The sequence below is a fragment of the Ochotona curzoniae genome, unplaced genomic scaffold (genome assembly GCF_017591425.1).
Source record: "Ochotona curzoniae isolate NIBS_2020 unplaced genomic scaffold, NIBS_Ocur_1.0 contig_1, whole genome shotgun sequence".
Classification (NCBI taxonomy): Eukaryota; Metazoa; Chordata; class Mammalia; order Lagomorpha; family Ochotonidae; genus Ochotona; species Ochotona curzoniae.
The window spans coordinates 29,013,934-29,085,861 of record NW_024464918.1 but is presented as its reverse complement, the minus strand read 5'-3'; the positions used below and the strand labels follow the sequence as shown (position 1 = coordinate 29,085,861).

Genomic DNA, 71,928 nt, shown 5'->3' with positions numbered 1-71,928 from the left:
TTCTTCTACAATATTATCTTGGCTATTCTTGGCTGTTGACTTCTCCACATACATTTTAAACCAAGCTCTTTTATTTTCTCATGTACAGATCCTATTGAGTATTTTACAGAGAATTCAAAACCTGACAAGAGTATAAGAGCAAAATATAAACACCAATGCCCTTCATGAATATATATTTAAAAACCTATCATAAAATTTGACAAACCACTATGTCCAAGAGACTTTTATATAAAAACATAGTTCTTGAAAAAAATTGTATTTCTTGACTGACATACTTGGCAAGCTACTTCATCTTTCTGGGCCTTAATTCTGTAATCTTTATTTACTGTTCTGTGATGTTCAAATAAAATAATGCATATAAAGCACTTGTAAGAGTAATATAGAGGACCAAAGTCAAAGAATGCTATGCTTCTATCACAACACCATTCTACTGATTGACCTAATAGAATTAATGATGCACACAAAGCTACTTCAACAAATTTGTAGAAAAAAATGGGATTAGAAGGTAAGGTTCATTTTCATAGAAAAAAATTGAAATTGATGCATAGCTTTTCCATAATATGCATTTTCCATCAGCTTTTTTGACTCTTCATATGCATAGATCTCAAATATTTTGCAGCAAGATAAAATTATCTTTTAATTCCACTTTCCATAAACATTCCAAAGTACCATTGTATTGTTATTTCCCTTAGTAAATTACAAAAGTGGCCCATGACCCAGGGATCCCATTAATAAGTGCCTTGAATCACACATACCAACATTTAAATCCCTCCAAGAACACCAAGCAGGCTCTTAGTCACTAGAGAATCCATTGTGAATCCTGACACGATGGAGCTTGTAACTCCTTAACTCCAGCTCTTGTGATCAAATGGAGAAAGTTTTGTCTCTTGTTGTTTGTTCTCAGTACATTCTGCTGAATGGTATAAAGCTTGTGAAATAGTCTCAGCTCCATGTAATGCCAAGAGTCCCTTACTTTCTGTTGTGTTCATGGCTGTGGTTCTGGAGGTATAGCATCCCTATGGCAGCTGGGTAACATTTTGAAATATTTGAACACTTCCCATGCTGCATTGAAGTCTAGGCATATAATGCATGGAGCATGTTATTCATTCTTCCCATTGACAGTGAAAGAGCCGCTTAGTGGTTAGAAATGCAAATAGTGGGTCCCATGCAGTATCCTGGTGGCTAAAGTACTCGCCTTGCATGTGCAGGGATCCCATATGGCTGCCGGTTCATGTCCTGGAGGACCTGCTTCCCATCCAGCTCCCTGTCTGTGGCCTGGGAAAGCAGTCAAGGATTGCCCAAAGCCTTGGGAACCTGCACCTGCGTGAGAAATCCAGAAGAAGCTCTAAGCTCCTGGCTTTGGATCAGCACAGCTCTGGCTGTCACAGCTGCTTGGGGAGTCAATCAGTGGATGGAAGGGCTTCCTCTCTCTCTTCTCCTTTCTGTATATCTGACTTTCCAGTAATCTTCCTCTCTCTCCTCCTTTCTGTATATCTAACTTTCCAATAAAAAATAAATGCAAATAGTTTTATTTTCATAAGATGATTTGATGATATTTTTCTATTCTTCAATGCAAACATCTTCAGTTTTGCTTCAATTGTTTTAACATTTAAGGCTCATGTGCAGCACATCAACGTCAGGGCAAATCGTCTGTGGGCTTCCATTTGTACTCTTGACAGGACCTGGCAAACAGGAGGTGAGTCCTTTCCTGAAATCAAAGACTGATTTCCTCACTGTACGAAATTGCCTAACAGGAAACTTGCCTCCTTTCTCAGTGTTTAATTAACAAATGTGTCCCCGTTGAGTGAACTTAATGATGGACCACGAATTTCGGCATTGATGAGTCTACTGATGCTTCTGTATTATACTGTTTGTGAGATAGGCACTTTTAAGGCAGCATTGAGTGTGGTGCCTGCAAGCTCAGACTGCCAAGGAGTATGCTCAGTCCTGCTTAACCACTTCCTTCCCCCAGGCCCTGGTGCGACTTCAGAGTCCATCTCCTGGGGCTATCAGATGAAGCTAAGCAGGAACACTGGTAGAAAGGTTAATACGACTGGATCCAAACCTGGGAATGGTTTAAATCCAAGAGTTTAGTTGCCTAATTTTAGTCCCAGGGTAGGATATCCAAAAAGTAGCCTGTGTCTCTGTTTAAATAATCATCTTTAATAATGATGTAAAGTAAAAAGAAATTGGTTTTAAAATGTCTTGGAGACAGAAAAAGTTGTGTTTTTTTCAGCTGCTTGGTTTTTCCTTATGCCCACTCAGACTGGGTGTGGAGGTACACAGCCACAAAACGCTGCCAATTTTGGAAAAATAGACCAACACAGTTTTGCGTTTACTACAAAATGTTAAAAAAAATAATAATAATCCAAGAGACCTCCCACTGAGTTGCTCTGAATCAACTTAACTGACTTCTGCTTGATCATTATTCCCCCTTCACGTTGTATAATTCTTTCCCTGCTTCCTCCCTGCCCCCCTCCTTCCCTTCCATTCCTCACCCGGAAAAAAAGTTTTAAAATGCTAGAGGAAAAACATTCAGTTTGATTTGATGGACTGTTCAGGGGCTTTGGCCTACATCCTTCATTCAGGACCAATGTTCGATTGCTCTGCTGGCACAGGCAGAACGCTCGCCTTGGAACCACAGTCCTTATTTAGTTAAACTCTTCCATACACAGGCTTCGCTGTAGGATCCTTGCTTTGGAGGAGTCATTGAGGATGCCCTCTGCACAGCTGCAGCCCTCGGGCTCTCTCCACTTGGAGGATGACATGGTCTGGCTGCTTCCAGCACAGCACCTTGTGTTGAAACACACTTAGGAAGCTGCTGAATAAGACCGTGTTTATCAACTTGGATTCTCTCGGGCCTGTCTTCCTCGTGCATTTTGCCACTTAAGGCAAAATCAAGGGCTTGTCGTTTGCTTGTATTTATCTCTTGCTTGCCAAAGGAGTCCCTGAAAGCGACAATGGGAAGAGGGGTTTTGGTGACTCTGATTGGATGACTTTATTTGGTTCTTTATTTGGTTTTTCTGAAGCTTACTGTTCATCCATAAAATTAAAACTAGAAGTGAAAGTCCTATTTGCTTTTATCATTAAAAGTGTCATTTAATTAAGTTGCATTTCACTGGCAGGACTTAAAGGCCTACCCTCCCGCTCATTGTCACCACCCCTGAGGATCCCCGTGGTTGTCACTTCTGTGGTGGCTGATTGTGGTTTCTGCTTTGTTGTTGTTTTTTTTTTTTTAAATACACATCCCTTGCTGTGCTTTGGAACATGGCCACTGTTAACATGGAGGTTCTCCCATACTCTGACATTTATGCTTGCCAGATGCATAAGAAAGAAAGATCATTCAAAACACATTTGAATACTTTTTTTTTTTGCTCCAAAGCTTAAGCTTGGCATCCAAAAATCAATGAGGCTTGAACGTGATTTTTCTTGTATATGATTAAAATAGTTACAGGTAAAAGCACCTCTGTTTTTTCCCGCTTTAGAGACAATGTCATGGATACTTCTTTGACTCCAGTAGGGTCTCCAGTATCCTGATGTGAAACTGTCCAAGGCCAACACAAGGAAATGTAAGAGGAACTGCCACTCTGTGGGAAGACTCTGTGGGAGCCTCCCTCCCATTGTAAAGACAGCAAAGCTAACAGGCAAACTCACACTATAGGGTTTTGACTGTGTGTATCAAACATGAACCTAGCACTCAATATTAAGTGAGTTCAAAAACCTATGTGTCTTGCAGAATGAAATGTACACCGTGGTGATTCCTTCTTTGGCAACAGACATTTTTGTTCTTAAAATGTTTGTATCTTTGAATCAAGCTGTCTTCTTTAGGAGTTCCAATGGCTTCCTCAGAGGCACTGGCCAAGTGAGGATGTTGGAACCGTCTGGTGAGTGGTCCTCAAAAGGAGGAGAGGCAGCTGGCAGTTGCAGTGGGCACACAGTTTGAAATTCTTGTTCAGTGAGGCCACGAAACATAAGGCAGGATCCACAAGGAAGAAGGAGGAAGTTATAGGTGCCAAACACAGTCTGAAAATCAAGCTAATAATTTCCCCCAAAATATGGTCATCTGAATTTGCATCCTCAGGTGGATAACATCAGCAACCATGCCATGCCACGTATGCAAAAACAAGTAGAACCTCAAGGTGAAGGACATGCTTGTACCTAAGTACAAAGAGTGCTATGGCTACTACCGTGACCTTGCTGAATGCCTATCAGAGTCTACCACAAGCAGTTGGGCCTCCTTGGGTGAGCTCCAAGACAGGCAACTAAACTGATGAAGGCATGGAGGAAGGTGTGTCTAGTTTATACACACACACACACACACACACACACGTCTCTCCTTCCATCAAATAAAGCAGACTCTTGCTTGTAAACTTTGGTTCCTAGATTCTATTATCTCGGTAAAGGGTCTGAAATTGAAGAAGGCTTTTGAAGCTTAACCTGAGAATCATTTCGAAAACCCAAAGCACATTCATAAGCAGCCTCCAGAGTGGCTTAGGACAAGTTCGATGACTTGGGCCTGCATACCTTCTAGGTGTTGAAAGCTTGGATGAGGTTATACCTCACCCAAGGCCTGGTAGCCCCACAGTGAGGAGCAAGAGCCATCGTTGAGCATGCGTGGGAAGCTAAGCTTTAAGATGCCTGCTTTCTCAGAGAAATTCTTAGCACCTTGCTCCTTCGGCCCCACAAATCACACTGGTCAGCAGCAATAAAATAAAATGCATGGCTCTAGAGTTTGCCCTTGATAAAGCACCTTGTCAAAATCTCAAACAACAAAGGATTTCCCACACATTCCCGATGTGGTTCCCAAGTTGAATTGAGTAATCTTTGGTTCCAGGACAAGAAAAATAGTATTTAAGAGCGTAAGAAAGCATTTTTTCCTCTTTATGAAATAATACAAAAACATAGGATGGTGGTGGGAGAGAACCAAAACATTTACCTTCATTTAAGATGTAGTAACATGAGATCAAATTTTGTTTTAGTTAGGTCTAAATAGGAAAAATTGTATCATATACCAACAAATTGGAAATCATTGAAAGTACATTCTAATAAGTTATCAGTTTTATTAAAAATATTCAGACTTTGTCTGGTCTTCCCTGCTGTTTGATAAGCAGGATCTGCATTTTTCCTTTTCAAAGGGTGATATGTGGAGCTGCAGCCTACCTTCCATCTCCCCCAGGAGCTTGTGAGAAATGATGAAACCTGGGTCCCAACGTGATACCCTGGGCTAGAATCTGTAGACTAACAGATACATACAGGTGTACCCAAGTATCACACAGGCTTTAGAAAACTACCCTTCTATCCTGCAACTATATGTAACCTCACTCAGGAAAGAAAAGGCATGCCTGTTATGGAAGAGTAATTTCAAGATGAGTCCCCTGCTTAACAAATTCTGGGACCACAAGATAACCCCTTGCTTTACTTTTTTTCCTCTTAAATACTTCCCAAGGAAAATTCCTTCACTTCTTGCATGGATTCTTTTGTCTATGATTTTGGGTGGTTTGGAAACAGATGTGGGAAGATAACAGAAAGAAATAATACCTCGAGCCTTCTAAGAAAAAATCATGTGTGTGAAAGAGAAGGCAGAAACACGAATGAGAAAAATCAGCACGAAATAAAGAAGCAAGCAACTATCATGAAGCTCTACCATCTGTATTTTCAACTTACTTGAGAAGTGGAAGAAAGAGAGAAAAGAGAGAAAGATCTGGGAGAGACAGAGAGACATGTGTGCTGTCATCTGCTGTTTCACATTCTAGCGTGTGCAACTGCCTGGACTGGGCTGAGCCTCCATCCACGCGTCCCATGTTAACAAGAAAAAGAAGACAAATAGAGTGTAAGTAAAGCCCAGTTAGATATCCACCCTAACCCTAATGTTTCTCTCTTTGACAACAGGAAGACGTAGACTGGATTCAACCAGCTCCAAAGGCTTCCTGAACTATTCCAGAGGACCACAAGCTTCATTATAATCTAATTTACATACTAAATGACACGCCCACCAATGCCATAAATGTTGACAAAGGCATGACAAAGGCCAGGGATTCACAAAATTAATAATTCAAAAAGAAAAGCGCATACAGATTTTGAGAAAATCTTGGCTATCCCAGGAAAAACAGAAATATTCATTCTATTCATTCCACCCTGCCCGATTTCTTCAAATTAATTATTTTTTTGAAAGGCAAAGTTTCAGAGAGAAAGAGAGAGGCAGAGACGTAAAGAGAGAGAGATCTTCCATTTCCTGTTTAATTCCCCAAATGGACCTGGCTCACCCTTGGCTATGTAAGCCACTTGGGGAATGAACCAGCAGATGAAAGCTTATATTCTCTCTCTCTCACTCTCTCTAACTTTAATCTTAAGAAAAAAAAACTTAAAATTTATATAAAGAGAAAAAATTGCATATATTTTATATTTACAGAGTTTTTAAAAAAAAACGATTTAAAATTTTTTTTTATTGAAAGTCAGATTTACAGAGAGCAGGAGGGACAAATTTTCCATGAATAGGATCACTTCCCAACATCGAGCGCTAAGCTGATGCTAAGCCAGGAAGCAGGCAATTCCTCCAGGTCTCCCACATGGGTGCAGGGTCCCAAGGCTTTGGGCCGTCCTTGACTGCTTTCCCAGGCCACAAGCAGGGAGCTGGAAGGGAGGAGGAGTAGCTGCCCATATGGGATCTCAGTGTGTACATGGCAAGAATTTAGCCACTAGGCTGTTGCGCTGGGCTCTTTCATATCTATATAAACTTTTTTAAGAACATAATACCTCCCAGCCTGCCTTCCCTTGCACGCTCTCTTGTTCTTTTTGTATTTCTTTTCTTACAATGACATACTTTCAGTTTACTTTATAATCATGCGCTTAACCCTTCACTAAATAAAGAATTCAACAATATAAACTCTGACCTGAAATTATTTCACAAATCTCACAAAAAAAGACAATCTTTAGAGCAGATTTAGATTCATAGAAAAACAGAAAGTACAGAGATTTCCCACAAATCTTCTGCCCTCTGACTAGCGTAGCCTCCCCCGTCATCAATATCCCACAATTTATGGACCTAGCGGGCTATAGCATTATGAAGTCTGTGTTCTATGTTAACATTTACTCTGGGGGTTTTGCATTGAGTTTGGTCAAATACATGATGGAAATATCCACATATGTTCTACGGAATGGCCTCGCTGTCCTAGGGGTCCTCGGCATTTCCCCTTTTCTCTCCTCTCCCTTCCAACCACTCATGCTTCCGCTATCTCCAAAGTTGGGTGTTTCCCAGAACGGCATACAATTGGAACCATACAGTATGTAGACTTTTCAGGTTTTTTTCACCCAGCAATATACATTTAGTTTTCTTCAATGTTTTTGCCCAGCTTGGTAGATCATTTTAATATGAAATAATATTCTATTGTCCAGATGTGCCACACTTTATCCATATCTTTCCACCTACATCTTAATTGACTTCAGGGGTTCTGCAGCTTTACATTTTGCATTTCAGTCTGTGATACATCTTGAGCTGCATTTCCTGAAGGCTGTAAGGTCTGTGTCTCAGTTAGCTTTCTGCCTGTGCGTTTCCTGTTGTTCCATCACTGTTAGTGACAAAGGCCATTTTTGCGGCATTGGGTCGTCTGCTCATCTGTCAAAGATTACTTCTGCATCTGAGTGGGGTTACTCAGTAGCTAACCTGCTTTTCTCAGACAAATGAAATGTCAAGATTAGATTTCTGGCTAATTATACACAAACATGTACTGTTATTTTATTGGCTATGAAGTGTTCTATAATTTGTAATTTGTTGACAACTCCATACCAAGGAACATGTATAGACTGCTTCAGTACATCACAGAAAATCCTCATAAATATATTAATTTCACATATGTAATTGTCTTCTATGGGTAAATTTCTACAAGTGGAGTTGTTAGGCCAAAATGCATTTAAGATTTGTATGTGTACTTCCACAATGGCCTCCAGAACCTGATAGAAGTACATTTCCACCACTAGGAAGCGTTAGATGTTTCAGTGGTCCCTAAGTTACAGAAACATCTGCTAATTCCATGAGCGAAAATGATATATAATGTCTTTTCCATGTCCCCATTCAAATGACTATCTTCTCCACAAGTTTTAAAGCCCCCTTCTTTTTCCTTTTGGAGATATGTCATTTTCTTCATTTATTTTTCTGTTGGAATTTTTGACTGTGTCCCATTGGTTTGCTAAAACTCTTTATATATCAACTACATTGACTCTTTCTCACATGTGTCCCAGTTTGTACTTTATTTTTCTATTTACTTTAAAAGCCACTTTCATTATTAGAAACTTCATGAAAGTTATCCAAATTTTATTATGGATCGTAAGGTCCTCAAACGGCTTAGAAAGGCTTTCTAATTTAAGACTTTAAAATCATTCACCCTGTTTTCTTCTAGTATTTTATAGTTGCTTTTTCCTCTTTCCTTTTTTTTTTTGTCTTCATATTTAAATCTTTGATCCATCTGAAGCTATTTCCCCCTCAAGTGTCCAGCCAGTAATCTCAAGGTTATTTGCTGGAAATTAGATTCATCTCACCAATGCGAAATGCCATCTTTATCCCACAGTCACTACCACATATTCCTTGGCCTACTTCTGGCTACTTTATTCTATTTCATTTCAATTCATTTCTATGCATTTTATAGCAGTTCTGTTTTAGATATTGCAGTTTATACATCGTTTTGTGTGATAAGACAAGTAAGCTTACGGTGAACTTTTAAAAAAAATGCTCCCAAATTGTCATGGGCTCTTTCACTCATCTGTTTTATGAAGTAATTTTAATATAATTTATAAGCCTCTAAAAAAATCTTGCTTTCATTTTGAACAAAAGCATATAGATGTTAAACATTTTGAGAAAAATGAATAGTTGGATAGGCTTAATGAAATTTTTAAGTGAAACTGTTATAACCACAAACATGAAATCTGCTTTTGTATCTTAGGTAGGTTGAATATCTTTCATGTTTAATAATAAAAAAAAAAACACAGCAAAAGGTCCTGAATGCGATAAAAAACGTTTTAGTAGACCTTGTGATTTGAAAGAATTCTAATGGATTTCCCAATATTGCATCTGATATGCTCCGAGAGTTAGTGCTTCTTGGTTACACTGCCTCTCTCTTCAATGCCCTGGTAAATCATCTTTGCTAATATATCATTTAGAACTTTGTGATGGGGTGAGAGAGAAAGAATCACGCTGTGTCATAAAATAATCTGAAGCGAATTCCTTATTTTTTGTTGATCTGGAACAAATTTAAGTCATATTGGAGTAATCTATTTCTTGGAACATGAAAAATATGAGTAAAAGTACCTTCTGGATTCAGAGTTTGTTAAGAACACTGACAACATGCCTTCTGCATTAGTAATCTACGTTTTTAGGGAAAAAGTCTAAATTTTGAATCTCATTATGTAGTTAGTAAACTTCAGTGTATTGTTTCTGTGATAATTTTCCCATTGTCTGTAGTTGTTGCCCCTTTTGATTGTTTACACATTTGTGGTTTTTCCTCCTATATTTGGTATTAAGTGATTCATCTCTTTGGTCGTGCTTGTTGTTCCCTACCCCGACACACAACCTGTTCTGAATTCATTTATAATCTCTGTCATTCTTATTGGAATGTTTGGATTTTTGTGTTTTATTTTTTTTAATTCCTTATTGCAAGTTTTCTGAAGTTTATTTTCATTTTTCTAGCTTAACAAGATATATTTAATTCTTATGTCCACTATTTTCTAGTACCATGGTTTGAAATTTTTCTTTTTTTAAATATTTTGTAATTATGATTACAAAATTATTATACGTAAGAACCATTTAGAAAGCATTTTTTGTCCTATTTTTAAGTTTCTTGCTTGTTTACAGTATTAAAAGAATTTTGTTTATCAATAATGCTATGGTATTTCTACTTCTAGGAATTTAATTGGGAATGTCTACGGATTCTTGAAGAAAACCTTTTGTTTCTGGGATTTTTGCATTAAACATATGCATGCCTATTACTACATACACCACTGTTCAAAGCTGCATTCTCGAAAAATTTGAAAGCAAGGCATTGTTTTTCACTAATACTGTGTTCCTATCACCATGTCTTATCTTCCAGAATTTATATCTTATTCACAGTACTGTTATTCACTTATAAGGAACTTATTAGTGACTTCATTGTAGATTTTATTCTGCAATATTATGTGACTTGAAATTTCCAGCTTAAGTTCAGTTTTGTCTAATGGTAATGTAAACCTACGTACCCCCTTTGCTGGAGAAGTGGGCAGCCAGGACCCTCTGCTTCCCTCCTACCTGAGGGAGAAGTCTTGACGGCCCCTAAGTTGGTCCCAACATGTGGGGCGAGCTGGGTGTGACAAAGATGTTCTCTTGTCTTTCCTTCCTTCTGCGGCCAACCCTGGCTTTCTGTCCTCCATGGGACTTACACAGCTTTGTTTTCTATTCTGCAGAGCTCTCTTTTAGTAACTTTGGTCAAAATTGAGTTGTGGGTTTGTTATTCTGTGGTTCCTGCCAGGGAGGGTGGTGTTGGGAGGAGTCGACCATCTGGGTTATAGCCACCAGGTTCTCCATATATCACATTTTGATTTTAAAGACAGTTGTTTCCTCTCGGATTGAGAGAATAGGAAATAAATGTTGATTTTGGCATTTGTTATCTTGGTTTCTAATGCTCACTCTTGTTTTTTTTTTTTCAAACTCAGACTGATGTACGAATGGTTTTGAATTGCATGACATGATTATACACTTAAACTAGGTACCTAACGAGATATCTTGCTATGTTGCTAAAAAATAAGTCCAAGAAACTGGCAGCCCACAATTGTTACGAGGCACACATTTTGAAACAAAAATTACTCAAAAACAACTTCATCTCTTTATCTTGAATGACAACAGAGGGGCTTTATTTCTCAAATGAAAATCACTAAAATGAAAGATTCACTCTTGGTCTGCTCCACCTCAAACTCTCCAGTGACCCAGCCATTGTATTTTGGTCTTCAATTTCCTTTCTCATAACGAAGACAAAGAGCTGTGATCACTCAACGCCCATGCAAATGACTAGAGAACAAATTCACTAGAGTCATTCCACTCCACTCGGACAGTGGAGACCTACCCTAACATGATTACATAATTGCATGTCTTGGTTCCTTTCTGATTTTGTGATTTATAATATTCCTGTGACACTGTCTTAAAAATTAGCCAATGGCAAAGGAATAAAGGAGGAGGGTGGAGGTGACCCCATCCACTGCAGTTATGGCCAACTGGCAGCAAACAGCCAACATGGCAGCAGATGGCTAAACTCGGGTTCCCAGGGGGTGCAAGAGCCACCCAGCCCAGTGAGTTCCCACCCACCCACCAATGTACCTGAGTGAGTTCTTACAAGCAAAACATTTCCTCTGCAAGCCTGCTGTGTCTGTGAAAGTGTGAACTCTGCTGCTTAGACATACACATGTTCTCTCCTCTCTCTCTTCTCTCTCTTTTCTAGCTTTCTCTCTTTCCCTCTTCCTTCTCTCTCCCTCCTGGAATAGAGCTGTTTCAGTCCTTCCTCTAAGGAAGACCTTCCCTCTCTCTTCTTCCATCGCACTGGGAACACGAGGCTCCATAATGTCCCGTGCTTGCTTGTGCTGGCCTATGGGCTGGAAGAAGCCAAAGGTGCCCAGGCAATTCCAAAGCAGCGGGGGGGACAAAGACAAAAGTTTCTATGGTCACAGAGTGAGAAATAATACGCTGGGCTTTCTCACTGATTTGGGAACCAAAAGGGTAGGTAGTTTCTGGGTTTGTTTTTTTTTTTTTTTTTTGATTACTATTAAATTTTATTAGCAGTATATAAAATATTGGAACTCTCTTTGGATCTGATTATGATTTTGGTCCAGAAAATATGTAATCCTCAGTGAACTGCACAATCAGAGATTCAGATATGAATAGCTTTTGGCTGGGCTGGGAAGCTGGTCCCTTCACCCCATTTTTTTTTTTTTTTTTTTTTTACTAAATCCATATGCTTTAGGACTCATTTGTTTCCTTTATCAGCCAGGGTCCTTACAAGAAACAGCTGGTACTCTTGAATTGGGGAGTTTGAGGATGCTTTGAAAAAGATAACATTTACAAAGGTGTGGCTATGCTAAAGCCAAGGGGGTGGTACAGTAATGGGTAAATATGAGTTAGGGCTAAAGGCGAGGAAAAGCATTGCTTGGAGAATGAGGTAAAAGAGGATTGTATGAAGAGGGCCCCTTTTCACAACTGGGATCCTCTAACATAGATGGCAAGCTGCCAGGGACCAGACTAGAGCACATGCTTAAAGACATACAAATGCTTACACTTCACCCTCCCATTTCCCTGCAGTTCTTGCTGGTGCTCCTGTTGGCCACCTCTACCACATCTTCCAGGTCAGGGAGCCCTCAGCTAGAAACAAAATCTCAATACGCTCCCCGAGGCAGCAACATGATGTCACATCTTCAAACCAAAGTGCAATAAAAAGAAAATCAGATAAATGCCTAAACCATAGATTAAAAAAAAAACAAGAGAGAAACAGAAACAGGAAAAGTAATTCACTTGAAGCTTTCAACCACAGGGTATATCAAATATGTAATTGGTATATATGTATGTATGTGTGTGTCCTATATATACAATAGCTGTGTGGTAGGCTGTGTCATTGAGGTTTGTGTAAATAGTCCACGAGAGTCACAAAATGTCACAATCACCTAATACACATTTCTCTGAACATGTTAATTGATAACAATATTTATTTTCCTTTAAGAAAGGCTGGGACTAAGAGAGAGAAAGGGAGAGAGACAGAGAGAGAGAGAGGTTGTGTCTTCTGCTTCCTAGTTCACTTCCTAAATACCGTCCATGGCTAGGGCTCGACCAGGCTTAGAAAGGAACTCGGAACTCCTCTGGGTCTGCCAAATGGGTCGCTCCATTCTGAAAGTTTTCCATACAGGCCCTATAAGATTTTCTATCCACTGGTTCACTCTCCAAGTGGTCACAATGGCTGGGGCTGATCTGATCTGAAGTCAAGAGCCAGAAGCTTCTCCTGGGTCTCCCACACAGGCTCAGGGTCCCAAGGCTCTGGGCCATCCTCATTTTCCCAGGCCACAAGCAGAGGGGATAGACAGGAGGTGGAGCAGTTGGGATACAAACTGGTGCCCATATGGGGTCCTGGCAGATGCAAGGCAATGATTAAGCCACTAGGCTATCGCATCAGGCCCTTTCACGTATTCATTTTTTTAAATAATGTACGCTCAAACATCAGGAGGAAAGATGGCACTAGACTGCGATTATGATCAAGTCCTATACTTTTCAAATATTACTAATGTCTTCCTGTCTTGCTGTCTCCTTGTTGGAAAATGCGAAGCCCTAAGCAGGTCTGTACGGTGCTGTCTAACCAGGTTCCTGATGACCTCTTATGCTTTATTTTGTCCTTTCATAAGACAACCAGATCTTCCTTTTATCCTTCAGGCTGTCCATATTCCTGGCCTTGGCAGCTTTCTATTGAAAGTTGATTATTTTGGGCCCGGCGCGGTGGCGCAAGTGGTTAAAGTCCTCGCCTTGCAAGCCCGGGATCCCATATGGGCGCCGGTTCTAATCCCGGCAGCCCCGCTTCCCTTCCAGCTCCCTGCCTGTGGCCCGGGAAAGCAGTCGAGGACGGCCCAAAGCTTTGGGAACCTGCACCCGCGTGGGAGACCCGGAAGAGGCTCCTGGCTTCGGATCGGCATAGCATGGGCCGTTGTGCTCACTTGGGGAGTGAATCATCGGACGGAAGATCTTCCTCTCTGTCTCTCCTCTCTGTATATCCGCCTTTCCAATCAAAAAATAATAAAAATAAATCTTTAAGAAAAAAAAGAAAGTTGATTATTTTGCTGGCAGGCAGAAAGAGAGAGAGAGAGAGAGAGAGAGATACAGTGTCTTCACCCAATGGTTCATTTTTGAAATGCCCAAATCAGCCAGGGTATAGTTAGGCTGGAGCCAGTAGCGGACTCTGCGTTGCCCACATGGATAGCAGGGACCTAACTGGCTGAGCCATTGGCTGTTGCCTCCGAGAGGATGCATTACCAGGAAGATGGAATGAGGAGCCAGAACAAGGCCTTGAATACAGTCTGGAATGTGGATGTTTACGTGGTTTCTTTGGGTCCTTGCCACTGTGCCCTCTCTGTCCCCTTCTGTCCTTCCTCTAGTCTGGGAATGGCCTCTGTTTTCTGAATTCTATGCTCAAACATTTCTTCTTGAGACACTGCAGTGATTTCCATGCCTAAAGTGAATTCTCACCTTCTCATCACTTTTATTCCCTTATCTGGCTTTGTTTTCCATCTTCAGAGATAAACATGGATTTTTATTTCCCTCCTCTGTCCCTCCTACAGGTGCACAGACTTGGTTGCTCACCTGTGGCAGCACTCCCAGTGTCTAGACAGTGTCTAGGACATGCGAGGCACTCAAAATCAATACCTCCTTTCTCGTGGTTGAAGACCAGCGCTGCTTCTTCTCTGAGCGGAATTGTGTGGTGTGCTCTCATTCTTAAATGCTTGCTAATCCTCCCTGTGGGGGGATTGCACACACTCGCCTGTGGGACAGACACAGCTGTGTAACCTTCTCTGGGCAGACATCTGCAGAGTAGGTGCGCAGTCCCTTCTCCCCTCTTGGCTCCTCTGCCACACCCCTAAGAAGTTTCCAGACAGAAGCCATTTGGTGGTGCACTGAGGCCCTAAAGGAAGTGCTATGGAGCACAGCCTTGGTCCACTGTAGTGTGCGGATTAAATGCACTCTGCAAGATGAATCCACTGAGCTCTCACTCCCACCGCTTCCTGCAGGACAACTTGGGTGATTCTGACTGGTGCCCATGGGCAGAGGGAGGACTGGGGAGTACCTAGGCTACCTTGCCAAGTCTGCCCGAGATAGCGTTTCCTTAAAAAGAAAGCGCTTTGAGAAAATGACAAAGAAGCACATTCTCTTCTTCCCCCAAAACTTTTTTGAAGTTTTAGGCTATGATTTTATTTCCTTGTTTCAATGAAAAAAAAAAAAAAAAAGATGAAGGGCAGTATTGTGATGTAGCAGGTTAAGCCAGCTCATGCAGCCCTGGCATCCCGTATCCAGTTAAGCTTTGGATCTAGTTTCTTGCTCAGGCATCTGAGAATGCAACGGATGGTGGCTCAAGTACTCGAGCCCCTGCCTCCAATGTGGGAAACCCAGATAAAGTTCCAGGCTTTTCCGGCTTAGGCCTGGCCCAGAATTGGCTGATTTGGTTATCTGGGGTGGCAGGGTGGAGGGGAGGTGCTGGACCAGCACATGGAAGATCTCTCTTTATCTATGTCTACTTCTCTGTTGCTCCGCTTTCCAAGCCCATTAATTAATCAGTCTTTTGAAAAATGCAGTGCAGGAAAAGGGACTATGGATGCAAAGAAGTTAAAAAGTATTTACCACACATTAGCTCAAACTCCAACGAGAGACTTACAGAAGCACAGATCCCAGTGTTGCTTCTCCCACTGACCGACCGAATCCCTGGGACTGATTTCCTCCCATCCGTGTCATTATTTTTTAATTGTTATTATTTTCCATGATACAGTTTTATAGATATAGGACTTTCCCCTTTTCCTTGCTCTTTCTTCCACGCTTTTGCCTCTGTCACCAGTCCTGCCCCACCACATCATCACAGTGGTATAGTCCTTCAGTAACAGTTACAAGCTTAACTTTCTGCATCAAGGCATTGTAGCCATACACAAAGGCAGAAAACCTAGCGTCATATTGTCAAGTATCATATTAACTGCTTCATTAGGAATCCCTTTTTATTTGGGAGTAGAGATGCTTATTGTAACATACCTTCACTCCCCCGTATGCCAGTCTCCATTATACAGTTCATTTATGAAAAGAGGTGTATAGACTTGCTCACGTACGTATCTATGTGTTTTATATTTTGCAAGAAATTGCCTTTTCAATTCGTGTTATTTTTAAAGCTCTCCAACTGACTCTGATGTTGCTGCTCTAAAAGCCAATGTGAAGGTCAACACCTCCATCCCCAAGACTCTGGGCAGACTTGGAACAACACACAGGCCAGCAAGAGTGCCTGCTCCAACCATGTGAAACGCATCCAAAGGTTGCTCCAGTCACAGCAGCTCAGACAGTCGATGGGAATATCTGAAGTTAACAGCATTTGTTGGAGTTTCAGATGTCCAGAAATTGAAATAGCTCACTCCGTCCAAAGTTCTTCGGGAAGCATCGCTGAGATCTACCCAGGGAGAACCCTTACGGACAATGCCATCGTGAGGCACTGTGCTTGGTCTCTGTGCAGGCAAAGTGGGACTGCTCTGGCCTAGCAAGAGGATTTCCTTCATGGAGATGATGCGAGGCAGTCCCTCCTCTTATTTTCAAAGAGGAGAATTCAGATTAAAGTAGTCACACTCACTGTGAGTCCTTCAGGGAACATTCTGCTGTTAAGGACCAGAAAGAACCAAATGTTGAATGTGAGGAAAGAAATTGAACACCGCATGGATATTTCCAAAGGGAGGCAATATGATCAATAGAAATTTGCTTCTTACACAGAGAGCCTATTAACCCCATCTCAGCTTGCCCAGGGACTCCCTCTCTCCTAGAGATGCAAAAGTGATGCACAAGAATTCCAGTCTTTTGGGCCTTTTATTTGACCTTTAAGGCAGAGGCCAAGGTCATATTAAGGTAAAATGTCAAAGGATGAGGCATTAGCATTCTAGAGAAAATGCATTGGTTAGCAATGCTCTGGAAAGGAAACCAGAGATCTTATAGCAGTATGCACTGTGTGTTGCTTGGAGGAGCAGGGAGCAATCACCGTGAACATCCCCTGCCCACGATGAGCTTGGCGTGCAGGCCACCAAGTCAGGAACAATAGCTGGGTAGCAAAGATGAGCTCTGTGCACCTTGCAGAAGGGCCAGGCTCATCCACATGGTCATGCAGCATTAAGGATGAACCAGATGTGCATCCAGTACTGCTGGATGAGAACTGGTCTACCACATTTTGGCTTCTCTGCTGTCATTTTTAATCATGCAAACACAACTGAAATTTGCTTTTCCCATGCAGTAACTAATTACTTAGTAAGTTATTTCAGGACCTAGAAAGAAAGAAAATAAAAATAAAAAAATTCCTTCCAGGGACCATCTTAAAAGAAGAATTTCAATTGGATTAGGGTCCTTTAATTTAGATGAGTAAACACTAGCTTTGTATAAAGCAGTCTCTCCATCAGATCTCTCCTCACCTTGTTCTTTCTCCATTCCTACTTAAAAACAGCCTTTATGACGACTTTTATGTTTATGCTGTGCCAATAGGAGGCAAAAGTTCAGATTTTAGTCAATCATCTGGATAGTTTGGGAAAATTTAGAAAACCAGGACCATAAAAATATTTCACTTCACATGAAGGGAGGCCAGAGAGAAAGATGCTATAAACCAACATCATAAACCCACAATTCCCTTCAGGCCCATGCTGCTAATGAACTTGGCCTGTAATTTTATTGCTCATATCAAACCTGTGGCTTGAAAGAAGGTGAACGTTTTCTAGAAAATTTCACAAGTGTCTACTCTTCTGACTTCATCTTAGAATGTAACGATCCATCATTTTACATGCACTTTCCTGCTATTATTTTAATAGGTTCATTTTAATGCTTCCTGGGTTAGCTTCTGCTAACTGCGGGCCATGGTCACCCACGAGCAGGATGGAACATTGTTGGGAATGGTGAGAACAACCTTCCAGACCTGAAGTCTGCCCAACCCTCGAGGCACAGAGTGAGCCGCTTTCCCACTGTCGATTCCTAGAACACAGTCAGATTTCAACTTCTCAACGATGGCCCGCCGACCAATGCTTATATTTTTGTTGTCTTGGGAGAGCTAAATAGAACCTTCCAAGAATCTACTTGATTCAAGGGAAATGTTCTTTTATTCTGGTGCAATTGTGAAAAATATACATTTCAGTATTTTTTTATCTGTTAGATCCAAGTGCCACCCCCTAGTGGGACCCCCCCATCAAAAAAGGGGGGGAGAAAAAGGGGCAAAGGGGCAAGTTTATGAGAGTTATTTGCTAATCTCTAAGGCTTCTGCTATTTGAGAAGAATACGTGCTTCCTTATCGCCGCCTAGAGCATGCTGCGTGGTAAGGCATGGCACTCCTTCCTTCACGGAACTACTGACTTCCACATCTGCTATTTCCCTTTCTCCAAGTTCCAGAAAGACAGGAGCCATCCTTGTTTTGTTTCCTTCTGTGAAAAGAATGTTTTTTTTTTTCACTGCCCAAGATCATTAGAATAAATGATTGGCTTAGAACTGGGTCAATCCACCCAGTGGGAACCCTTTGAGTCCTTGCTGGACACAAATTGTCCTCACCATTTATAAGGGATTAATCCTTGGTGCATGGATCAGAGAGTCGAGAGTGCTTAGAGAGCGGTCTGAGGGCTGAATGCTTTTCAGCCAACTTTCAAGAAAGTTCTAGAAATAGGGGTTCAAGGTAGGGGGGAAGAGGTGGGTGGGCGCTAATTGATAGCAGCTGCTTCCTCACACATCAGGACAAAGCTCTGAGGAGCCACAGGAGCAAGAGACACACAGACCCATCTGGGAAGGCTCCGCCAGGGTCCACAGTTTCAGGATGCTGGCCAGGACTTTTGGACGTGAGCTAGTTCTCCGGGATCATTTTAGGTTTGGAACAAGGCATCAAGGACTGGGAAAAATCTGAGATGTTGGCTTACATACAAACAAGCTAGACTGCCACAGTACTGTGGCTGCTGGCAGAAGATGTGGGACTCCTGGCCAGGGGGGGAGATCAGCTCCCTCAACAAAGCACGACAAGGAGTGACATGTCTTTGCTGCTCCCTGGCCTGGTGCCTCCGGGCCGCCTGGAGGAGAGCTGTCACCGGCCTGTGCTGTGAGCAAGCGGCAACCACCCGAGTTCAGGCTCCAGGAAGCTTTCCTAGTGGTCATGCCAAGCCTGCCCTCCCAAGGCTGCTCACCACCTAAACATCCTGAAAGACACAGCTCCGAAGGAAACACATCACAACATCTTTTGCAAAATGCGCAGATACATGTGCAAAATGTGGCAGATATTGCCTGCCACCAGCATGTCTCTGGGGAAGCTGCTTTCTATTGCCTTTATTCGCTTACATACCATGCAAAGATGCACATCAAAATACCCCCCCCCTCTCTGTTCTACATGGTGTGCACAACTCGTGGTCATTAGGCAGGCAGAATAACCCAAGTGCCCAGCTAAGATGGTGCGGCCAAATGGACACCTCTCCTGTCACCTGGCTTTGCTGTGTCTCAGAGGAAGAACAAAAGATGTGAGAAATACCACAAATATTGCATCCAGTGTCATTTGGGGTAAGCTGCTTTTTTTTTTCCTCTTATCTGAAGCTTTTGTAAGCCACCCCTGCCATGGCTCCTGCAGTTCTGTTTCTTATGCAGTCACTCACTTTGTCACCCTGGAAGGCCAGAGGACACACACGAGCACAAGCTCAGATGTACCAGGATTTGCAAAGGGCAAAGTAAAAAGAGGGAAAGCCATTTATCCCTTGTCATGCAAGGACCCCGCAGGGTCGTCAGGAAAGCCCTATGACTTTGGTTCATTCCTGGTCTTGCTTATGTTTTATTTTATTTTTATTTTTTAAAAAAGATTGTTTTTCATTGGAAAGGCAGATTTGCATAGAGGAGAGACAGAAAGATCTTCTGTCCCCTTGTTCACTCCCTAAGTAGCCGTCATGGCTGGAGGTAAACTGATCCAAAGCCAGGAGTCAGGTCTCCCACGTGGATGCAGGGTCCCCAGGCCATCCTCCACTGCTTTCCTAAGCCACAAGCAAGGAGCTGGAAAGGAAGTGAAGCAGCCAGGATACGGCACCCATGTGAGATCCCAGTGGATGCAAGGCGAGTATTTAGCCACTAGGGCCCTTTGCACTGGGCCCTTGCTCATGCTTTTATGCTAACTGCAAACTGTGAGTGGGAGAAGGCCTTGCTCGTGCAGGCCAGTCATGCCTTTTTTTTTGTTTCTGAACCACTGCCTCTTTTACGTTTTGGAGTGAAGACTCCTTCCACACGACAGGCCCCTGGGGTGCACAGATAGTAAGTGCAAAGCCTTTTCCAGGGAATAATAAAAAGCTCTTTGGGATTTATAAATTGTTTCATCTGCCAGAAACTATTTATGCAGGCTTGGCACAGCGAATGAATTATTCTTATTAAGTAAAAATTGAGACGATCGCTTAAGCCTCAGCAGAAGGTACCTGCAGTGTGTCAGGCATCCGGACAGCCTTGTGAGCTGCAAATTGAAGGGGAAAGAAAGGGTGGATGTCTGCTGGGAGACCGATGACCCCAGAGAGAGCCCACCCTGTGCTGCTGGCTCATGTTTCCATGCTCATCCCCCGGGGCACTCAGGAAGGGCTCTGGCCAGGATTCCAACCGAGGACACATTCTACCATTCCCTGCACACATGCCAATCTCTGCTCGGTGTCTTCCGCTGCATCATGGGGAATGCTCTGCAAGGATTAGGTCATTAATTTCCAACAACAATCCCATGCAGTGCTGTCATTCACCTTATTGTGTACACATGGAAACTGAGGGGTGGAGAGGCTGAGAAACCTAGCCAAGATGCCAGTCAGAGGGATAGAGACTGGAACGTAAACAGGGGCGACCCGACCTTCAGACAGACACTGCCAGCCACAAGCTAATGCTGCGCTGGGCTCTGCTCCCAATAGCCATTGATGCCCAGAGTTAGCTTGCGACCCACAGGACTTTGCTTACAGGAGCCACTCAATCCAGCCTTCGTTCTGCCAATGTATTCAACAAACAGATTTTAGTCCTATTTCTTCTTGGTGCCTTGTGTCTTTCTGCTCATCATTCTGAGTCCATTTAAAATCCTTTTCAAAACTGCCAGACACTCCCTCTTACTGTGTTAGGCACAAGGTAGACTTAAGAAGAGCTTGTCGACAGCCTAGAAAGCAGCTAAGTCCCATCCCCACTGGGCTTATTAGAGTTCAAACTACTCTTCAATACCCATGCCCTGCCTTAAGTGGTTTCACCCTTGTTCTGTCCTTGCCATAAAGAAATTCCCTTATTAAGCCTTTACAACATCTGCTCCATCCACGTGGGCTCACCAATGTAGCATACCACGCTCACATGAACTAATGACCTCATTGTAAAAACATTCTAGAAGACTCACCTTTTCCCTAGCGCTTTCCTCTAAGTGCTTAATCAACACTTCTACAACTCCTGCAGCCAAGATCATCATTGTCCAAGACTCCATGGACCATGATTATTAGATGTGCATGTAGTTTTCTTGTCCAATACGCATTACTGTAAGAGTCATTAGTGCATAAGACACGATGCCCTGCTATTGCCAGTATCATGGGAAACATCTCTCAAGGCAAACAACATGAAACCAAAGGCAAGTTGGGAAGAGAGAAAGGATCTCATTAGCATAAAGAAAAGGTTCTAACTGTGAGGCGAGATTGTCAGGAAGAGTTGCCACAGTAAGATTTGTTGACCACAATCTGCCATCATGTCTCATGTCCTTGAGCTACCCTTGGCTATCTGTCCTGACACCTGTGTCTGTCTCTCCCGGGTAAATCCACCTGCAGCTCACATCTAATTCTGTGGCCCGTGCTACCAATGCCAGCCAAGGAGGCGGCAGCTGTGGCTTCCTCTCCACTTCAGCCTGACGTCTTTCTCTCAGTTGGTCCTTGCCTCACAGGTCCTGCTCCACCAGCCTACCAGCTGCCAAAATGATGAGATTCTCTTCCAGAAACCCAGAATTCACCCTCAGGTCCGGCTACCCCTCAAGTCTATGCTGAGGCAAGCGATCATACTTCAAGTTGCTGCGAGGAATGAATTTCATTCCTCTTTTGTTCATCAGACTTGTAGCTCAGTGTGCTAAGTGGACTCTGACATAGAGACACATTCCAGACGAGCACATGCTGGGGTCTGGACGGTGGACCTGCCCAGCATAGCTCCTCAAAGCAACTTCTGCTTCTCCAAATGGAAGCGCTTTGCCTCTGCCTGCCTTACACTCCGCCACCCAGCCCACTCCCTCCCGTGTCATTTCCCCACTCAGAAGCTGTTAGTGATTCTGAGACCCCTCCCCAGCAAGTCGCACCTCCTTTTGCCTTTTACAGCTCTCTAAAAGCTCGTAAGCTCGTTTCACCCATATTCCCAGATGTAGAGAAAATTTGAAAGTGGGAAGTTGGGCCCACTCCTGGAATCCTTACCTGCGGGGAAGTCGTAGAAGCAGGGAGGAGCAGGGAGAGAGGTTAGGCGGTGACACTGTCGCAGCAGAGCCTCTGAGAACTGCCCCCCAAGCCGGAACGCTGGACCTGGAACGACTCCTAGGAGCACATCACTCCACGGGCAAGAGGGCTCAGGCTTCATGCCTTAGCAGCAGCCACTGGCCGTAGCTGCGCCTAGGGCGAGAGCGAGGCCCCAGTGCAGCTGAGCGCAAGCTGCTGAAGGGGTCTCAGCTGAGCGTCTACAGCATCCAACAGGAAACCGGATGCCTCAGTCTTGACTGGGGTCTTGGCAGCGTAACATGGCATGCACCATCCACGGTTTTCCTTTTGTTTATCCAACACATGCTTTTTTACTATTCTCCTGCTTTAGTTTCATATTCAGAAGCTCAGATCTTTCCAATAGCTACTTCACCAATTCCTCTCTCTCCTATGCTCATTGTTGCAGCTGTGCTGTCTGAACGCCTTCAGTTCTGAGCGTGAGCTAGCATTTAAATGCATCCTCTCATGAAAGCAGCGATAGCATTGAATTTGTGTGTGCTGGAACGGGAGGGAAGGGGGCAAAGATGGAGCAAGAAACAGGTGCATTTGTCTCATGGTCGCACTATGAACTGTAAAGACAAAGAACATGGCTTTAATTTCTTGCATGCTTTACAACGTGTGAAGCCTGCTGTACGCATTGTAGATGGGTAGAACCTTCGCAAACAATGTAAATTGAAGCAGCTATTTTGGCCAAGTGTTATCATCAGTACTGCGGCTTTCATGGTTGGTAACATAAAAAAAAAAAGTCAACCTTGTCTTTAACTAGATTACATTTTGGTTATTAAAAACTGAAAGTCTGCCTGCAACTATCTGAGAATGTTGTTAGACATTAATTATGAAGCAGTAACAATACTAACAGAGAAACACCACCCAGTGCCATGTCTCACTACAGAATGAAGATACCTTGTGGCAATAATTTAGCTGTGAAATCCCAGGACTTGCAGCTTTACTGCACAAGTCACGTGGCCTTCAAGCTCTGGTCGTCAGGGAAGGCTAGCTCTCCCAAGCAGGTGGGCAGTCCTTTGTTCCAGGTCATTGGCTGTAGTTAGACACCTGGTACTAACCCAATTGCAAGGGAGCCTGAGGGTTGTAAGAGAACGAATTAGCACTAATTGTCTCTGCTATCTTTGCCAATAATTGAGTTCTTCCATGAGAAGATTGTTTGGGGTGCACCATGTTTGTTACAACCCTATGAGGTAACTACCATCATTGATCCTATTTTATAAATTAACAAACTGAGGCACCAAAAGGATGAGTCCTTCATTCAAGATTGCATAGACAGTAAGAAGTGAGTGGGATTTTAACTCAAACTCAAAACTCCGGGTCCAGCGCAGTAGCCTAGTGGCTAAAGTCCTTTCCTTGTACACACCAGGATCCCATATAGGTGCCAGTTCTAATCCTGGCAGCCCTGCTTCCCATCCAGCTCCCTGCTTGTGGCCTGGGAAAGCAGTCAAAGACAGCCTAAGGCCTTGAGACCCAGCACTCATGTAGGAGATCTGGAAGAGGCTCTAGGCTCCTGGCTTCAGATAGGCTTAGCTCCCAGCCATTGTGGCCGCTTGGGGAGTGAATCACTGGATGGAAGATCTTCCTCTCTGTCTTCACTCCTCTCGGGATATTTGACTTTGCAATAAAAAATAAATCTAAAACAACAACAACAAAAACAAACCCTCAAAACTGCAAACTCTATTCTGTTTCCACCAACTCTACTTTAAAAACAAAACAAAGGGCCAGTGAGTGACTTACCAGGCTGAGCCTTCAGCTGTAATGCTAGTGTCGCATTGGGTCGCTGGTGTCCTGGCAGCTCCATTTCCAATCCAGCTCCCTGCTTATGGTCTGGATGGCTCAGGGCCTTAACCCCCTTTCATCTTTTCTACTCCACCCTGTGTCCCGCTGTTTTTATGTTCCTGAGCACAAGGGGACCTCAGATAGCTGAAATTACATTGGTCGTAATGAAGGGTTAAGAACTGAATAATTTCAAATGCCGTGACCAGGAGGGAACGAAAACTTCGACTGCCCCCTGCTGGGCGACTTGTTTTCAACAGGCTTCCCAGAAAACCATCTCTGCTCCCATCTCTGCTTTCCGGCTGCTGTGGCGGGCTAAGTATCCTCGGACTTTCGTCAATCATTCCGTTTCAGGCTAGATGGGAAAACGCTGATGAGGAAGAAACAGCTTTGACTTCATTTCAGCTGCTCTTTAAAACTCCTGCTAATTCATAAACATGGATAATAAGCAACCACTTCTCCACAGCATGCAGTGACTTCCAAGTGTTTTTCATTAACTCTAAGTGAAAACACTTCCCAGGATGCAATTTGAAGGGAACGCTGTGTTATTAATCACATGCTTTGATTAGCCTGGGACAGTGGAGGAAGTGAGCTAGCTGAATAAAAAATATATATATTTTCTTCTTTCTGAAAATTCGTATTTTGCAAGACTTCTTTGTCTGAAGATTTTGGTTTCCTTGAAAGAAAAAATGAACTATGTGATGGGCTTTTCCAGTTGTGTATTAGTTTGCAGTCATGCTTGGAATATCATTGCATACAGCTCCAAGTATGAACTATGCGATTACGGAGGACAGATAGCTACGAATAGCCTCAGGATCTATGACAGAGTTTTCCAAATCGTGTCTAACGCATTCAAGAGAAAAAGTGTTTTAAACATTTACTTATTTAGTTTATCTGAAAAGCAGAGGACTAGACTGTGAAATAGAGCAAGAGACAGCAAATGAGCGCTCTTATTTGTTGATTTAGTCTCCTTATACCCATGACAGCGAGAGCTAGGAAGAGCCACAGCCAAGAGCCGTGCCTGCCAGCCGGGTGTCCATGCGGGTGCAGGGAGTACCCGAGCCATCATTGCTGCCTGCCGGGGTGTGCACTAGAAAGCTGGAATTGGAAGTGGCAAAGGGGACTTGAATCCAATCACTGTTATGGCATGTAGGCTAATAATGAGTGGTTCTTAACTCCCCTGCCAAAGGCTTGTCCCTAAATGCTTCAATTTAACAACACAAATTTAACAAATATGTTGAAGCTACAGAAAGACGGGAAATTTCTCAACACAAATATAAGATATTTACCATCCTCTAGTTCTCAATTCCCTCCATATACATTGCTCCCTGCCCGCTCCAGGGAGTTATCTGTAAAACCCACACAGCTGTGCAAAGGGGGGATGCCGAAGTTCCCATAAAACAGCAAAAACAAACAAACAGAAAGAAACACGTGAAGGATTGAGTTGCTGGCAAAAGAAGCAAATTAGGAAAACTGGCTGAACAGAATTCAGGATAGAAGGTTCATGATTTTAAGTACAAATTGTGCACTATGCTCCCAAATGAAAAATCAATGTTGCAGAAATATCAATTCTCCCTGAAAGAATGTTTCCGTTTAATCCAACATAAATCAATATCCTAACACAACTATTTGTCATTAGACAAAGATGATTCCAAAATTTGACCCAAAGGAGTAAGAGCCACGGGCATTTTTGCAAAAGAATGCTAACACACACTCTCGAGATACGTCGGCGGAGTGATGGAGTTGTACACGCAGAGAAACAGATCAATAGAACAGAATGGACATTCCAAATGTGGACCTGTTTCTACAGATAACAGAGTCACTGGCTTAAAGCTTAGATCCCTGGCAAATACCGTAGGACAACAGACTTTGAGAGGAACAAAGGAGTAAACATTGCAACTGAAGCTCGGTAGAAGAAATTGAAGAGATTGCATTCCTGGGGATGGGCTTGGGAAGGCTGTCCGAGTATTTATCATGCTCAGGAAGTAGGGGCGGCGACAGCGTCTGTTAGACACGGCCTGCCTACACTGGGCTTCAGAGCAGTCTGATGCCAACATCTCAGAGAGGAAATGAATAGGCTCCAGGGGGGAGACACCTGTTGCTGCCTGTTAGTCCTCTGCATGCCTGACCACTGGCCCATAAGTGATCCCCAAACACAGCTGCTCGTGAGTCGTCTCCCCCCAGCACCTCCACCTTGCCCTAGAAGGACATTAGCAACCAGAAGACCTCTATGACCATTGGCAACTATACACCTTTAGTCTGTTTCCAAAATGTACCCGAGAGGCAGGAACAGAGAGGCTGTGCTTGTCTCTCCAGAACAGCCACAGCAGGGCTAGGTCAAAGCCAGGAGCAGGCAATGAATCCAAGTCTCCCACGCAGATGGCAGGGACTCAAGTTCTGGAGCCCATGTGGGGTGCCCTGTGCAGAACGCTGCAGCAAAGCAGGGGCCCTTCTAAATGCTGCTTCTCTGTGACCCAAAGGAGCCACCCATCCCACCTCATCCGCATCAGCCCCTCATCCCCTCATCCCTCAGCCCCTTCCTCGTGGACTCCTGGGTGGCTGTCAACAAAACCACCTGCAGGAGGTTCAAAGGGATTCCTCTGAATAGCATTAAAAGGAGGCTGTCCCCTGGCAGTACTACAATGGGGCTTCCTAGGTGTGCAGTAAATGTGTTACAAGTTAATACATGATGTATGTGGGCCTGGTGCAATAGGTTAGTGGCTAAAGTCCTCGCCTTGAACGCACCTGGATCCCATATGGGTGCCGGTTCTAATCCCAGCTGTTCCACTTCCCATCCTGCTCCCTGCTTGTGGCCTGGGAAAACAGTCAAGGACGGCCCAAAGTCTTGGGACCCTGCACCTGCATGGGAAACCTGGAGGAAGTTCCTGGCTCCTGGTTTTGGATTGGTGCAGCTCCAGCCATTGCGGTCACCTGGGGAGTGAATCATCGGATGGAAGATCTTTCTGTCTCTCCTCCTCTCTGTGTATCTGACTTTGCAATAAAATCAAATCTTTTTTAAAAACACATGATGTATGCAATTACTTCCTCAAAAACTTGGTGGAAAACCATTGTCTAATGACATCAGGGTGTCGTTTCAGTGATGTGTCTGTTTTGGCAGAACCAATACGCACGTCCTGGTCGCAGTCTCCACGCTGTTGTACCGTATATCCTGAGTCAGTTCTATCAGAAACCCACCCAAACACGGTGTTAGTCACAATGTCGTGTGGATACCCACATTCCACACAGTTAAGAAGGTGGCAAAGGAGGAGAGGCGTGCGAAATCACTTGCTATGACTTTAGGAGTCCAATGCAGGCATCCCTTATAGGTTTCAACTGCATGTTTGAGAGAGAGTGATTTTATGCTGCTGCTCTATTGCTCAGTATTGATTTCTGTCTTCATTGCTTCTAAATACTGCCCTCTTGTGGCTCCTGCGCGCCCGTTAATCAAGCTGTGTGGAAATGAGCCTGCTTACGGAAACACAGACCAAACACAATAGGATAGACACAGCAATATTGATAGAGAAATGACAACTGTGAGGAGAAAATTGAATAGGACAAACTTAGAATCCTCCGGCTCTCTACACCCACTCATCCACAATTTTGCTGTAGAGATCTTGCTGTCCCATACCCTCCTGGAGGACAACAGTTATGTCAGATGAGTTGTCCACTGAACTTTAGCATCCACAGAAGGGTAAGGCTTAGAAGGAATGGAGGCATCCTTGACCTTGCTATTGTCAGCACCACCTTCTTCCTGGCTCCCTTGCCAACAAGCCCTGACTGCAGCCTTCCCCCTTGCTCCAGCTGACCCTCTGACCGGCTGTCCATTGTCCATCTCCCAGGTAATTTGCCCATCTACTTGACCTGGAACCTACCCTGATGGTTCCAGCTATAAACAAGATCTTCTTCCAGCCTCATTGCTACACAGTATATGGAATTGCTTTACTGCCTTTGGATCTGAAATTTTTAACTCTGGAAAATTCCACATTGTTGGGTAGCAGTTAGGAAAGGAAACAAAAAGAGAGAGAGGAAGAAAAATAAGCATGAACTTGGATGGCTGGAGGCTGAAGGCTCTGTGCTCACCCCGGCCCATGTGTCACATCTGGATTGAACCACCTTGCTTCCCTTCACAGCACATCTGGAAGGGGCTGACTCAGTACCTGCGTGCACGCTAGAGCTAATCAACTAGGCTCTCCCCACCAGAAAGACCACCACCACGGGCCCTGGAAGACCGCCTGGAGGGCCGAAAGCTTTAATGAGTTTGCATGTCAATAACAGGAACATTGATTGGGAAACTGAGGTGTTAAAATAAACCAAATGAAGGCAAAGGAAATGCCTTATCCAATGACCGAACACTGTGGACAGACCCCAGCGGGAAGACCATTGGATCAGGAACAAAGTCCTAACTCTGAGGCTCCTCCTCAGCCAGGGGATGTTTTGCTAAAGACCTCCGTCCTCCGAGATGCTTAGGCTGCGGGAGTTAGAGCCTGTGCTGTGTTATTTAACACGAGGACACTCAGCATGCATTGTTTTCTGATGCTTTGAGCTCTGTGTAAACATTGGCCCACGTTCTCTGTTCTTCCAGGGTCACTTACCAAGATCCAGACCCCTTTGGGGAAGTCAGAAATTGAGTCTGAAGATTACTGTGGAACACGCACAAGCCCTGGCTGCCCCTGGCTTCCAGCTGCTACGTTGCATGTCCTGGGAAGGGTCAACTACTTTCCCTGTCTGCTTGTACCTGTGTACACATTATCCCCGGTTCATTCTCAACTCCACGCCACATCCCATCAAAGCTAATCAAAGCTATTTCTCTGAGAGCGTGTAGACAATATTACAGAGAATTAGAACGCAGAAACGGAATCGCTAAGGCTTGATGGCAGCGCTTGTGAGTGCCCAGCTGTGAGGAGGCCCCACCTGCTCTCTCTCACCCTGGCCTCCTGTTGACGCTGTAGTTTTAGTGCTGCCTCCTGTGGCTGGGGATGCGGGGCGGCAGGTTCCTAACCATAGTTAGAGGACAAAGAACCAACTTATGCTCTAATCAGCATCCGTGTGTGCTTTTGTAAAACGCTCTCTTCTCTGCCACAACCACTGTGATGAGACTTAACCGGCCTCTCTGCCCGAAAGGACTTCCTCAAGCAAATGAACCAATTTTGCCTCCAGACTGAATGAGGCAGCTATCCCTGCTGCAGGAAAATGGCCACAGTTCATTCTTTCTCATCCTACTCCACCATTTCTACCCTGATGACAAGAACACTGACTTGTGCCCCTGGCTTTTTGCCCACAGTTTTTTTTTAATCTTCTGGACAAGGCAGAGTGACCCTGAATGGGACAGGAGTAGCAGATTTCCATTTAAGTTTTGCCTACTGGCTCTCAGTTCCTCCCTTCAAATCCCTGGTTTTGTGCTTGTTGTTCCCATTGTGCTACACAACCAGGCACCAGGCCAGCACTCCCATCACGCCAGCACCTGCTCACGCCAGCACTCCCATCACGCCAGCACCCTCTTGTGGCTGGGATGTTGATGGCGAATGTGAGTGGGCTCCCGAGCATTGCTTCCAGGGCTGGCCTGCGCATCCTGCCACGTGGATCCTTTTGGCCCGTGGATCTCCCCACAGTATCGTTGAAGTACCTACCACGTGTTGAATGTAGAAAAAGACAGTTACTTATCAGCCTTGAGCCTGGGATGACTTGAGGAAGGACAGACCTTCTGCCAAACCGAACACCTATCCTGCAGCGAACTTCTATCTTACCTGGGCCATCACGCAGGTTGAGTCTCTTTATGTCTTCATCCCACACACCTGCTTCAAAGCTTACGTGGCTACCAGTTAGAGTGGCCCAGACAGTCTAGATCATGGCATGAAGGATGCAGTGGTCCAGGAGGGGCCTCCTTCCCGTGTCCTTTTGACCTCTATTCCAACTCACTCTGAAATTGCACCACAGGAATTTTACAACTCTGGACAACAGTGATCCTAGAAATCTTCTTTGAAAATAGCTATTTCATCTGGGAGGGCTAACATGTTCAACCATGATCTCCCATGAGCCCATGAGCAGGGAGAAGTTGCTCAAATTTATTCCCCAGGAAACCCAAAGTGACAGAGAAAGGGAACACGCAGTCGCCAGCTGAGGGGAAGACTGGGAGAGTAGGAGGGGAGACTGGGGCATGGAGCAGGGCATTTGGCTCCAACAGGAGTCTGGGCAGCGGTGGCTGGGCAGTGGGAGTGGGCATCTAGGGACTGAGAGGACAGAGTACAGAGGAAGGCATGGCACCAGGTGTCTTACTTGGTGATCCAGCAGGATACTGGTCCTTTTGTGCATCCTTTGCTCCACTCTGGTTCTCATGACGATCTGGTCCACCTCTGGGACCTGCACGTGGCTCCTCAGGAGAGGCTGGTGCCAGACACAGAAGGGAGCTCGCTCAGAGCCCATCTACACCTGCTGTGTGTATTCTATTGCTCGGTCAGTACCTTCCTTCATGGTAACACTGACAAGAGTGTCTGCCCCTTTTGATGAGACAGCTGTTTTTTCTCTGACTCATGGAGCGGGTATGTAGGACACAGGAGTGGGGCTGTCTGGGCTAAAATCAGTCAAACATGTTTGCCATTTATTGCTAATTTAAAAGCAAGTGTGTCCCGAGGACAGACTCAGTTTTACGGTTAAGACCGTCAAAGACAGTAGTTTCCTTAACAGAACATTGTGTATCTTGAATTTATAAATTCATATATATGATTTGTGCATGTCTGTGTTGTAAAATAGATATTTAATAGTGGCAAAATTTGGAGCAAGTTTTGCACAGAGCATCTGTCTCCTGTGGCTACTGTCTCCTTGCCCTGTTGGGAAGCTTGCAGGGACCCTCACCCACTGGAGGTTCCTGTTTCTCTAACAGACTTCATTCATTCTCCCTTATGCCACACAGCTGCATCTTGTATAAGATATCTGTTGTGGCCATAACCCATGCCTGTAGATTCGGTGGCTTAAGCAACATGGGTTTTCTTTAGGTTCCGTAGGGCTTAGAAGTTCAACTCTGGACTCACCTGAGATGAACACCATGTTGGCAGGGCTGCATCCCATTCTGCAGGCTCTGCAGAGGCCTTGTCTTCCTTGCTCGTTCACTTCGCTGGGGGAATTTCATTCCCTGAGGTCGTGAGGCCGAGGCTCCGGTGTCCCTGCTCACTGTCAGCGGGGCTACCTTGGCTCCTGGAAGCTGCGCTCAGCCCCTGCACACAATCCTGACCTTGCCGTGCCATCTCCCTCAACCTCTCCTCCACCTTCCTCTTCCACTTTTGAGGCTTCATGTGTTTCAGTTGGGTCAATGAGGTAATCTCCCTATCAGATCTGAAAAGCTTCTTTGCCATCCGTAAGGATATATTCACAGATATTGGAAATGACTATTCATGGGGACCATCATCTAGCCCAAAGCATTGTCCCTAACACCTTGGCCTGTAGGTACCTAGTGTGAATCAATGATATGACCTACCCCAAGGCCTAAGCTGGGGCTTGCATTTTCATCACATCTGTGGTCACTCTTACATCCACGCTTAATCTCATGTTGTCCTAAGCAGGACCGAAAGGTCCTGTCAGGTGCCCTGGCATCTTGGGTTGCAAGAACCTTTTCCTATCACCTCTGTCTTTCTTTTTCACCCAATAAAGGAGAAGCTGGAATTTAAAACACTGAAATCAACTTTCATGGGATGTCCAAAGCTGAGTTTATCTGAATGTGGAGAACAGAAGACTTCCTCAGACTTTTCTGTATAACAGCATCTGTATGAGCTAATTGATAACAAGAGGTCATGAGTGCTAAGCATAAAGGTGCACCACTCGTGCTCAATTAGCATCTTTTCTGCTATGTGTTCTCTCGGCCCCACCCAGTTTGGACTCAACTGTGAACCTGACCACAACTATATTGTTTCTTCTGAGCGCAGGAAAACCTCATTTTTCAATTTTTGCCACCGTGCTCAAGAGTGCACAGGCCAGGCCAGGGTAACCAGGCCCAGGAGTTCATGTGGGCCAGACAGTGAGTCAGTGTGTGAGCCATGGGTGATAAGGGAAGGGGGGCACTGCCGGAGGAGGGAGAGGGCTGACCCCTCTGGGTTGGGCAGGAAAGGGCTGAACTTCCTTCCCTGATATGAGACACTCCAGCATGCCAGCTGGGCTGGGACAGAGGCAGAGAGAAGCAACACTACTAATGCAGAGAAAGACCGAGGGCCACCTTCAAGGAATCAGTGTCTGGGTGTCTACCTTCACTCCCTTAATTGTTCACAAATGGCTCCACATGTCAATAGCAACATTTTTTGCACAAAAGGCATTAGGCCAGCATTGCCCACGCTAAACAATGCATCAGGAGCCATGCTTGACACTCCCTTGGAAATAGTTGTTTTATAATACACCCTTCCTGGAAGCTTCCAGAAGAGCCCCCATGCTGCACCTGAGAGATCTGACTGCTCAAGCTCCCCTTTCTCCATCCCCCTTCCTAAGATCGGCTGACTCAGCCCCCTCCTGGTGGGATGTGCCCTGCACCTCTACATTCTTTTCTGGATTCTTCCCGTAACTCCAACCTGATGGACATTTAGTGAAAGTTTGTATGGTGCCCAGTAACAGAGTTAAAAACAAATGGCGTTGTTTTTGCTCTCTGTAGTAACAGTGCATCTTATTCCAGTAACCTTCATCTAGTATCTGCTCTTCAACCTGCAGGAAAGTGTCCCCATGGGAAGGGTTTCGAGGTTTGCCAACTGTTAGAATGAAACAACTTTCTTTCCACAGTTGCAGAAGTCTGCAAACACGTGAGCTCACTGCACACAGGGTGAGCTCTCCTATTAGTGGGGAGACATTCTTGCCTTGACACTGACCCCGAATGCTTGGGCTGATGTCATTCCAACAGCCCTGGCTCCAGACTTAACCCTGAGGTCATCTGGGGGCTACCTGAGCTGGAGCTACACATGGAATCCCCATACGTGGCACCTGGATGTCCCTAGGGAAGGCTCACTGATCCCTGTGGGTGTGTGACCCCAACAAGAGCTTGTCTGTTTCAGTCAGGAACTCACACACTTAATGATTCACACAAAGACTTTGGGGGTGCGGGGAGGGCAGGGATTGGGGGAGGCAGGTGATGCCATATCTAAGAATTTCTGACTGCAGTCTTGACTGATAACTCATTTCAAAGTTGAGTTCAGAACTATTTTATTTTTTTCTGTTATTTGATGTCCAAACATTAGCCAAATACAGAAGCCTCTCTTGAAACACATCACAAGGTAGTCCAAACTTTAGTCTAAGTTCAACCCAGATGAACAGCAACACTTCAAGCCTGCTAGGATTCCCTTTGCCTTGGTTACCAAGTTGTGCAAGTATTTTCATATTTGTCATGTCATTTGCATTAGCATGGATAACATGATTATTGATGATATCTAGAATGTAAATAGTTAATGGGTAAGATGGTAGGTTTGGAAGCACAACAGTGCCAAGTTTGCTTCCCTAGTCCATAGCTCTTGCTCTTAAGACTAAAGATCAGTTTCCAGACCTGTAGGAACAATGATATCTACTTGTCAAATTGATGTGAACTGTTTACAAACGGATCCACTTAGGGCCTGGCACGATGGCACGGCAGCTAAATCCTCACCTTGTATGTGATATGGACGCTGGTTTGTGTCCTAGCTGCTCCACTTCCCATCCAACTCCCTGCTTGTGGCCTGGGAAAGCAGTCAAGGACAGCCCAAGGATGGGCCGGCACCTATGTGGGAGACCAGGAAGAAGCTCCTGGTTCCTAGATTCAGATCAGCTTAGCTCTGGGCCTTGCAGCCACTTTGGCAGTGAACCAGGGGATGGGAGATCTTTCTCTCTGTCTCTCCTTCTCTCTGTAAATCTGCCTTTCCAGTAAAAAGAAATAAATCTTGAAAACAACAAATGGATCCACTTAGCACTGTGCCTAAGCCATGGTGTCTTCCCCATTCTTGTTAAGACTGTGGCAGCATTGCTGAGTCACTGCATGCTGTGCCTTTCACAAGTTCCTATTTGTGGGTATTTGAAGACTCTCTAAAACTTTACTTCGTAATTCTTTGGGAGCAGGCAGGAAAAACAGAGTGATTAGCACAATTATCCTGGCCCAACCCTGTATAATAAGTAGATGTATGGCCAAAATATTGGGTTGAATCAATTTGCCTGTATAATTTGGGGATGACTGTACTGAGTAAGGTCACATACACTCACGAAGCTTGCAGGAACCCAGTGGATGCAGAACAGTCCTGGAACTCAGCCGTTGCAAACAAAGATCTCAAGCAAAACTGCTGGAGCTGAGGCGATGGTGCACTGCCTGGGGGAGCAGAATTTCTCAGGCAGAGGACCTCCCCGGCCCTGGCTTCATCCCAGCATAGTACGCCTTGATGAAAGCACATTCAAGGACTCTGACTTTGAAATACACAGTGATTTCACAAGGCACTGGCTGAGCATGGGACTTGGGTGGGGAAGCCTTCCTGGCAGGCTTTTCCATCTCAACAATAAACACCTATGAACCCCTCTGAGGGCACGGAGAGCTCTGGCTCCCGCTACCCTTCTGCTATAGAAGGAAAGAGCCTCCACCCATGTGGATGGATTGTACTGCGTGGTCTCCTGACCCATGCGGCTAGAAATGGCTCAGTAGACAATCCTTTTGCGAATGTCTCTCTTGTTCAATTATTATATAAAGAGAGAGAACTTCCCAATTGATAACTCAGCTAGAAACACATCCTTGGGGTGTGTTGGAATGTTCTGAAAAGTACAGGAGTTTACCCCCTCCTGGGACCAAGGGGTTCCCTAAAGTTGCCCTCATTCCTGCTGTTCACTGCATGACTGTCCTAATTGCCATGTTCAAAACCTTATTTTGGCAATTCTGGCAAGTCAAATGAAATTAAAAAAAAAAAAAGGCTGCCATTGGCTGAGATTCCCTTCAGAAAAAGATGGCAGCTCTGATAAGAAGTAGTCTACCTGACCAAAGCGTGACACAGTTCCCAGCACGCCCACGCATGTGTACACCTAAGCATCTGCCTCACTGTGTAGGGGGCACCCACGTTGGCACCACCAAAGCATGGAGCCAGGCTTCCCAGCTTGGCCAGCCATCAGTCGGTTTCCCTCCTCACCCCATCTCCTCTCTTCAGCCCGCTGCGCTTGTTCACTGTCTGACACAGTCTCCTGCAAAGGGACTCATTCCTGAGACGCTGAGCGCAGAGAGAAGGGCTTTACTTGGCAGCTTTAGGTTTACAAGATCGCTGGTGAACAATCAGTCTGTCTGGCAGGAAGGTACGCCCACAAACATTGCAGGGGACCAGCTGGCTCTGGGCACTTGTCCAAGCGGCTTCGTTTAAGGCATCGAGATCATAGAAACCTTTGGCTGAGAGAGAGGGGGAGAGAGACAGAAAAGAAGAAACACAAAGCAATGAATTAGAAAAAGAGAAGGCAAAGAAAAAGGTGAAGTGAATCAATTTTCATTCTGGAAAACCACATTCTACTTTGCATGGAAAATATTTTCAGGAAATACCTGTTGACTAAGGCCTTTAAGCAAATCATATTACTTGCGGAAGAAAAAAAAAAGGAAAGTACTGCTCGAACTTTCAAGGGTTGAGTCAAGTTAGCTCTGAGCCAGGGGCCCTCAGCTGCTTGGGGTTAGAAAAGAGGAGACCAGTTTACAAATTCTGATATGCAGATAAGCATTCTTGGCTAATTATGAGCATCTTTGCTTGCACATCATTACGTTGCACTGGCCTTCTTTCAGTTGACTCTCAATATAAGCTTACAAAGAGAAAAGGACATGTATTTGTTTTTTCCTTTCCTATCCTCCAGTGGAATGTCTGCCAGGGGAGAGTGAATTTAAGAGGAATTGCATGCTAAGAATTTATCATCTCTTCACGGCTATAAACTCCGAGATTATTTAAGTAATTAAAGTAAAGAAAGCATGTAGAATAGTTAATCTGGCAAAAAAAAAAAAGAAGCATCCTTAAGAAAACAATGAAGACAGCTGAGAAATGTCTAATCTTTACTGACACGGCATGAGGGAAAAAGGCATTTGGCTTTATTTTACAGAAACAATGTGGGATTTAGCTGCAATAAGCCATACTGAAACAGAAAGACTGGTATGTTAAATTGACTATGGCTCAGAATCATCCAGTCATTCAAAATAGGCTTTTCATGTATAGCCAGCCATTAAACAGTATTGCTATGCAAGCAGATGAACATTAGCTTGAGTGTTTTTAGCCTGTTGAGAAAGGAATAGCACTGACGGTTTCCTGACTCTAATGGGTTCTTACCCAAATTTGAAAATTCTAGAGTCACCCTGGAGTCTCAGCTGAAGGCTGCAATGTTTGGACACCTGAGTTTGACATCAGGTCTGGCAGCGAGGTTGCCCACAAGACTATCTCCTGCAGTGACTCCCTAAGATGGGCAGAGTAAAGTGAGTCCTCTCTACCCGGAGCATGGGATGGGACCAGAAGAAAAACCTCAGGGATGCACGATTATAGAACCAGCAAGGGGTGGCAGAGCCCTGGTGCTGCCGGGGAGTCCCCAGCTGCCATGCCCTCACCTCTTCAGCCTGTGATAATGATGGTTGAGCAACCTGAAGGGAAGGAAGCAGATCTGGACACCAAATGAGGATTTCTAGCAAAGGTCTTCCAGCGAAGTAAACACTGTGACTTTTTGCAGAACATGACACCCATGCTTACATAAGGAGGAGGAATGGCTGCAAAGACACTCCCGGGAAGCCCAGGTGTTGTTTCTGTGAGGATTCAGGGGATCAACCAAGAACGTGCAAGGAGGGTCAGGAAGGCTGAGCTTGCCTGGCTCATCCTCACAGCCCAGATGAAAGCATCAGGCTCTGTGGGGAAGCCTCCCATGGTTGCCTGGGTCCTTCTGCATGTGGATTGCACTAGGCTTTATAAGTTAATAGCAGCAAAACCTTTAAAAAGTCTGAATGATTCATAGAGATGTCCAGATTTCTGGTTGTTTCTCTATTATACAAAGAGATGACCACACTGGAGTGAAAGTCTTCAGGATGACACCCACTGAAATGGGGCAGCTGCTGTCTCCTTAAGGATAGCCAGTGCTGCCCCTCTTCTAGCCCCCACCCTCCCACGATGTTACACGTGGGTCAGTTTAGGTAGCTTTGTAACAGGACCAGAGGACCTGGCTTTGGTGCCCCTCTGCACCACGAACAGTCAAATACATTCCTGGCTAAAACCATGACTGTTGATGTCTCCAGGGGTATTTCAAGCTTCAAGCTCAAGGTCCGTGTTCAAGCATGGCTTAATAACCTTTGGTGGCAACTTTGGGGAAGAACAGTAAAGTCCAGCAACTCTGTGTCATGCACGGGGACCCTAAAACGACACTTTGGACGGACATTCCAGAACTATCTGTCCCACTCAACTGTAGCCAAGACAATAAATGTTTCTCTTTGAGGTTTTTTGAACAAGTAAGAAAAGAACATCTTTACTCTCACATGTTTGCACAAAAGGATTTCCCATTGGCATATTTCTTTCTAGAACTTACCAGTAATGGCCCTGACTTCCGGCTTTTTAGGTTCTGATCTCCTTAGCTCTTTAGGCAACAAGTTGTTCTCATTGTGCCACTTTTTCAGACATTGTGGCTCGTGGATGGCAATCGACTTTGTTCCATATTCACGACCGCAGATGTAACAAACGACAGTTGGTGGACGCCTTATCATTGTTGGCTGCAAGACGATTAGATTACATTTATACACTCTATTTACAAATCCAAATCTCACTGACAAATCTATATGACTTTGGACAAATTCCCACAGATCTGTGAATCTAACCCCTTTGGCTCCGCTGAGACCAGGTGTGAATGATTGGGCTGGAGGCAACGACGTGGGTTTGGGAGACGATGAAGAAGCTATCACTAGAATTGTGCATATTGGTACTGTGGCAAGATGCGTTTTCTCACTTCATAAATATCGATTGGCTGTCTTCTGACTATTGTGTGTGTGTTACCCGGCTGGGAGTGTACGAAGATAAATCAGGCAAGAATCTTGCTCTCAACAATGTCCGCCTCAGCACGCTCATATGTCTGAGAAATAAAGCAGGAAGTGTCACTGCAGTTTCCAACAGGCGACAGGATGCCCACCCACATTTTCTCATGTCAACACTGTTTACCTGCAGCTTCTGTACCTCTGTGCCGCACAGGCAGGGCACCTAATTGATCACAGATGAGAGACAGCGGGAAAATTCCTGCTTCCTCATCAAGACTGACACGCACAGCACTTCCAAAACCCCGTGGAATCGCACCCCGGTTGCTACTTAGGCAACATATAGGCTTTATTCTTTTTTGGATGTCTCTTCCCATTCCTCTTTTTGGAATAGCCCAGGGTTACCTCTCAGACTATTTAAACTCAAATCCTTCTCCTAGTTTCCAGTTTTCCATGGGAAGTGAATCCAAGGGCGAGTTGAAGATAAAAATGCAGTATGGAATTATTGTCTTCATTGTAGATACGTAAAAGTGTTAGTATGCTTCCAACTAAACAGCAAGCGCCCATGGGCTGCCCTACAGAATCATAACCTTCCAGCCATTTAGAGGCTCAGAGTTGAAGGAAAATTAGTGAACTAAAAGGACTGTCTAAATTTGAGAACAAATCAACAACACCAAACAGCAGAGCTCCGCTATGCCAATGTTATGTTGAGTACAAGGCCATAGTCGTTTGACAGAGAGCAAAGGGCAGGGCAGCTAGGTAGGGACCCTTCTAGGGTGCAGATAGTCTCTGAGGGTCTGTGTGCAGTTTTCCACTCACCCAGAGACAGCAGCTGACAATATAACCCTGGGGAGAGGAAGGTGCAAGGAAATTTATTCAGGCCTGCTTGCATGGAAAGGCAGAGCTGGAGAATTAGGCCTTGCAGTGAGGATCAGGCAAGAGGGGTCAAATGCTAAAGCAGGGATGAGAAGACTTTCTCTGTGTTGCCAGCCTGTAGGATTTCAGGACTTCAATAATGCAACAAGAGAACTGAGGGGAACCCTAGGATCCAGGTCTTATGTTAATCATAAGGAAGGAGCAGATTGCCACCGAACAGTTCCAAACCTATCATGTGTTGAACATAACCAAAGCCAAGGCGGAGTCCAAAGTAAGATACAGATGGCATCGCTTTCACTTCTAAGCTCTGCACAGTAGATACAACATGCTTGTTTGCGTGCATATGCAAAAGTCACCTCCGAATCTACTATTCTGTTACACACAATGCCCAACACGCAATCAAAATTATATGAATGTGAATCACATTCACACATATGCACATAACACTAAATATAATCAGACTAAGACATGACCTCAATATTTGTACTCCTAGAGCCTACATTATCTACTTTAAAATAACTGCTTTAGTAAGTAATTGAAATTCATTATTTACAAATAATTGTATAAAATTTATTAAAGGATGAAGAAGAAAACATAGATGTTTGTATGGTTAGATGGAAAATTCTGGTTGAGATATAAAAAGTGAAGCTGGAAATTTATTTTTTAAAAGATGGGAAATTCTAAGATTTAAAACATGGTATTGGAGAGAAGCTATCAATATAACATGATTTTCAGCTTAAACTCACATAAAAAAAAAAAAAAAACTTGAGGTATGTCAGGAGAAATTACCCCAAGTGTTACACAGAATGAAAAAAGGTCAAGGGGGCTGGGCATGGACAAAGGCCTGACATTTAAGTAACTGGAACAAAAGGAAAAGGATGAAGAAAGGGGACAATAAACAGAAAAAATAAATGATGGCAGAGAATCCTCTGAAGTAACGAGACAATACAGAGAAACCGAAGAAGGACAGACATAAGATATCTCAAAGGACAAACATAATCACGTCACACAGAAACCGCTAAAAGCCAAGGACAACTTTGCAAACAGAGAAAACAGAACCGGTGCATGCAGCCAGACAATGGAACAATTTCACAGTTTCTTGTCAAGCAAAGAAATGCAGGCCAGGAGATAATGGCTGACATTTCTCATACATTGGAAGACAGGACAAAAGAGTGCAGAAGTCTGTATTCAGTAAAACTATCGCACAAAAAAGAAAACGAAATAGAGATGTTTCTGGCTAGACAAAAGGTAAAAGAATTTATTCCTGACAGATGTGTTCTATAAAAATGCAAGAAGTTGCAGAAAGGAAAATATCACCTACAAACCTGTTTCTACAGAAAGGAACGCGACTATCATAAAAAATTTAAAGTGGCCAACACATCAAAATTCACTTTCAAAGAGCAGTCTTAATTTTTACACACCAACAGGTTGTCCAAGAATCTTTGTATTTTGTGGAAAATTTTTTTGAGAAATTGAATAATTTGAGTTAAAGGTGCATGTTTGAGCGTGGGCTTAGATGCCTGTGGGATGGCTTTCTCCCATATCAGAGTGCTTCGGTTCAAACACCAGCTCTCTGTGAGTCAACTTCCTGCTTATGTTCCGCCTTGGAAGCAGCACTTTATGACTCAAACACGTGGGGGTCCCTGACACCCACGTGGGAGGTTTGGATGAAGTTCTGGATATAGCCACAACAGCCATTCAGGGAGTGAATCAGTATATGGAAGCCTCTCTCTGTCTTTATATTTCTCTGCCTTTCCAATAAATACATTTTCAAGACTTCAATAAGTAAATTTTTAAAACTTAAAAACACATCCATAACTAAAGCTATGTATACTTTGATCTACGTAGAAACTACTAAAGCACAAAAAATACAATTAAAAATGAATGTGGAAGATAGAATAATAATAAAAGTTTTGATGATCTACCCAAGCCCTGAAGAAAAGTGAGAAAGAAGAAACAGGTGTAAGAAAGGAGAAAGAAATGGTAAAAGGTGGTAGTGGTGGTAGAATAACAGAATTAGAACACCCACTTGGTAGACTTCATCCAAACACAGCAATAACTGCTGTAAATATAAATAGATGATAGCACACAGCTAAAGTCATAGACTACTAGACTAGATTAAAAAAGAATCAACTATATGTTGCTTACAAGCAGCACATAGTAAGAACATTAAGACACAATGAGGTTGCAAGTAAAATGATGGAAAAAAGTAGTTCATGAAAACCCTAAACAAAAGAAAGCTGGTGTGGCTTTGTTAATACACATGAACTGCCATTCACGGATTGAAGAAATTGCTTCCTGTCTTGAGGATCGGAGAATGCTTCAAGCAGACAGGACTTGGAGAATGGGTAGAATTCAGACCACAACACCCTCTTAGAAAGTAGCAAGGCCAAAAATCAAGCAAAGAAAGAGAACAGCTGATTATTCAGCTTGCCTGGAGCTCAGGGCAGCACTGAAAACCGGCCCTACTAAGATCTAGATTCTGTTTTGTAGGTCACAGGAAGCTATGTCAACTCAGCTCTTTGTTACTATAACAAAAAACCCGAGGCCGGCTAACTTTTATAAAAAGCAGATGTTTAATTTGGCTCAAAGTCCTGCATGTGCACAACTCAAGATGAAGTGGAGCTGCCGCTTGATCTTGGTGGTGGCTTTGCTGCTGGTGGAGTCTCTGGTTGGCACAGAACACCGTGTACAACAAGAGACGGGGAGTGTGTGTATCTGTCCCATGTCTCAAAGCTTATAAAGCCACTGGAATTTAAGCATGGGCTCCACCCCCAATTACCTTATTCAGTCTGATGCTTCCCAAAGGTGCTATGTCCAAACAACTGGGTTATTTTTACCCTCCATACAAATACATGAGACTGTGGGGACTGAACTATGTGAATTACAAGGACAAGTCCTATTTAAACAACAGTAGAAGCTGCTAAGCAGGGAAAAAACTAATCAAACTCCTAGAAAGTTACTCTGGTGGCACAGGGCTAGCAGAGGAGAGCCTGTGAGGATACTTCAGTGAAAATGGAGTCATAAAACACGTTGATGTCCCCAAATTCAAATCCATGTGCTATGTGGGAGGGATCTTCAGAAATTCATGGAAAAAGGCATATTCTAAAACACACACACACACACACACACACACACACACACACACAACTGCATATGGATTTCAAAACTTTTTGTACCAAAATAAAGGTATTTTGCAATTCCATTGCCCATGAACCCTTACAAGTAGCCTGGCATGTTTGAGAGCTTGAAAATCTGTGGCTCTGGAGTAAGGAAATCTTGGGTCTAACGATTCCTGAAGGGAAAACATGACCATGAGGACATGTGAAACAAGGATACCAGCCAATGTCCGTTACAGTAGCAAGAAAACAGAGAGGTTCAAGCCTGCAGTTGAACAAACAGGGGACAGAGAGGAAAGATTTTCATCCTGGAAACTGAACAGGCTTCCAGACAGAACGGATCGCCGAAGGGTACAGAGAAAAGGCCCCCAGATTCAGTTACCAGGGACTTTTGTGAGTGTAGTAGCTTCAGCGGGCTCAGACGGTAAAAACGGAATTGCTAGTACTTGAAAACAAAATCAAGAAAAGGAGGAAAACACATTGAAAAAGCTTACTGAAAAATAAACAATGTTGAAGAAATATTTGATTGGTTGTGATTTGCAAGATAGGGATGGATCTTAAGCAGAGGTGGGAGACAGGAAGACCAGCAGAAAGAGGCCACATTGAGGCCAGGAAGAGATGGGATGAGGGGCACCGTTGAGAGGTGAGCCTTGCAGGAAGGAATCAGAGGGGACTAGATGACGTTGGAGGAGGGTGGTTGCAGGGACGGGAAGAAGGGGAGAATATCGCATGAATGGATGTGGTGTCCTGAGCAGGCAAAGTGATCCTCAGAGAATGAAGCGATGCAGAATCGGGGGCAGCGGAAGAGTGAAAAATGCTAGGACGAGTGAGGCACCACAGGGCATGAATAGTGGTTCCATCAGGGAAGAACACTCGGCCCTTAATGGAAAAGACCTACGTAAGCGGAGCTGCAAGAAATACCAGAGGAATTCGATGACTTTTCAATATGTTCTTCAGTTGCACCATGAGGCTTGAAAACAGAAACAAATTAAGTTGATGGTATGGTTTCCTTTGGGGAAATGAAGCAGGGTAAAACCTGTGCATTTTACAATCGGTCTGCTCTTAACTAAGACTTTTGGGAGTTATGCCTGAAATGGAGAGAGTGCAGGGAAGAAAGTCAAAATAAGAAAATACAGTCGTGAGTCTGGCCTAGGAGCAGTAAAAGCAGATTCTAGATGAATAAATACACAGTGAATGCAAACTAGATGGAAAACGGGGTTACTCCCTGGTGATCCAAGTTTCTATAAAATCATATTTTTTTGAGGTAGAATGTTTTCATTCTATTATTCCACACTAAATCGTGCCAATGGATTCTCTACATCGATCAAAATAACTTCATAGTTGTTTATCCACCCTTTTTATGGGCCATGTGGCTGGGTCTGACATCAGAAAAAAAGTGACTTTAAAAATACTTGGGGAATTCAAGACCTAAGAGAAAGTTTAAGGCATAAGCAATGGTCTCCCAGCCAGCCAACATTGTCTTCGGATTTTTTTCACATGCTTATTTACTTGAAACGATAATTAAATGCAGGCTTTACAGTTAAAAAGGAGAAGTTACTCTTTTTACTTTGGAAACAGTGAATTTATTAAAATTCCTTACAGAAACGATGAGCCAAATCCAGTATTTTACCAAGCCAATCAGCAAAACAAATAGCTTGGTTTATAAATGAAGACATCCATGTCACACTGTGGGAGTGTTTGCTTTGAAAGCCAAGGTTAGAAGAGATACAGGCAGGACATGCTCAGGGCTCAAAGGACGTGGCAAGAACTGGTACCATAAAAAGACTATCCTTTCCAACAAGTCTTCCATGCTCTGTATTTGCGACTGAACTTTCGCTGACCCCACACCATACCTCCATCTTCTCAGGTTTTGACTATCTTAACTCCTAAACTACATGTTAGGGAGAGCCAGCAAACCAGAGCCAGGCCAGGAGAAAATAACATCCCCACGGGTTGAGCACAGATAAGAAATCGCATTTTACTTTTCATGACTTGTGCGTTGTGAATCTGGGACTTCCAGGGAACGCTGAGCAGCTCGCGGTTATTGCCACTATCCCGACGGCTGTGGTTTCCCTTCCCAGCCTCTCTCTAGCAGTTGCAAACAGAAGTGGATGGTTGGAGCTCGGACAGGAGGGACGGGAGAAGAGACCACAGCCCTGGCAGAAGGAGCAGAAGGATCCCACTTGACTGATGTGCAACCCAATAGCTGGGAATGTAGCAAGGCAGGGCCACTCAAGGCTGGCTCAAGGGGTTAGAGGAAGGCAGGGAGGTCCGTCCCTGTGGGGCCCAACCTGGGCCCCTCTCACCCTCGTGGGAGCCTTGGACTGGGTTCCCAGGGGAGTGAGCTCTGAGTTTTCGAAGTGAATTAGCTGATGGAAACACTGTCTGTTGTCAGCGTGACTCTGGATCTCTCTCAGATAAATACAAACACTGAAACGCTTATTACCACCTACATTTTGTGGGACAGCAGGTGAACTGCACTTGTATGAAGAATTCTGTTAAGTCTCACCACAGTCTTGCTTTTTATCCTTTTAATCCCTGGGAAAGTCCATGGAGGCTGACGATACAGGCAGAGGCACTTAGACACTTTGGGAAAAGCTTTCCCTTGTCTGTAGTTCTTGTAACTTGAATCCACTGCCTTCTCATATGTTTTCAATCACTTTGCTGGCCAGTAGTGGAATCATCTTATTGCTTCCCACACAGCATCCTTTCCCCTCTGCTCAAGTCTCTTTTCTGTCAGGAACACCACACTTGCATGGTTACTGGCCAGCTCTGTGTCACAGAAAGGAAAGTAGACATTTAACATTCTCTTTTTCTACTCAGCATAGTTCACCTGCCGTCCCTCCAATCGCCTTTACAGTTTAGAACAACTCCAATAGCAACATTAAAGAAAACATAGAAGAATAGGGATGAAAAGAAGATGCTGGCCTGGCGCAAAGCTTCAGGGGAGAAATTGATACAAGATGAGCTGGTGTCGCTCTTTTGAACACCTGCACGAGATGATGTGTTTCACAGGGTTCCAGATACCTCTTGCTGAGCCTTCTCTCATAGCTCAGGGTAAAAAGATCACAGAAAAATATACAACTTAGTAGCTAGTAGAGCTTATTAAACACAGTATGACCATTAGTTTGAATGGAAAAAAAAATTATTGCGCCGATATTATTGCCTGGATCTTAATGAAAGCAAGATACTAAACACTAATATGAAAGTCATTCCTAGCATTTTTATGATCAGAAACACGGCACATTTGTGTGTTTTTAATATCAGCCCACAATAAATACTAACTGCTAACTTGCACTGTGAAAAGATGTCTGTTTCAAGATTGATTCACATATTTGAATGACAGAGTTACAGAGAGAAGGAGAGACAGAAGTCTTCCATCTGCTGGTTGACTCCCAATATGGCTGCAAAAGCCAGGGCTGGGCCAGACAAAAGTCAGGACCAAGGATTGAACCTGGGTCTCCCACTTGGGTGGTGGATGCCCAAGTACTTGGGCCAACTTCTGCTACTTTCTCAAGGAGTCGGATGGCAAGTGGAGCAACTGGGACTGAAACTGGCATTCATGTGGGATGCCAGCATTGTAGGTGGTGACTTGACGTGCTGTGCCCCACATTGCCGCCCTCTTAGGGTTTTTATGGAGATCTTAGGGGAGCACAATTCAGGATCTTGGCTTTTTGGGTATTTGTTTTGAACCAGAAATTAGTAACAAATGTTTATAGCATGAGAGGCACCTATGAAAACCTGGTACATGCTTCAGTCCCCTCCCCAGACAAGTGTGTATGTATGGGGTCAGGTATGTGACTCCAATTGGCAGGAAGACGCCCAAAAGCCCATCCATTCATTCCAGGATGTGAGCTACTGGCTGATTAGCCAGAGCAACATTTTTTATTTATATAGTTGATCCTGTATCAGTTCAGTGCCTCAAAACGTAGCAGGCTATGCACACAAGAACACAAATGCCCCACTTCTGGAGTTTGCACTGCTTAGCACTGCTTTCCATAGAATTGTCCTGACTACAACAGTCGTCTTGGCTATGTATTCATGCCTCATTTTTCGCTCTCTCAAGTATCCTTATTTAGTCAAAAAAGTTTACAGTTAGCCTATTTCTACTCTTCTTTAAAAAAAAGAAATTAAAACAGAAGCAAAGACTAAAGCAATAACAGAAACTCAAAATCATACCAGTTGTGACAGAGAGGCATAACAATAAGAATTCAAACATAGAAGTAAGGCAGAATAAGTATAGAAATTATAGTTAACAAAAGTGATATATTTTGGCAAAAATATCTTAATTATCAAAATCGACAGGGAAGGAACTTGCAAAGAATTTAGAGATGCAAATTCCTTACCTTTCAGTTTAATACATTAAAACAATGTAAAAGTAAAATCTGAAGTGAAATATTTGAATATCTGCAATGAGTGCGTATCTTTTTTTCTAAGAATAATGAGGTAACAAGAGGAATAGCAATTCCAAAATCAAAAGTAAAGAGGTGATTAGAGATTAAAGTCAGTCCCAATGGTAAAGCCAAGTCCAGCCCAACAACTTTCTGAACCTTTCATACATAATTCAGAAAGGAAATTCAAAGATGTTGTATGTCATTTATTTCAGTACTGTAATAAAGAGAGCTAGAATTATTAGTAATGCAATAGCTTTGTATGGCACAAAATAGATATTTTTATATTTAGCATAAAATATATTTTATATATAGCATAAAACATATAAAATGTGAAACAGGAAATGTACATTCACATTGGCGTCTGCCCTGTCTGCCGACACGACGTTTCCAAAACCCTTGTCACATTCTGGCATTACTGGTCACAAATTTTCTCTTTGGTCTTAATCCCCAGATTATGGCATAGGGCCCTCTGAGAGCCTTAGTATATCCTCCATTAAGTGTATGCTTCATATGCTAATGAGATGACTGCTCCCAGGGGTCCCTGGGCAGCTGCAGGATGGGGGTTAGCTGGTGGAAAGATCATGACTTGAAAACCTCAGCTGGAATTGTCAGCTCCATCTCTTGATCTCCAGGGCAGAGTTGGGGGGATTGAGTTAATAACCAATGACCACTGATTACTAGTAATGGAAACTAGTAATGCAATCTCCACAAGAGCCCAATCTAAAGAAGGGGTTTGGAGACTTCCAACATGGTGAACACAGTGAGGCAATGGAGGGTGGTGCACAGAGGGAGGGAATGGAGGAGCTGCAGCATCCCATGTGTAGGACCCTGTGCATCCCCACATCTGTTCTGCTTTATAGCAAACTGATAGTGTAAGCAACTTAACACTTCCTGACTTTGTGACCCATTTCAACAGAGTATCAAACAGAAAGAGGGCATCTTGGGACCCATCATTTTTAGCCAGAAGTGGACAGAAGCATGAGACATCTTGGGACCTAGTACTTGTGACTGGCAGCTGAAATGGGAGGCGGTCATGCGGGATTGAACCATCTTGCTGTGGCGTCTGCACTGACTGCAAAGGATCCATGTCTGAGCTGAGCTAAGTGACAGAATACCCAGGCACCAGAAGAGCTGGAGATAACACAGTACTAGGTAATTAGTCAAGAAGTGACCTCACAAATAACTAAGCAGTGCCATATGATATTAGCCATCGTAGGTCAAGAAATGGTAGCCAAACCTAATGGACAAGTAGACAAACCCTCTTTTAGGTCCTGCACAGCCCATTCTAGCTTAATAACACAGTACCAGGTAATTTTCAGCCTTCCAACCACCTTAGTTCCCTCTGTACTTGACTGTTTCATGCAAACTTGGACTGACACAATCTCACAATTTCTGTGGTCCTTTACAGTTATAAAGTCTTCCAGCCACCCTGAATTCAACACCATTCTCTGTGCTGCAGGCCCACGGTCCTCAACCGTACTACCTCCATGCCTTTACTCCTCTGACTCTTACAACAATAAGCATTTAACTGAGAAGAACCACCCTTACAACACTGGAAGTGGTAAGGAAATCTGACCTTCACCACTGCTAATTCAGTTGACACAAGTATCAACTACTAATTAAATTCCAAAGCAAAGTTTGTAGAAGCCAAGATAGGGGATGATGTCCTGAAGTATGAGAAAAGGGAGTTTTGAGCAGAAGCTGAGGCCATGACTGGTATTTGAAGTGGGTTTACTGAGGGAGAAAATGAGAGAATTTCGTGAGCAAACTGCTAAACAACATGGCTGTCCTAGAAACTGAAAGTACTATGGGTATGCTTGGTGCAAAGCTTTCAAGTACTTAAGGGAAAGACAAGCTAGAGGAAGTGTGTAAGAGGTGGCCAGTGTTTTCAACACAGGATCAAAACACTCAAAGATCAGACCTTGAGAGCACGATCAGATTTTGGCATCTTTTCCTACGTGCCTTTCCACAACCTCTTGTCACCTTGATCCTGATACTGTAACCTCCCATGATTCAAGGCTGGTCATGCATCAGGAATGGAGAGGCGATTGAACTGGAACAAAGAATATGCTACACCGAAAGGACTGCATTTGCCTCGTCAAGGAATTGTGTGAAGGCATGAGTGCAGGATGAGGATTAAAAGCCATGAGGCAATTTCTAATTTTTATGCAATAAACCTCCTTGAGTATTCCATACTGGAGAAATGCAGACTGGCTTTGCTTGCGTTACCACAGACAGCACTCTCAAGTTACAAAGTAGAGCAGGAATGCAACTAGGAATAACCATGGAAAGATCAACAAAATGCAATGACTCCATGGATCATGACTTGTGAGCAGTAAACATATATTCAAAGTAAGATGTTCAGCTGAAAAGAAGTAACTGCTAGCTATCACAACATCTTGCAGATAGGCGAAAAGTCACATGTACCCACCTGGCATAACAGCTGTTACAAACTGCAAAACACAGGTACCTGCAAAGTGCTGAAACAAACAGGAATCAGGGGTGCTTAACTTTGTTAAAACATAAACAGATGGGGACAATAGGTGACATCTAGGAAGACTGTAACCCCTAGTACTCAGCCAATGAGGAATAGAGGAGGGACAAAGGGACCTGCCTGCTAGGGAATGTCCTCAATGTACTGCTTATCAAACATCGGATACTGCAAGACTATGAGCAAAGCCTCGCCTGCGCCACACTTCCTGAGTCCCAGTCCATTCTTCGAGTGGACATGTGAGAATATTTCTCACTTTACTCAGCAGTAAAAAAAGAATTAACAGTATTTAAATCAACATGGATGAGACCCAGAATCTTTTCGCTGAAAGAAGCCAGACACAGGAGAGCACGGACTGCATGATTCCATAAAATTGAAACTGTTCAGCAGTGATTCAAAACCAAATCTGAAGGTAGGAGGTAGAAGGCAAACTGAAGAAAAAAAGAGTATAATGAAACCATTCCATATCTTGATTATGCTGGTAATAGTCTAAAAATCCCATCCAAAGTCATTGAATTGCACCTTTAATGGGTACCACGGATTTTAAACAATTCCTAAAAAAAATCTGATCAATAAGCATTCCCGCAGGCAGAGCTCAGTAAGGTATGTTCACTTTGGTAGGCTCAGGCAGTGCATGTTGTTGAATGAAATCCAGACAATGCACTTTGGAGTGGATTTTTGCCAAGAATTAGGAAGAATTCTCTATAGGGAGAGGTTAGGGAGGGAGGGAGGATCTTCCACGTGCGGGTTCACTCCCCAAATGTTTTCGTGCTTTCAACAGAGAGGGTTGCACTTGGCTAAATCAAGGAGCCACAAGCTCCATCTGGTCTCCAAGGAGGGTGGCAGGAACCACTTGAGCCACTCTCTGCTGCCTGCCTGCTTGTTCATTACAGGAAGCTGGATTTGGAAGCCGAACTAGGACCTGAACCCAGTCTCTGCAGTATGGGATGTGGGCACCGCCAGTAACATTATAACTGATGAATTCAATGCCTGCCCCAGGAATATATATATATATTTTTTAATCTGGATTCTAAACCTTTCCATGCATTTCTCTAGAATTTCTCTAGTTCAATAAAACAAGATGAAACAAAACGTACAACTTCATATAAATGGGGATTGGGAGACTAGAGATCATTAGGAAAGGTTTTAGCGAGAGTTGGGTTATTTAGGACATTGATATTCATTTTTCCCAGAGTACATGCACTAAAAAGAAACCCTCTTCATGGAATTCCATCAAATCCAGTCCAATTGCAGACTCCCAGGCCAGGACCTAGACCCTGCCACTGGAGCTGAGGGACACAGAAGAAGGTCTCTCCCCAGGCCTGTTCCATGGGCCTTCTGTTAGTGTGAACTTGAGTGGCTACTTCTCATCTCCCAGTGTGGAAACTCTATTGGCATCTCAGGGTCTTTGCATGTGTGCACAGAAGAGGCTCAAGGTCAATGCTTAGCTTGGATATGGTCCATGTGCTGGGAGCTTGCACCTGGAACCTCAAAGATGTGGAGCTCGGGTCCCTGAGACAGAATTGTCACAGAGAGGGAGTTAGTTGTCCTTGCCACTGTCATTGTAGAAAAGCTCTAGTCCAATGCCTGACTCTCCCTGCTTCCTGACACCAAATGCTCTGCTGTCATTGTGACACCAGCTCCACAGAGCTGTGGCTGGAGGCCCAATAGATGGGGTCATTAGCCCTTGGACACTGAGCTTCCAAGGCTGGGTGCCAAGTAAGTTTCTTTATTCATGCTCACACTAAGCAAATTGTGTTGTAGTGATGAGAAACTGAGGTGGGCCAGTTGCTAACTTGGATTGGTTTTATGATATTGACATCCTCCTTTTCCTTCACATTGTCCTATTGACCTTGCTCTTGTCTGCCCTGGGGCCCACAGCTGTTCTCCAGGACCATTTCACTCAGGAAGAAAGAGTTGAGAATTCTGGCTACAGAACATCACTCTACAGTTAGCCTCCTGCTACCAGGGACCAGAGGGAGCTCCCCACATCCCACAGGCCCATAGTGGAAGGCAGCAGTTTGCTGAATTTGTTGCTTGTCCTTGAAGCACCTGGCTCCCCATTAATCGAATTAATCTTCATTTAATTACATGCTTCATAGTTCAATTCATTTACGTTTCATTAGATGCCTACAGCAGCTCTGGACCAGGTCAGGGCCATAGCCAGGAACCAGGAATGTGATCTGGGACTCCCAGGAATATGGCTGGGACCCAAGTGCTCACAGGTTGGATTGGCAGGGAACAGAAGATAAGGGCGCGAAACAGGGCACCAAGGCTGTTACTCTGATGTGCAACATGGGCGTCTTAATTGCTAGGCTAGAGGTTTGCTTCAGTTTATCCATTTTGATAATTTCAGTGGGGCTGTGACAAAGCTGCCCTGTCAGTGTGCAAAGGCCTCTTTTGTTACTGCATATGCAAATCAATTGCCTGGCCCCTTCCTTCAAGGAGCATGCTTCGCACACTAGCTAGGAATATGCACAGGTTTTAATGCAGAAAATTGAACGATGTTTTTTGTTGAGGGGAGGCAGTTTTTTTTTTTTAAACATTTCTGCATGCTGCATGCCAATGGAGGTCATTACTAACCTAAGAATCAAAGAGAACTCAGGAACCCAACGGTCAGGCAGCCCTCTCAACAGGAAACAGCCCCTCAGCCAGAACTGCGACCTGGAGCAAACAAGGATGGCAGCTCTACCTTCAGGCGCTCTGCCACTGAGCGGATGTAGTCAGGAATCGGCAAAGGCACAGCTCAAAACGTGTGAAAGTAAGAAATGGTGACCGTGGAGGCCAGCGTTGTGCTGCAGTAGGGTTAGTGGTCACTGTGAGTGACCCCTGTGCATCCCCTGTGAGTACCAGTTTGAATTCTGGCTGATTCACTTCTGATTCAGCTCCCTGCCCGTGGGTGTCAGGGGGCAACAGATACTGGTCCAAGTGCTTGGTTCTTGACTTAGTCTTGGCCTAGTTCCAGTTGTGATTGTATGAGAAGTGAACCAGCAAGTGGAAGGTCTCTCTCCTCTCTGTGTGTTTCTCCTTTTCTTGTGGTCACTCTTTCAAATAAACAGATCTTAATAAAAACAGTGACCATGGGGCCTGGCGCAGTGGCGCAGTGGTTAAGGTCCTCGCCTTGCACGCCCGCCCGAGATACCATATGGGCACTGGTTCTATCCCGGCAGCCCCGCTTCCCTTCCAGCTCCCCGCCTGTGGCCTGTGAAAGCAGTCGAGGACGGCCCAAAGCTTTGGGAACCTGCACCCGCGTGGGAGACCCGGAAGAAGCTCCTGGCTTCGGATTGGCATAGCATCGGCCGTTGTGCTCACTTGGGGAGTGAATCATCGGACGGAAGATTTTCCTCTCTGTCTCTCCTCTCTGTATATCCGCCTTTCCAATAAAAACATAATAAAAATAAATCTTTAAAAAAAAAAACAGTGACCATGGGAGATACAGACACGACAATTTTTACCTATCTTATAACTGGACCTGCAGCTGACCCTGAAAGGCTGTCTCTTACATGGGCATGACTGGAGCCCAGCACAATAGGTCCAGTCTACCAACATCTGGGTTTAATCAGATGCTTCTCAATAAGACAATGGGATTCGGACCAATGATAATGTAATCACTTTGTGTACACAAACCGGAGATGCCTACTGCAAATGCGGCTGAGACCAACAGAGTAGAGAACCCCCACTAAGTGGAAATGCACCCCAAGGAAAAGCTGTAGGTGTTGCTATTGCAATTCATGGTTGGCTGCTCAGGAAATGTTTACTTCCGGTGGGCACTGTGCCAGGTGCTGTGCCATGGACAGACCCCAGTGGCGGCTCACTCAGTGGCAGTGCTCCTGATGGACTCACCGCCTTTACTGGGGGACTCTGTTCCCTCTAAGCTCTGGCCCTGGGAGACATCAGGTCAGCATGCACAGAACCTCTTCCACATGCAGACTTCTGTGGGTTTGGCCTCGAGGTATCTGTCTCACACAATGACCTGGTTGCTGTGGAGTCTCCCCAGGGGCTGCAGGTGGTCGCTGGTGGATGAGCAGAATGACACATGCTCCAGCCTGAGGAGCACGAGCCCTGATCTGTCCCCCATCTGTCACTGTCTCCTTAGCACCCCCAGTGTATCTGCCCAGGGCTGCCCCTGTGGATGATCCCTCCTGGATCACAGAGTGTAAGGTGGGGCCAGCAGACATGTCAGCCAACAGGCATGTTTTCTTCGGCCAGTCCAATGTTGTCACAAGTCTTGAATGAATATCTGCAGGGGGACTTGCTCACTGGGACACTTGGGCCCTGGTCCTCCCTATGGCCTCCAACGTGGTTGGCTCTGTCCTTGCAAGCATTTGAGTCTGTGACTCTGAGCAGGCTGCTCCCCCAACTGCTCACTCTCACCAGCAGCAGAGATCTGACTCATCTCAGTTCTAAGGGGGCTCAAACTTCATGTGCCAATGGCTAGCAAGGGTTCTGTCATCCATCTAGTGACTCCATGTCACCACGCTCTGCTGTGCAACCAGTGCTTTTCAGGCTAATGGCACAGACTCTATGGGATTGAAAACCTTGGCAGATGGTAGAGGTGGTCTTCTAGAGAAAACGCAGGGCAGGCAGTGACACGTCAGACATACCACACTGGACACTCACACTCACTCTGAATTGAAGCAGGTGGCCACTCTGACACAACTGGAGGAGAGCTCAGAGTCCATCTTTAGTCTGAGGTCCCTGAGGCTGACTTCCATGACCACATGTGCACAGTGGCCAGGAGGGAGCCCCAGGCTGTTTCCTTCCAGAATCAGTTTTGCTTTCAAACTCCCAGCAGGGCTCCCAGGCTGTTACAGCAAAGTGCATCTCGGCAGCATCTGAAGGGACTCATGTGATGATACAGCTGTTTGTGGGGGTCATTCCATCAGTGAGTGTTACTGCTTCTGAATGACAAAATTACATAGTAAGGATCTAGGCTTTAGCTGCAGTTGTAGGTTTTCCACATGTCTGATCTCTTCCATTGGGCTAAACGACGCAGGTGTCTGGGTGAGTGCTCCATGTGCAGGTGAATCCTGGTAAAGGGGTGGGCATATCCCAGAATGCAAATGCCTGGGTGGCACAACAGGCAAAATGAAGAGAATAGCCTCTTTCCAAAATCTTTAATGCTGCAATATTCAAGGATATCTGACCAGGGAGCATTGTACTTAACCATAACTAGCACCTAAGTAGGTCCTGTTATTTATTCTTATAGTAACTATCTGGGCAAAACTCAACATCCCCATTCCACAAGCCAGGAAACCAAGGTCCGCATTGGTTAAGTGGAAAATCTGCTTTATACTGCAGGCAGCGGGTCCTCTGGCCCGGTGTCACACCACACTGCCACTGTGGACGGTAACGAGGGGCGACCGGTGGGGTTTTGGCAGGCACTCTCCTTGGCTGGGATGAGAAAAGGGCTATTTAGAATTTAGAAACAAGATTATCAGGGTTAGTGTGGGGCCACGCTGTATCCTCCACACCCAGAGAATTAGGCAGTGGCTGGGGCTTGGGAGAAGAGGGGAAAAACCCTCTCTGCCCCCCTACCTATCTCATGAATTCATTCCTTTGGATTATACACTATCCCTTCCCCAGAACCGCAGCTGGGATGCAAATAGTCCCACAGGAGACACGTTTCTAGGAAGGAGTGTATAGGATTCTTCCAGTGCCCTTGCAATCGTAGAAAGGTGTGGAAGCAAAGAGCTGGGGGCAGGGAAGGCAGAAAGTTCTGAAAGAAAAGGAGAACAGGACACAAGGCCAGACCACGGCAGACTTATTCGCTGTGCCGGAATGTTGCCTTCAGCCATTTGAAGCAAGCTTCCCTCCAGTGGAATCTTCATTCCCACCGGTACGTCCCACAGGTGCAGGGTAATGCACAGGACCAGCTGTGAAATCTTAAACTTTGGTCATCACAGGGTTGGATCATCTAGAAGTCATCGGTGTTTCACATTGGCTTCTGGTGTTCTCAAATGATCCTACCCAGATGTCACATCTGGAAGGATCATTGTTTGAAATTAAATTGTTTTTGGAAATCACTGGACGCCACATAAAAGAATTTTCCAATCCAGCCCTGTCTACTGGCCAACTATAAGAGAGTCTGTTACCTATGATTTCGAGTTTTATTTTGATAACTCAAACAATCAGAGACTTGCCTATCATGATTTGGAAATTCTATTACTATTGAAGCATCTTCTGTACCTCAGCTAGAAGAAAACGATTGATGATTCCAATGACCGATAAGATCAATATTGTAGTTATTCAAGTATTTATCGTGGCCCACAATACAGAAAAATATAGATCAAAGAACTAATTCAAAGTTGAGTCTGTGTTCCTGAAAGTATTACAGTTTCTTAACAGAAGATTATTTTTGTCTTTTTGCACTGAGATGATTTTTTTCCTGAAACCTTTTGGAGACTTTCAGTGGGAGGTACTGATTAAATATCTTGTAGGGTAGGAACTTGGAGCAGAGGTAAAGACCCTACTTGGGCCCCTGCAGCCCATTTTGGAGTGCCAGGCCTCAGTCACAGTTCCACTGCATAGTCCTGCTAACGCACATCTTCCCTGAACCCACTGGGAGAAGCTCCCGACTCCCTGCTCTGGACCAGCTCAGTTCTGGCCATTGCCGCCATTTGCCCTCTCTATATGCTTCTCTCTCTCTAACTCTTTCAAGTAAAAAACAATTAAATAAACCTCATTTTTAAAAATGACCTTTATCTGTTTTCACCTCTATGCCAGAAAGGTATCCTGGGAATTGAAAGCTCTTTGGAAACATTAAAGATGGGACCAGAGTCCCAGAGCAGGTCCACTGTAAATTGATGGAGTTCTTGGATTAGTTAGGCCCTTCTTCAATCTGTAGGACATTTCTTTATATATTAGATAAGCTCGCAGAGGTGAGCAGAAGAGATAAGTAATGCAAAGAGGAATATTGTGATACAATATGAAGCAAGGCAAGAGATGGCTTCCCAAGGAAAACTCTTTCCCACCCCACTGAACTTGAGCTTTGCGTAGCACAGTAGGATTCTGTTTGTGGAACAGTCACCTCCATTTCAGTAAATGGAGTCATGTGGCATTGCCGTTGGTGGCGTTCTAAGGGTGTGTGGAAGGGCTGGTGCAGTAGCATAGCATAATATTCTGCCTGAAAGCACTGGCATTCCATATGGGCACTGGTTTATGTGCCAGCTGTTCCATTTCTGATTCAGCTCCCTGCTTAAAGCTTGGGAAAGCGGTGGAGGATGACTCAAGCCCTTGGGCACCTGCACCCATGTGGGAGACCCAGAGGAGCCTCTTTGGCTCCAGATCAGATCAGCCCCAGCCATTACAGCTATTTGGGGAGTGAACCAGCAGATGTAAACCCTCCTTCTATCTCTCCTTCTTTCTCTGTAAAATCTTCCTTTCAAATAAAAATAAACGTAACTTAAAAAAAGTTTGAAGAGAGTTTTAGTTGTTGATCTTGAGATTTGATTTTTTTTTCTTCTTTTTAAAATCTTCCATCTGTTGACTCACTCCCCAAATGAGTGCAATGGCCAGTGCTGCGCCAATCCGAAGCCAGGAGCCCGGAGCCTCTTCCGGGTTTCCCACATGGGTGCAGGGTTCCAAGGCCCTGGGCCAATCTCAATTGCTTTCCCAGGCCACAAGCAGGGAGCTGGATGGGAAGCAGGGCCACCAGGATTAGAACCAGTGCCCATATGGGATCCTGGTGCATGCAAACTGGGCCCAGGATTTGAATTTTTAAAACTATGGATATCTACTCATCAATTATACATTTACTAAGCACCATCACTGGGGAGTGTGTGTGTGTGTGTGTGTGTGTGTGTGTGCACACTTGTGTCTGGAAGCAGGGAGATGGAGAAAAACAACCTTATGAAGGAGAAGCAGGCTTCTAAAGACTATGAAATAATTTAATCAGGATTATCTTTTCTGAGAGTATAGCCCTGTTCCAATTTCCACTCAGTTTAGACTTGAGTAATACTTGAATGTATAATACAGGGTCCTCTTCTCTCACAGAAGTTGTAAATGTTATTCTGAAAACAAAACAAAACAAACAACAACAACAAAAGCAAAGCCATGAAGGAGAGCCTTAGGACAAAGATGACTTATTTTTACTTTGGGATTCAAGTTCTAAGAGAGGTGGCCTCTCTCATTGCCTCTTTCCACTAATACGTGATAGATACACTGAGGCTGAAGTTTTAAAACTCTTTTTGGTTAGGTCAACACTTGTACAGATGAATATTATCCTTCTCATTTTTGTAAGAGGAAATTATTTACCAATGACTCTACTTTCATCGCCCACATACTCCACCCGTGGAACACACACGCACAGATTTGAGATTGACTTCTGGCATCAACAGCGTCTAAGAGAAAGGATCCTTTACCTTCTTGCCGTGCCTTGGACACCTGAGAGCCATGGGATCCTAGACAGCTGCCATGATATGCAGGATGGTTGGCCCCAAGAAAGGTGAAGAAATGGCCCAGGGCAGTGGACATCACCTGTCCAGCTGTCAGCATCAACAGAGGGCAGTTTGTGAGGTCAAGGATGGTTTTCATGACATCAGCGCAGCTGAGGAGGCGCACTGGTGCTACTGAAGATAATGAAAGGTAAGAGCCCCAAATGGGGTCCCATGGCACGTTCTAGCTACCACCTGCCTATCAGCTTTTTCTAACTATAACAAATATGTGATGGAAGCTGTTTATGAAGGGAGAAGGTTTGCTTCCATCGACAGTTTTCAAGGTTCTTCACTCAACAGTGGGTGACCCCACTTTTCTGGCGTCTGAGGAGGGTGGTGGATGGCAATGGATAGAGAGAGAATCACACACAATAGCATGGCAGGCCAGGAAGCCAAGAGAGATAGAAAGGCAGGGACCATCAGGCTCTCCTAGGGAAGCCTCTGTGGTCAGATCACAGCGTGCCATACCAAAAATTGAACCCATTCTAATCACGTTTCAAAGTCTCACTTTCAAACACAATCTTAGGGTAATACTCTGGGGATCAGGCCTGTAACCCATGGGCCTTGGTGGGCTCCAGGTTATCACTCAAAACTAACAACCTCCAAAGTCATCCATGTGATTCTGGTATTTGGGAATTCCAGACACTTGACTACAAACACTACATCTAAAAGAAGACAAGAAGAGACAAAGGACTAAGAAATTTCTTTGAAAAATCACCTTTTTCTATGTAAACTCTGCCGTTTCTTGCCCGATATCTCATCAGGAAATGTAACATAAGCTAACCTGCTTTGCCTTCCCACTCCTAATGGGCAACCTGGCCTCCATCCATATTCAACATCCTCCTGAAACTAAGAATGGTCCCACCTGTCCAAGGACCCCCAGGACCCTGCTGCTTGCTTCTATTCATGATTTTGTGCTCTGCCTGACTCTTCTTCATGCTTATACAGCCTCTTCCTCTACACTGCCTCACTAAATGTTTAGCCTAGGCACTGAAAGTCTAGAAGCTCCCATATTTTAGAGGAATCCCTGTTGGGCCTGATGTCTCTATTGCTAACCTATCCACTCTTTCTTTCCTAGTCTTGAAGTCAAAATTCTCAAAACACATCCTATATTATTGCCCATACACTTTACACCCCCCCCCCACTGCTACACCTGAATGTGTTCTTTCCAAGGTTAGCAATTATGTCTTCGTTGCCCAATCAAGCAGGTCTGTCTTGATTTTTATTCCTTTTTTAAACTTTTTTTTCCCCACTTGAAAGGCAGAGTTGCAGAGAGAGATGGAGCGGTCTAGAGATACAGAGAGATCTTTAATCTTCTGGTTCAAATGGCTACAACCGCTGAGGCTGGGCCAAGCTAAAGCCAGGAGGCAGAAATTCCATCCAGGTCTCCCAGGTGGGTGGTCCATCATATCTGTTGCTTTTCCAGGCGCACAAGCAGAGAGCTGGGTTGGGAATGAAAATCCAAGCTGTGCTCACAGTGGCTTAACCTTCTGTCCCACAACACGAGCCCCAAGTTTGATCCTCATTCTATTCAGCCTTCTAGTTCTCCTCACACTAAATTCTCATGTTGGCTCTGATCTTGGCATCACGGTCTCACACTCTCCAGGCCTTTTTCCCTCAAGTTTCAAGTTCCTCTCGTTAGCTCCTCTACAATTACCTACATGTTCTAATACCTTAGGATTCAGCAGTGAGTCTGTTGTCCTAATAACCCAGTATTCAACCTGATTAATCATATATTAATAGCACACAAGTTCATATCCCATTTCAGTCCTCTCTTTCAAATTCCATGCCCCCACAGGCCACATAACTTAAATATCTCATGAAATACCACATTATGAATGTCCTATGTTTGGAATGAAATTATTGGTCAAAACTCCAAAAGCTACCCTTCCTCAAGTCTTTTCCATCTTAAAAAAAATGCACAATCAAGCCAAAACCCTTGGAGTCATCCTCCACCCCTTCTTTACCTCTCCAAGTCCAAGGAGTCATCCTTAACCCATTCTTTACCCTTGCAAGTCCCAGAAGCACCACAATCTGCCCCTTGAACCTTTTCTCCATCTCTGCTTCCAGTGTTCAGGCCAAGTTCTCTATCCTCACCTGGGTTCCCATCAAACCACCAAGGCCCCTGTGTCCCTGTGTTGCCTCTACACTTCCCGTTTGCGTACCAGCACAGGTGCTCGTCGGCTCTGGCCACAGGTGGGTTTTGTCAGTTTCATCATCAGATCTTTCTTACCCCAGGGCTTTCACATCTGCCACCCCTGGCCTGCAAGCCCCACCTCCTGCCTCCCTTCCTCCTTGTCTTCACTCTTGGGTGATGTTTACACACTTTCCTGTCTCAGCTGAACTGTACTCAACCTCAGATTTTTGTTAACCAAGATCCCAAATGTCTACCTGCACCATTTTACATTGCCCGGTCATAGTTGGATACTGTATGTATTATTTTCATTTAATAAAATTGCCTGTCTCAGGGTAAAGTCTCCATGAGGTCAAGAGCTGATGTCCATTTATTTTTGATTACTTACTTAACACCCAGTTCAGTGCCTAACAATAAATATTAGTGAGTTAAAAAATAAAACTTCTTGCCTCTTTGTCCTAACACAACCAGCTTGGCAAGGTCATCTAATAGTGACCTGAAAAAGTCAACATGATTCTTTGAAATTAGGCAGATTTGGCTTTGTTATACTCTTGGAAACCCAATGTGTGATCCTGGGCAAATTGCTTAACTTCAATTTCTCTGCTTGGTAAATATGGAAAATATCTATCTCATATTAACACAATGAACATCAAAATGAGAACTTATAGGTAATGTGCCATGGTTAAAATGACAGTGTGCCAGCCAAAATCATGCTGAAACTTAATGTGAATGCAATAAACAGTATTAAGAAGTGTGGTGTTTCTGGGATGGTCTATGAGGCTTTGAATCAAACAGCTTTGACCCGAATCCATATCGACAGTCTGAATGACTGGAATTTGTATTAAAAGGATGCCTTTCCAGCTGTAATTAGGAACCCCAAAGTACTCAGATATACTTGACAGGAGATATTCTTTTAAAACACCAGGGGGCAGCACCAGATGCAAGAGATGTGGTTGAAGAGTTTTAGTTCAAACCTGAGCTGTTTATTTTCCTTACATGTCAATGGAGATGTTTTACTTAATTTTTTAAAGATATATTTTACTTTTATTGGAAAGGCAGATTTTACAGAGATAGAGGAGAGGCAGAGAGAAAACTCTACCATCCTCTGGCTCACACCCCCGATGGCTGCAATGGCCAGAGCTGAGCTGAGCTGAAGCCGAGAGCCTGGGGATTCTTCCTGTCACCCACACAGATGCAGGGCCCTAGGACTTAGGCTGTCTTCCTTGCACTCCCGAGGGCATGAGCAGAGAGCTGGGTCGGAAGCAGAGCACCAGGATGCAAACCTGCACCTGTATGGGATGCTGGCATGGCAGGCTAAGGATTGGCTTACAACGCCATTGTACTGGCCCCTACTTAGATTTTTTAAACAGACACATAAAAACTGCAAACTTGTGGAGTACTGTGTAATGTTTCAGTGCACATATACACAGTATAATGTGCAATCCGTGTAAATGTATCTATCTCCCCAAACATCTAACATGTCTTTATGGAAAAAAAAATGAAAATTTTAAGTGAGGAGGCCAAAAGTTGCACAAAATTACATTCGGAGACATAATCATTTCTAGAAAAAACAGTTTCTTGGGGCTAGCATTGTGATGTAGCAGGTCACACCGCCACCTCTGATTTTGGCATCCCATAAGAGTACAGTTTTGAGTTCCAGCTGCTCCACTTCCCATCCAGCTCCCTGTTAATACGCCCGGGGAAGCAGCAGAGGGTGGTCTAAAGACGTGGGGACCTGCACCCATGGGAAAGACCAGGAGGAAGCCCACCCCCTGGCCGTGCGGATGGAAAAACCAGTGCATGGAAAAAGAACAGTTTCCTCTAAGGAAAGGTCAGGATTCTAATAATACCATTTCATAGGTAAAATTCCAAAAAAAAACCCCAACTGTCCCCTTAACTGATAAGAAAAGGCTGTTATAGAATGGCTTCATTTTGATGTATGGTTATACCAGGCTACTTTGAATTTTATTTTCCTTGAATTTTTCTAAATACTCCTGTATTTTACCTGTACCAACTGGGCTGTCCATCTGAACAAATGACCATCAGCTTTGCGGAAAGGACATTACGGCCAGAAAGGAAAGCAGAATGGTCATGTTTATCGGTTCCGGTTAGCTTAAGGGACAGTATGACCCCTACTGTTACACAAGTGTTCCTCAGCAAACGTAGGAATCTCTCAGAAAATAGACACAACATTGAGAATTTAAAACGATACTCAGGAGAGTATTTGTATCTTATGAGTTGTCAGAATTTCACCTAGAATTAACATCACTTGCAAAAGCTTGTGCCATCAACCCTAGCTCACCGCCGCATTGCTTGCTCTAGGAGAGAAGGGGTGCTCACTGCTGCACCCTACCCCCAGCAATGGCAGGGCAATAGGCCCAGGGCAGTCACACCTTCTCAACAGAAAGCTCCCTCGCATGAGGTGCCTGCAAGATGAGGAGAAGCCAGTTCAGCCCTCTCTGCCTTCCTCTGCTTGCGAGGAGCCAGGAATAATCCAAGGCAAGGACACAGGGCAAGGCATGGCAGCCATGGAGATACTGGAGGAAGAAGATCTGGCCCGCAGGTGTCTGTGTTCAGAGCGGGCGGAGGGAGAGCGGCGGCACCTTTCCCACCTGGACACCCGTGACACCTGCGACACCAGGGCTTGGGGGACAGGCTGAGTGGAGGGAGAATGCTGCCCAACAGTCCATACCCCATGCCTGGAATGAAGTATTTCCCAGGGGCTGTGATCATGGCTCTGGAAGTGTCTCCCTCATCTGTTGGAGAACATCAGGCGAGATACCTGATTCTGACCTCAAATCAGCTCACGGAGTCTGAGAACGGCGCAACTAACAGGAAAGGAAGCAAAGCTGACACCTGAGGCGCATAATTGATGGTACCAGCTGAATCTTCAACAAAGCCAAGAAGAAACGCATCCATGGATGGAAATGAATGTCAACAAAAAGGGAGTGGGTGTTTGGAGAAACCACTTTCTGCTAAAAAGCACATTGCAAACCAGATGTCTCCCATGGGTCTCCTCTTGCAGTCTAGCCGATTTTTCCATTATGATGAACCCAAGCTTGTTTGAAATTTGGCTGCTAGAGGCACCCTATCTTGGATGACCTCTTCTGCCCTCCACGACAACCTGTGTGGTCCCAAAAGGTGTGTGCACACATCTGGTGGTGCTGGGAGGGTGTGTGTGTGCCAGTTTCCCACCAACACAAGGGCGTTTGGGCCCGGGATCAGGGCTGGGTAGAATCTGACAAAGCCGTGTCCTGTCTTAATGGCCTCTCCTCGTCCTCATCCAAATGCTCAGGTCATCCAGGGGCCCTCCCCAGCTGCAGACACCACCAGGGTGAGTCAGCAAGGTGTCTTCCCAGGCTGCTGCAGGCCAGCCAGTCTCTGCATGCCGCCTTTGCCGAGACCCAGGGAGAACAGACTGTGCTAGGCCTGCTGGCTTCACTCTGGGAGCACAAACTATGCGTTGCAACAACAAGCACGAGATTCACTTGCGGCCACGCTTCCCTATCTTTAAATATGTGGCAGATCAACGCACACACAACCAAGATGCAGGGCTGGGAGTCAGAGAGGGGAACACGGCTTCCTAGCGGGGGCCCTGAGATGCAGATCTTCTTACTCAGACCTCACACTTTCTGGAAGAAAAGCCAGGGCCAGGAGATGGGAAAAACAGATCATGTTTACAAGACCAGCTCGGAGCCCACGCTACACTGCAGAGTGCGGGTTTTTACTAGGCAGAAAAACCGTCAGTTCTTTTTCTTCTGTGATCATCGGAAAAGTTGTACAGCATCCGTCGCCCTGACTCCACCATCAGAATCATTGTCTCGGAATCTTCTAAACCGGGGAGTCCACAATCACTTCCTTTGAATCATGGAAATCCGAAAAGGACTGGACTACCCTCCAACTCAGAAAAAAATAAACAGGGAGAAACAATGGGTTAAAAATAAAGGTGGCCACGTCCAACTCTGGCTGAATCTGCTGCAGGAGCTTGGGCAGCCTTTGTGTCCCCACAACAGTCTACTGAAAGAGTCCCTCCCCGTTTCCTGGCATTTCCAGATGCAGTCACAGACTTTTGCCACCTCTATCTCCTATACCTCTCGGTCAGGCATGGCACGAGACAGGGCTCCTTGGTTTAGTAGCAGGACAAAGAGCACAGGCCACACTTGACCCTGCAGCCAGCTGCCCTCAAAGCCACCCCTTCCCAGTCCCGCTGCATGGCGGCACCCTTGGGAACAGCCTCGCAATTCTCTACCTTATAGGTTCATGTTCTTTTAGAGTTGACTCAAGGAGAGGATCAGAACCCTGGGTGGAGCCGAAACACAGGGTAGAGGGTAGAGATGGGAACACAGCAGTGCGCAGAGCCAGGAACACACATCTTATCACCTCAGACGCTACTCAGGGGCTCATGCCCCACTTACCACCACCATACAAGTATCTGAATACCATCTGCTGCCTGCGCAGAGTGTATGCATGTCTACAAGTACGCCAGTGTTTCATTCTTGCTGGAGTCATTTGGGGTTTTTGACACAGATTCTATTTTGGTAAGATAAACTCAGCATTAGCCAGCATTGCCAGAAATGAATTCCTAAGGTAGATGCCTAAAATAAACCAGCAATAAATATTGGCTGTTGGAAGAGGGACTTAGATCTGTGTAATGTAGACACAGCACTATGAGTCATTTTTAACAACAGTCTCTCCCAGGAATCACTAGGACAAGGGTGCCAGGGAGAAAGGAGCCCCTCGGGGGGAGATGAACCCAACAGCAAGGATCTTTCTAGAGAGGCCTGGCTGTTCACATTTGCCACAAATCACAGACTACATGAGGGACTGGAGTGACTGGTTCTGGGGACATTTTGCTCTCACTCCCTCGGTGGTGGCACAGATCCCGGCACAACCAATGCACCTCCCATGATGCCCGTTACCTTATCCATCACACGAGGTGCAGTCCTACTGCCATGCTGCTCGACACCAGTGGCCTCCTGGAGGCCACTCTGAGCCCCTAGAGATGGGCTCTGCCCTTTGGTCCTGCTCAGTTGAGCTGCACAACTTCTCAGGTGCACCAGAAGACGGTCTGGGACAAAGGTCCGGTGGCAGTAAGGGCAGGGCGCAAGCGGCACTGGACTTGGCCCCTCGTGGCTGGCCAGTCCAGACAGAAGGGGTTGAGGCTTCTGCAGGAGCGGCTGGCGGAGCTCCCTGGGCAGCTGCTCATTTGCTATCTTCCACTTCTCCAGGCATTTTGGCTCATGGATAGGAAGTGACAGGCTCCCAAACTCCCTACCGCAGATGTAGCATGGGCGAGTCCTGGGGCGGGCAGAGACTCCACCAGAGGCTTTCCTGATACCAGGAAGGTCATCAGAAGGTGCTCTGGGACCCTCAGCCTTCAGCCTACAGCTTTTCTGGTGAACCAGGAGGCGATCGGGCAGGAAGGTGCGGCCGCACACCTCGCAGGGTGCCAGCTGAGTCTGGGTACCCTGGAAGACAGCCTCGGGGGCCTCCTGGAGGCTGTAGGTGCCGCTGCTGCCCAGAGGCTGTGGCTTGGAAGGTTCCGGCCTCCTAAGGTGCTTGGGTAACTTGTTGTTCTCTGTATGCCACTTCTCCAGGCACTGAGGCTCGTGGATGGCCAGGGATTGGGAGCCGAATTCTCGGCCGCAGATGTAGCAGACCCGGAAGGCTGGCCTACGGGCTGGGATGACCGGGGGACTGGGTTGGCCTGCTGACCTCATCCCCTTGCCTGATGCTCTGGACACGATCACAGTGCCAGGCCGAGCTTTCGAAAGCTGTGTCTCAGCTTTTTCACCAGAATCGACATACCGTGTCACTGGGCAAGGGCTGGCATGGCTGATAAGGAAGGTGGGCTCCTTCCGATGGTGGAAAGCTTGCTGCAAGTCACTGGAAGTCCTTGTCTCCTTTCCTCTTTCCATGAACAAAGCAGGCTTTCTCCAGTGTGTGCCCTGACTTCAGGCCAGACTCACACTAGGCTCCTGCGTGTTCAGGAGGTTAGCGAGGTCGGCCGTCCTGGGGTTCCAAATGGCTGCCAGCGCCTTGGCCCAAAGACGGTGACTCAGAGCATCATTGTAGGCTGCAGTCTGGGATGTTGGAAAGTCCCCATGAGACCTTAGATGTCTGCAAGATCTGTGGAGGGGTGGAGACAGAAGGAGAGGTTATAACACACATATCCACAGCTGACCTGCAAGTGGAGGCGATAAAGGGTGGTGATTTAAAAAAGAAAAAAAATGACCTTTCATCCTCTTTGGCTATGTGGTAGCTGACATGTAGGATTTGATCCACAAAAATTGCAGTAAATATAAAGAAAATGTCCATTGTGAGTGACATCGATAACTATAGTGAAAGTCCGGCACTTTCACAAGGATACACAGTCACAGCGCTTGGCAGATGGAGAGTGGGAAAGACAGCCCAGGCCAAGTCCAGAGTGGAGAGACAAACACCGAGGAGTGGGTACCCCAAATGAAGCAAATGGCAGAACATGCGAGGAGATGTGCTGGAGAGCACAGCCACAGCCAGCCACAGCCAGGCCCAGCCACAGCCACAGTCAGCTACAGCCACAGCCAGCCACAGCCACAGTCACAGCCAGCCGCAGCCACAGTCACAGCCAGCCACAGCCACAGCCACAGCCAGCCACAGCCACAGCCACAGCCAGCCACAGCCACAGCCAGCTACAGCCACAGCCAGCCACAGCCACAGCCAGCTACAGCCACAGCCAGCCACAGCCACAGCCAGCCACAGCCACAGCCACAGCCAGCCACAGCCAGCCACAGCAACAGCCAGCCACAGCCACAGCCAGCCACAGCCACAGCCAGCTACAGCCACAGTCACAGCCAGCTACAGCCACAGCCACAGTCAGCTACAGCCACAGCCAGCCACAGCCACAGTCACAGCCAGCCGCAGCCACAGTCACAGCCAGCCACAGCCACAGCCACAGCCAGCCACAGCCACAGCCAGCCACAGCCACAGCCAGCCACAGCCACAGTCACAGCCAGCCACAGCCACAGCCAGCCACAGCCAGCCACAGCAACAGCCAGCCACAGCCACAGCCAGCCACAGCCACAGCCAGCTACAGCCACAGCCAGCCACAGCCACAGTCACAGCCAGCCACAGCCACAGCCACAGCCAGCCACAGCCACAGCCAGCCACAGCCACAGCCAGCCACAGCCACAGCCAGCTACAGCCACAGCCAGCCACAGCCACAGCCAGCTACAGCCACAGTCACAGCCAGCTACAGCCACAGTCACAGCCAGGAACAGCCACAGCCACAGACAGCCACAGACAGCCACAGCCAGCCACAGCCACAGCCATGGGGACTGCGCTTTTCAGGGCCAGGGATCTTTCTGGCAGTTCCCTGAAGCTTATGCACTTTTCAGAACATGCCTCAAAGCGAAATAATCATAGTAAGGCTTTAAAAAAAGTCTTGGCCGCAATAAGTGAAACCAATTTCATTGAGATAATTTATTAATTTTTAAATTGGGATCTGAAAAGCTCTTCAGAACCTTCATGGAATTGGAAGATAAGTGTGCTTTGGCACAGAAAGCCTTTGGAATCCATGCCTGGGAGGAACCTCTAGAAAGCACAGAGTAAATGAGTGTTACGGAAAATGAAAAAAAAAATGCATGCATTGCAAGATGTTTTTGCACCAAAATAAATATAGCATTTAATTCCATATCTGGAAAGCTTTTGAAGTCCCTGCCAACCTTCTCATTGGGATGTGGTATTCCAGATTCTTGAGTATCTGCAGACCTGAGGTTCACCCCTCCAAAGTCACCCTTCTTCAGGGAAGATGGTGAGGATGACCAGGAAGGCCTTGGGAAGGGACACGCTGGTTGTCACTCACCGTGCACCTGTCTTCCTTTATGAACTAGTGACCTTGGATGCAGAATGCAACCGAGGACAGCACCCAGCTCAGGGGGCACCTGCATGTCCTCCAAGCCAAGAGGCTACATATGGCTTTGATTTTCGTTTTTCCCCAGGATTCATATTTAGTGTGCTGTTTTGTAAGAGGCATGTATGTTTTCTGCACATTTTAAAAAATCAAAACCAAACCAAACCATGGCCATTGGGCTTCCCAGAAGAAAGTTCTGCTAAGTGTACACTGCCAGTGGATTTTAAGCAGTTTGTACCTTGGGCAAAGTCCTGAATCTGTTTTTATCACGAGACCACAATCCATCCTTAGGGAAGTTGATTGGTGATCTCAGGCCTGGGGCCCAGCACTAAGGCTTCCCCTCCCTGTCATGTCTAATGCTGGACACTGCACACCCTGGCCACCCCGAGTTCAGGCTGAGCGACGACAGCCATGCGTGCTCCCAACACGGAACCACGGGGCAGGGAACAACTCAGGGCCCACACGAGCTGCGGACTCTCTGGTTCCTGTGGTTAGGTGCCAAAAGAGGTTGGCCTCTCTGCAGTGGAGTATCAGCTCAGGTCTGGCACAGAGAGCCAAGCGATTCTTCATTTTGACAGATCTGAAGGCAGTGATATTAACACATGTGGCAAAAGAATGTGCTGGCCCCAGACAGAGTGGCCAGCACAGAGAACGAAGTTTAGAGAGATTTATTACTTTATCAGCACCATCCAAAAGGGGGAAGAACATCCAGGGAACCCAAGGAACAGGGTCAAATCTTTTTGTTAGGTTTTTATCAGCAGATGAGGGAAAGAAACTCCCAAATTGCCCTTGTCTCCTGTTTACCAAGCACCTCCTTATGGAGTTTCCTACTTGCTCTTACACCAGGAAGTGGCTGGCACTGAAAAACATATGACAAAGACAGAACAGAAAAATCCTGGCCAACCAGTGACCTCGCTCCCCCTGAATTCCCTGCTCCGCCCCTCGTCAGCTCTGTCCGTGGCAGATGAGCGGACTGAGAAAGTCCTTATTGTCCAATATTACTCCTCATGCCGTGTTTGGAAAGGGAAGTCCCTCGTGTCGCATGGCAGTGACTTGCTAGTGACCGTACTGATTTTTCTATTCATAACTTCAGCTCCTTCGCGGAGGAGTCTTAGGCAGGCACCATCATCATTTCCAGGTTGTAAACAAAGAAGGTGTGACTCAAAGACGACCCGGAAGTGGACAGAGCCCTGGGGCCAGCCCAGCTTCCTCTGGCTCGACCTGCGGTAGGCTTTTTTCATCCCCCTTGCCGCCCCAGTTCCACCAGCTCAGCTTCTCCTGTGTCACTGGCCTCACTGTCTGACTGTGCTCTGCCTAGCCTCGTGGGACGGCAGCTAAGCTCTCCGCCGCTGAGCTCCTGGCTGGGGGAAGGAAACACGCAAGAGAGGTGTGCACAACCCCCTGCGCAGGACCGAGCCGAGGAGGGAGACGGGGTAACCTGAGGCAAGCAGCTTCCTTAAAAGCTGGGGATCATTTTTACTTCACTCAGTGTTATTCTTGATGAAGGTTTTTTCCTGTGCAGGTGACAAATCACACCCATTTCGAGAGAAAAAAAAAACAAACCCACATTCCCAGTTAGGAGCAGGGATGGGTGAGGTGGCCTGGGCTGGGTTCCCATGAGGTCTGTCTTTGTAACAGGTGCAAGGTCAAAGTGAAGCCAGCTGAAGGGAGCAACAGGGATCAGGCTGTGGCCATGTCACCACTGCCATGGCTGGGGCCATGTCACCACTGCACATTGTGCACCGAAAATATTTTCCCTGCAGCCAGCATGAGTGAACAACACAAACTGACTCTCTGCATCTTTACCTGTTACCTGGCCACCAAGCCTGTCGCCCTTCCTGAAGTGTCTCTCTTACTGTTAGGCGACACAACAAAGTGGAAAAGATGAGGTCTCTGCAAGCAAGTGAACTTTGCGGGCACTGGGGTGGCTAACAAAGAAAGCCAGGGTACTTCCTCCATGCCTCTCAGTCCAGCATGGGCAGCTGCTCTTCCCTGTAAGTCAGTTCTAAAAGTGAAAGCGCCCGGAAAATCTGAACTCCATATGTTTAAATCACTTAAGAAACTGGCCTGTTACCCAGACACCTTAGAGCAATGGTGCCAGTTTACAGAGAAGCACGTTGCAAAGCCAGTCCTTCTTGCACCCAGCATCCATGGTGAAATGTGCACACAGTTGGCCAGAATTGTTCATTTTCACCATATTTGCACATGGGGGCATTTAAAGAAAATTCTGGAAGGTACCCACACATATGAAAAGTGATGTCATTCTTCCATTCCCTCTGGGCTTCATAGGAACAGAGAGAGAAAGAAACTCAGAGTGTTTTTCTAACAGTGGAAAGAGCACAACCAAAAATATGCTTACTTCTATAAAAGTTAATTTAGCTCTCTGAAACAAAATAAATACCAATGATGCATGACATGACCCCTCCCTGCTGGTGTAGAATCCAGGTTCTTGAAATGGACAAAGGAATATACAAGCAGAAGCCGGTGCTATCGCTCAGCAGGCTAACCCTCCATCTCCTAGTGTTGGAATCCCATTTGGGTGTTGGTTCAACTCCCAGTTGCTCTGCCTCAGATCCAGTTCCGTGGTCATGGCCCAAAGCCTTGGAAACCAGTACCTGTGTGGGAGATCCAGAGGAAGTTCCTGGCTCCTGGCCACACATCAGCTCAGTTCCGGCCATTGAGACCATCTGGGGAGTGAAACAGTGCATGGAAGATTCTCTCATTCTCTCTCTCCCGCTTGCTCTCTCACTCTCTTTCTTTCTTTCTTTCTGGAAATCTGCCTTTCAGTTAAACAATATAGTAAGTAAGGAACACGCAGCTGAGCTCTTGGCTCTCAGCAAAATCCCATGCCAAGGATCTGTCTCCAGGATGTGTCATCCACTTCAGCCAGCAGCGTGCTCTCCCCAGCCCCATGTCCTTATCTACTAGGTGAACTCTTTCCAAGGTGACCTGGCGGATTCATTCATGCCAGCCTTGGGACCGAGATGGCAAGAATCCTCCTGTAGTCTCTGGCAGAGGGAGTGCAATGGTGACAGTCATTTCACGCAACTCTTCCAAACTGACACAGCCCTGATCTGTGACAACGCACGTGACTTCCCAGCTAAATGTCTGAGTCTTCTGTAGAAAGAGGAGGCATTGCAAAATCTGTAAAACTTTATAAGGAACTGGGAGGCATTCTTGCTGGGCCAGTCACCAACGTGCGTGCGTTATCTCCACTTCCAGCCCTCTCTTCCGTGGCCAGGCCATGCTGGCACCGAGCCTGTGCATTGCTGTGTTGCTGGCCAGTTCCGCTCTGCCAACAACAGCACCGGAAGGAGAATATGAAGACAGAGGAGGCAGCAGGGGGCCCTGTCTGCTGGGGGTTGCCGTGGTCTCTCCCAGCCACCATTGGTTGTCATGGTGACAGCAGTGGGCCCTCCCCCACAGGGCCACACAAGCCACCGGTCCATGCCTCCTCCCTAGAGATCAGAACATGGTTGCCATTGGTTGCTGCTCAGTCATTCAAACCCCTTCCCTTCGGTTCTTCAGCCCTTGGAATGGTCCCTGTCACAGCCTGTCAGTTACTTGTCAATCAGTTTAATTCTTTGCAACACTCTGCATTAACCTCTCCCTGTTTAGAACAAAATATCCATTGGATATTCTTTTTATCTTGCAATGAATACAAATGGAAATAGTCGCATTTTTAAAGTAGCAGTCTATCTGCAACTCATTCAGACTGGGGAAAAGGATCATTTGTAACTTTTATACCTTCACCACCAGGCCTCTGGAGAACTACCAGACCTGCTCTTTCATTTGTCACTAATCTAATTAAATCATGAGGGGTGACTTGCCATTTTAGACACAGTTCTATTTTCCTTCATTTTATCTGGAACTGTTGCATGATTGGTGACCCAGCCATAAGGCCTGTTTGGCCCAAGAGAAGCCCGTCTACTCTTGGAAGATGGAAGATGAGTAGCTGTCAGGCAGCTGTGCTGGCCCGCTGCAGCTGACCCCACCTACCACATACGGCAGCACCTGGGCCAGAGGCACCTACAGCTTCCAACAGATCTGGTGTGGCTGCTAGAAGGCAGAGTGACGGCACGTGGGGACCGGAGGTGTTGTGGTTTGAGAGATACAGGAGCCAAATTTGAGAGCGGAAGAAAGAGAAAACACTTTTAGAAAAGCCACTTAGCCTGAATCTAAGTATCTGGGGGAATATTGTTATTTCCAGACTTACCCTGAATAGCTCACGAAGAGTTCCCGTTCCCTGTCTCACCTTCTCCTGGCAACTTCCCACCAAGAAACCTAAGTTCTCTCACTTTCATTCGGTCTAACGGTCCGGTGTGGGCACAGCTGCTAATGGTTAGGAAACAAAAGCACGGAAGGAGGCTCTGCACACGTCTAAGCACAGCCTTTCCAAGGCTCATAACATTGAAAGCTATTATTAGAGCAGCCTTGGGATTTTCTCTCTATGTTGAGCATCCAAACCCCAGACCATTCAGCTGTCCTGAGTGCCGTACAGGTATAACCACACCCTGGTGACACTGACATTTGCAGTGGAGGATGACAGGTTAGGGAAGCCATCAGTCCAGTCACAAGAAAGGCCCGGAATGCATAGAAATCCAAAGGAGAGGAGAAAAGCCTGCCCGAGTCAGGCCACTGAACAGCTAGCGACGCACACA

General features: G+C 45.5%; 2 protein-coding genes across 2 annotated transcripts; both read right to left on the bottom strand.

Moving 5' to 3' along the window:
• Window positions 1-35,153: 35,153 nt before the first annotated feature.
• On the bottom strand, window positions 35,154-57,285 carry LOC121153645 (zinc finger protein 474-like). The gene is made up of 3 exons (XM_040976310.1): window positions 57,171-57,285; window positions 37,492-37,672; window positions 35,154-35,344 (listed from the first exon to the last, which is right to left on the bottom strand). The coding sequence occupies exons 1-3, from the start codon at window positions 57,201-57,203 to the stop codon at window positions 35,193-35,195; spliced, it is 366 nt and encodes a 121-aa protein (XP_040832244.1). The 5' UTR covers window positions 57,204-57,285; the 3' UTR covers window positions 35,154-35,192.
• A 6,947-nt stretch (window positions 57,286-64,232) lies between these two features.
• Window positions 64,233-65,294, bottom strand: LOC121152450 (zinc finger protein 474-like). The gene has a single exon (XM_040974517.1). It carries the CDS (start codon window positions 65,292-65,294, stop codon window positions 64,233-64,235), a length of 1,062 nt encoding a protein of 353 aa, XP_040830451.1.
• Window positions 65,295-71,928: the final 6,634 nt, after the last annotated feature.

Coding starts and splice junctions, on each gene's coding strand:
- LOC121153645 (XM_040976310.1), bottom strand. CDS start 57,203: ATGGCTCTCAGGTGTCCAAGGCACGGCAAGAAG. Junction 37,673..57,170: donor GTCCAAGGCACGGCAAGAAG/GTAAAGGATCCT, acceptor ATCGTCTTGCAG/CCAACAATGATAAGGCGTCC. Junction 35,345..37,491: donor GGAAGTCAGGGCCATTACTG/GTAAGTTCTAGA, acceptor CCTCTCTCTCAG/CCAAAGGTTTCTATGATCTC.
- LOC121152450 (XM_040974517.1), bottom strand. CDS start 65,294: ATGGAAAGAGGAAAGGAGACAAGGACTTCCAGTGACTTGCAGCAAGCT.